The following is a 60948-nucleotide window of genomic DNA, read 5'->3' as shown; positions in this document are numbered from 1 at the left end:
AAGTTACTTAGTGTGTGGGCACCCTGGCACTAGCCAAGGTGTCCCCACATTGTTCAGGGCAAATTCCCCAGACTCTGTGAGTGTGGTGACACCATTACACGCGTGCACTACATATAGGTCAATACCTATAAGTAGCGTCACCGTGGTAACTCCGAACATGGCCATGTAACATGTCTAGGATCATGGAATTGTCACCCCAATACCATTCTGGTGTTGGGGGGGACAATTCCATGCATCCCTGGGTCTCTAGCACAGAACACGGGTACTGCAAACTTGCTTTCCGGGGTCTCCACTGCATCAACTGCTGGTGCCAACCCCTCAGACAGGTTTCTGCCCCCCTGGGGCCTGGGCAGCCTGGTCCCAGGAAGGCAGAACAAAGGATTTCCTCTGAGAGAGGGTGTTACACGCTCTCCCTTTGGAAATAGGTGTAATTGCTTTCATATAATGTACCTGTGTTCTATGTAAATTTGGATATCAGTTGAAGAAAGTGTAATAAGTCAGAACATCCCACTTCACTCATTGGAGGTATGTGCAGCTGGCTTCACTTGTTGTGAAGCCCTGACACCCTTTGCTCAGGGTTTTCAAGGAACTGTATTAAGAATCAAGTAGGTAATCAAGCCTCTGAGAGCCCAGTTTGCATCATGTTCCTGCTAATGCCTGCATTACCTTGAGACTAAAATGAGCAAAGGTGTTAGTAGGTGTACTAAATTGCTAGCCAGGGCTACAAGCTGCCACACTACATTGACATATTTGCAGCATTTGCAGAGAGAGACACAAACTCACGTTCCTAGACACTGTTGACTGTATGGTGAGTAACCTGCTCCACCTCTTCTAACCACAGCATGGTAAATGAATGCATTTACAGTCAAGGACACAGGTCTTTCTTCCCTTTAAGGCAGGAACCTGACCAAACCGCAGCCCGATGCGTGAGAGTGACCTTGTTTGTTTCACGTTATGTCACGTGTCTCCTCCTCTTCTTGTGTGGTGAGTCTCTGCTGCGAAGCCTGGAGCATCATTTTGTTCAATACAAAATCCATTACAGGTAGACAGATGGAAGACTCTGACTCTTACACAGCCCTGCAGTTCAAAGGAAGCATGAAACGTGATGAGAAAGGTGAGAATTTATTTGTTCTAGTATTTGATGTCATCTGTGAAGATAGGCAAGTGAGAAACCCAACCAGTCAGTCACAGTTAGCTGTGCAAAATTAGAGATTGTTTACTCTTGATTTTATTGGTTGCTGAACAGGTGGTTGTGTGTGTTACCAGTGCTTGTTGTCCACATATGTTGTCCTTATACGTGAAGGGGATGTGCTACGTTGGCACTTACATTGACCTTATATGTAAATGGGATGTGTACTCCATGCCATGTGTCACATCTCAGCCTCCCTAGGTGAGCGTTAGTAGAATTTTGTGATGCGTGAGTGGAACGTTGTGATTGGTCAGCATGGAATGCTTGTTCTGAGAGATATTTGGGCAAAGCAGACAAGTACTTGCTACTTGTGGGATGTCCTACTGACCTAACTACATTATACTTCTTCCTTGTGACATGGAAGCAACATAATAAAGAAGCACTGTATAGCAAGCCCTGCCTTCTCACTACAAAAGGAATATATACCAAGGGCTGAATTTAAGAAAAGTGGTGCTGCATCCAATGCAGCGCCATTTTTCTTGTGCACCCATGTATCCCCCTAACACCACCATGCATGCACCATATTTAAGATACGGCCCACCATGGTGGTATTAGGAACAAAGGAGTTAAATATTTTTCCACTAGCATCAACAATTCTGACGCTAGGAGAAAAGTGCAAGGAGGTCCATTGATTTCAATGGGTGCATCCTTTTAACCTCTGCTTTCAGCAGGGGTTAAAAATAACACAAAAAATGGCACAATGAAATCTTGTAAATTTTATTGTGCCATTTTTGCAGGCCTCCTTACTTTATGCATGGCGCATGCATAACGTGGTGCAAAAGGACGCAAAGTGGCACAATGCATGCATTGCACCACTTTGTAGATATGGCGTTGCACGCTTGGCAATCTAACCCCACATTAGCGTCAGAAAAATGACACTAAGGTGGCATTAGATGGCGCATGGCCATCCTTAAATTTGGACCCAAATGTGGTCTCTTGGTGCTACATAACATGTTTCTGCACAGAGAATACTTTAAATTGAGAGGTACTGTGCGGTACTAAATGCCCAAACTCCTTAAATTTGAAAGGGTGAGTAGAAGCACTTCTCCATAGCAAAACGTTACTCTGATATAGGGAGGACCTGCTGGTCTGCATTTCCATTTCAAGCCCTGACAGAGGGAAGGACTGAGAGAAACACCTTTGCTCTACATTTTACCTGGATGAAAGGTGGCTCTCTAAGGATCACGGATGAAAGAGACAGTTCCACAGATTATGAACAAGGACCAAAAAGGATTGTCCTATTCAAGCTCTGGAAAAATGAGAGACTAAAGGGAAGTTATTTGGTTGGAAATATTACCTTTTGCAGAAGTCCTAGGGAAACTGCTGCAGAAAAGTGAATTCTAGTTTGACTCAGGCATTGTGTGTCAGTTAAAAGATCTAAACTAAACTTTCTAGGGACCAGAGAAGAAAGCAGAAACAGGACATTTGTCCACCTCAGTTTTCAACATTTAAAGGCCAAGATTCTGCATTCTGAAAAAGACCTTGATGGAGACCGGGATGAAGGGAATTCTCACAATGCAGGGTGACTGAACTGACTGTAGCAATGATCATTGGAAGAAAAGAAAAGAGGAAAAAAGCAGAATTTGTTGTGAGATAAAAAAAACCCTCAGAAACATGAAACTCTGTTACATTATTTAAGGGAGCAAGCCAAGCACTAGGAGAGGACAGTTAATAGCAAGCGGCCTGATTTAGATCTCATCGGATGAGCTACCTGGTCACAACAGTGATGGATATCCCGTCGGTCAAAATCTAAATCTCATAGGATCTAATAGGATTTATATTTTGGTGAATGGGATATCCGTCACCATTGTGATGGAGTAACTTGTGCCCCAAGATCTAAATCAGGCCAAAAGTTAGGCAAATTGGCACTGACCGTGCCATTACTCTTGCTAAAATTAGGTTTGTATTTCAAACATTTGAGGGTCATTCTTTCTCCAGGCACCACCATGAATGTCAGTCTTTACCCAATCACAGATCGACCTCTCGGTTGCTCACATATGGGGTGAACTGAATCTAAGTAGGTCAGTGGTGAACACCATGAAAGACCTTGGACGAAAGGAGGCAAGGCATGCGGATCACAGGCTAACCCGATGAGACGGAAGGGAGGAAATCCATTTGAGAGTACTGCTCTGCTGATCAACCACAGGAATTAACGATGGTGTTAAGGCAGCTCGCATTTGAAAGGTCTGATTTTATGAATATTGTGACACTTCTACTGACATCATCTATGGCCAAGGATAGCACTGACTCTGTTCCTCTAAACAGGCTTATTGTCCGCTTAAACTGAGCCAGGGAAAACTGAAATATGAAAAAAAGTACTCCCTGCTATATTTTACAAGGATATTGCAGTCACCATGGAATTCCATCACCATATAAAGCCTTTAGAAGAATATGGAAATCCGAGGTGACTTCCAATATCCTTATGTATGGCAGGTGGTATTTTATTCCTTTTAATAAGTGGTCACACCATCATCTTTCCCAGAAACCACTTCAATACTTGGTGCACTGCTCTTTAATATGAAGGAGAGAGCAAGTTTGCAAACATGAAGAATAAAATTGAATCTGTATTGCAAATTTAAACATATCAAAAAAGTTGTTAGATGTTTGTTGTCAAAATATATTAGATGCAGTTTAACACCGGTTAGTTTAAAAAGAAAAGGCACAGTAGAAACATGCAGAAAGATTCTAACTTCAGCCCAATATTAAATGAAGCTTGATTCTACCTTCACCCCAATATTACCTTAAGCTTTGAGATTGTGCATGAAACCATTCTGAATTTACCTATGGGGATTTTGCAGTCCTTTGAGCTCCCTGCTTACTATCACCTGCCTCTGTGTCTAACAAACTCTGGTGGTTGGGTATAATGGGCCTATCATCCTACCAAAAACATGTGATAGGCTAGTTTAAATTGTTCTGTACACGATCAGGCATGCATATCTTTCAGTTTTATGAGGCTGGAGGAGGGTTTTGAGGAATTAGGACAGATGGTCAATTTTGTCTTCAATTTAGAGGAGATATTCATCTTTTTGCAGTGGCCTTGAATAATTGGAGTGATAGATGGGCAGTAGTAGCGTTATTAATATTATTCAGAGGACTGGCCTTGAGCTCAGAAACACACTAAGCAGCATTATGTTTAAAGTATTTTAGTTGGGATCGATGGAAAGTTTTACTAAGTACTCTGTGTTGGCCACAAAGCACAAATTGCAACATAGTCAATTTGCAAGAGCCTAGTGGTGAAGAAATAGATGATCATCCAGCAGGAATGGACAATGCATGGAGGTAACTCTCAGTCGAATATGCCCCAACATAATGTCAAAGCTTGGAAGAAGACTAAGAAATCTCAAGACCTTCTGTGTGAAAACACTGGTGATATGAAAGATAATATACCTAGAATGCTGTCCATGACCTGTCCCTCCATAAAAATGTATTCTAAAATTCCATTCAGGTGCTTTCGGGCTGCTTTATAGCAAATTATTTTCTTCTCGTCATTTGCACTCCTAGTAGCTTTTGTGTAGGAGTGGACAGAACTTGTGGAGTTTTAACTCCCTGGAATTCTACACAGCTACATCAAAACTCTGCAAGATTCTGTGGAGTTCATTGAATCGGCAGATAGCAGCACATCATACCACAGTTTTTAGCACCAGGAGCTAGTTCCATGCTGAAAAATCAGCTCAAATGGCACCACGGGGCATGCCAGAGGACGCGGCTGCTTTAGTGTACTTTCTCACTTCAAAGAGTTGCAACCACCCTCAACCACTCATGGTGAGAAAATATCGCTGGGTGCCCTCCTACCACCTGAAAATCATGCTAGGGACCTCAATTTTTGCTCATGCTCGCCAACTTACCATTGGCGAGGTGTGCATGAGAGAAAACTCTGGCACATGGCAGTTGGAAGAATTTGTCTGGAAGTCTGCATTACAAACGCAATGTGGAGTGGACAAAATTCCACCAACTCTGCTGTGGAGCAGACTTTATTGGCCACTCCTACTTTTGTGTGAAAAATCTTTGAGACTGTGAATCTCCTGTAAATTTGTTGAGGGGTTATCAATCCAGATATGGCTCATGGTAGGGATGCAAATACATGGGCAGATTGTGAAGAGCGTGTGTGTCGGTATGCTGCACTTTTAAAGAGTATACCGAACAGAAATGCACCAAATGGTACACAGAGTCAATGGCAAAAATGCAGTCAGTGAGTGATTTGAATCGAAAGTGTGTTCTGAGTGAAAATAGACTGTTGCTTCTTTGTGATGTAGTCTTCATAAACTAGAGCAGAGTTGGGCAGTACTGATGGATGCAAAAATGCAAATGTCCTGTTGCCTTGCCTTTTTTACACTTCGTCATCTCCAGTGTGTTGATATCAGTCATTGTGTGGGGGTTGAGAGCCAGTGAGTGGAGGTGGTGAGGTTGTCAATCAGATGGATAGAGATATCTAACGTTAAAGCTTTGTAGATGCTGCCATTGGTTTTAAAGATGATGCAGGCTGGCAAGAGGTGTTACTGGGGTTCCACCAGTGTTGGTGTAATGTCATCATATTTTGTTGGTTCCTTCATCAGCCAGGGTGCTCTGAAAGGCTTAAACTGGGGGAGGGCGATGACTCTTGGAGCCTGCGGAGGAAAGTGTTGCCATTACTTATGGACGTGAGTGCATGGTTTTGAACGTGAGTTCTGAAGTTGTTTTCTAGGAGGATTGATCTCACTTTCTGTACTAGAAAGGGCTGCTATCAGGATATCTTGGCCTTCATGCTGATTTGTTCCTTGAAGGTAAGGTCAGTGTCCAGGGTGAATCTGAGTAAGTTTTCATTGGTTGAAAGTAGATTTTTTGTGGTAAAGTAAGGTCTAGGTAGTGAAATTTGTTCTTGCACTATTGCTATTTAATATCTACATTACAGTTCTTTTGGGACATTGAACCATGTCAATAGATTTCCACCAAAAGGTGGTGAACAACGCTTACTGGCCCACTTACAGTAGTTCTGCGTGGCTAAGGGCTCATCTTTCAAATGCTCTAAGTCTAGTTGAAGTACAGTAAGCACTGTAAATGGTGGGGAAGCTGGAAACAGAGAGTAAATACTGTTTGTTTGAACTAAATTTTGATAATCATTTGGAATGGTCCTTCTCAATGGCAGCATAAAAGCAGATGATATTTTCCATCATGATGAGTCCTATCAGGTTCAATAATAAATGTGGAGGGCAACCTGTGGCTCATTTATAGACAACAATACACATGTTTGGTATATGTGGGGGCTGCCACTTGGAGACTGGAATCCATGTGGGATCAGGTTGAAGGTCAGTTAAGGAAAAGACGGATTGTACTTCTCAAGTCAACTCCAATCCAGCTAATTCTCTTAGTGGTGCAACTGCATTCTGCAACACCACCTGTCTCGGGTTAATGGAAGTATCTATTTTTAGATCTGCTCTGCTAAATGGGAAAGCCATACCGGGAAGTTGAAGGCTGTAGGAAATAACATCAAATGAATGAAACCAGCAAAGGAATGTGCCACGGTCTTTCATTTATCTTGGCCAGTAAGTAAAACAAAAAGTCCTAAGGTTGCTTCTGGGTGCTCTTTAGCAGTGGGGGCAAGAGTAGTCTTGGGAAAAGGACTTCTATTCTGTAGCTAATAAGTACTTATGTAAGATTCACTTAGAAAATTTAGTTCCTGGGGAAACTTAGCTTCATCCGATCACTAATGGATTTGTTACATTCTGAGGACTATTCTAAAAGGACTACATGGTTGATCAATTAGGATACACTTCTAACGACTGTCAATGTGATGCAATAATAGTTAATGTTTACAACATTTGTAACTTTTGCCTCTAGGATTGTCAATATCATGTATGTATTTTCCTGAGCCAGAAGAGCATTACATATTATTACATTTATAGCACAAATGAATTGTGATCCTTGTTTATTGTCCAGGTGATGTCAGTTGCTTCCTTATTTTCAGAATTCATCAATACTTTAACTTGCCATAAAGTGACTGTGGCCCTGGGGACAACAGTGGCCCTGCTGCTTTTGGCTGTGATAGCACTAACTGTTCTGCGTAAGTATCTTTACTACCAAAGTTTCATCACTCGTCCATTTCTGTTTGCCCTGAAAAACATCCCTCAGACATTGACTAGTGGCCAGATCATATGGAGTGAGTGTGGGAGAGTCAGTTTAAGTCTTGGTCTACAGTACAGTTTTGGACTAGTTGGTGTCCTTTGAAGTTGGAGATCTCCTTGGCTGTTGTATGTTACTACCTGTGGAGTTGATAAATGGTTCTTTTTCAGTGCATCTCTAATGGAATGGGTTGCTTTTGGCCAGAAACGTAACATCGCTTGTGTGAGTTGGTTACAGGTGCTAAGTAACACAGCAATAAAAGAATATAACAATGTAACTCATAAACACAATAACAAGTCTTAAGGGTTATAACAGTTTTGCATCGCTGTTCTTTATATATAATAAATTTAAGCAAGCAACAAAACTGCTGAACATCAATACAATAAAATAATGCAAAATCCCCACCTAACAACAAAAAGACAATAAGACACAATAAAGAAGACCACAAGAAAACACAAGATAACAACCATTACAGAACACCATATACAATTCAACAGAAGCAGAATTCCTTAGTCACACAAATGACAACATGACACACAACATTAACATAACACGATAACTCCACGCTAAAAGAACACAACAAAAATGCAACACAATAGTAGCAAGAAACAACAACATTTAACAACACAACATATCATGAAAAGAAACCACCACACTGGCACAAAACACAGCAACAGAACACAGGTGCACTTCTGTCTTTTTTTCTTTTTTTGCAGCAACAGTCAATTTGTCACAACCATTATATCATAACAATATTATTTATTTCTGTTTTATCTGACAACAATTACACTCTACTGCCCTTATATGACTGCACTGTTCTGGATTTCTGCTTTGAATTATTGGAGTTACAACATGGCTGTCCCTTGTTAGATGTCCTCCAGCCACCTTCTGTTCCTGCCATGACTCTGATGTACAAACACTTAATTGACCAAAGGCCACAATGGGTGTTAGTGATAACTGATCACTGTTATTCACTTTCTATTGCCCTGATTGACTTAACCTTGACAACATAGTACTTTCTAGATACAAAAGGATGAGTAAATGAGAAATTCAGATTTTAGGACTAGTTGAAAGGTGGAACACTCAGTCATATGTTTTTGGTAAAGTTTGTGAACATAGTGCTGGGAAGATTTACTATCTACAAGTAGGCTGTTTATTCTAACTGCTCTTAAAAACCTTCAAAGTCAAGTGCTGTCACAATGTGTGTGGCACTGTGCTGTTGAGAATGTCACACCCACCAGTGAAGGCAGTGCTGGCTTTAGGGGAGGTGTGACCGGTGCCATTTTACCGGGCACCCAGGTCTACGGGCCTCCTTTGGCATGAGATGCTGAACCAAGGTAAGAGCAGTTTGGAGAGATCACTGTGTGTGCAGCATTTTTCAGAGTATAATTACAAGGGCACAATAACTCTGGTGGTTAATGCAGGGGGGAATCTGTGAGTTGTATAGTCACAGTTTTGATACATGAAAGACTAGCATACAGGAATGATGTTCTGACTGCAAAGAGCAACCTGTGACATACAGATCAAAGATTAGTACTTTATGTACATAGCTCAGTGCCTAGTGGAGCATTGCCTTTGCCTTTGTCACAGAGATACCTTTATTACTTGGAGTTCATAAGTTACAAATCTTCTAATATAGCACATTGAGGTATGAAACCGCATCAGAGTGTTGCATCCAAATAGAGGGGCATAGGTTTACAACCTTATTGTCTTTTTCCCTCGATCCTTCATTGCCCTATGGCTGCTATAAATGGGTCCTTCAGGTAGCAATACAATATTATCAGTATGACACCCCAATCATTCTGTTTTGTTTCAAATCTTGAATTTAGGGGGCGGATTTACTAAGGTTTTGCACCTTCTTTGCATCACAAAAGTGATACAAAGGTGGTGCAAGGTGTTGCTTTTGGTGCTTACTCTCTAGTGTGAATCCTGGGCTACTTTGTGTCAAGGAAGCTTTCCGTGAGTCATACATGGATGTTCTCCTGCACTCTCCCATGGATTCTGACTCTAATTCGTGTATACTAACTTTGATAGAAAGGGACTTGTATAAAAAGATATATTACACCTCCTTGAGGTGTAGAGTTGGAGAAAAGATGTATTTTCTCAAAACCTTTCCAACTTTGCATGAGTGCTGTACTGTACAGCACACATACAGAGTAGTAAAGTATTACCTTAGTCAAAGCAAAGAATTTGTGCTGTAAAATTAACTTTCCGGTATAGAACCTATGCCTTACATCAAGCACACACCTTTGCACTGTGTATGGTATGTGCATTGGTAAAAGGCACCCGAACGTACACCAGCACCAGAGGAGAGAGCAAGATCACACATCTTTATTGATATAGTGCTGCTCTGCTCTCTCCTTTTCATGCAATACAGTGGTTACTGCTTACAGCAAAAACTCAGTTAATCTGCCTCTTCGTTTCTCCAGACCAAGCACTCCTAACATATCATGTCTACCAGTGTGGGTGATTTGTTACTCCTAAACCTACACCTTGTAGTCCTCACTGGCTTATGAAACATTTAATATACATTGATTTACACACTTGTATGACTCATTGTCTCTATATAATGTACTTGTGATGCAAAGCACTCTGACAGTCCACATTGTGATGAGCAGCACTATAAAGATAAATCCAGATGAGTAAGGGGCTACAGAGAGATTAGGGGTACCATTGGTGGTCAGGTGATCCATGAAGAAGGCGGTCATGGGGGATGGAGCAACAAAGATTATTGCCGGGTTGCCACCAGCACTGCACCAGCCCGATGTACAGGACATTCAAAGTGAAAGAGGACGTGGCTTCTATAGTTTTTCGTTCTCAGGCTTGGGTGGTAAAGAATACAAGTTTCCATTTGATGAGCAGCTACCAGACCCTCCTTTCAAATCCTCTCAGTTAAACAAACTGGAGAAAAAGTAAATAAAAATAGAATTTGTATGCCCAGTTGTTTCTCACCTGGGGGTGTCCATTGAAAGCCGCACCTGGATGAGGTGTCAAGAGTTGAGGTAAGAGGCAGGTACTTTTCATTGATAGCAATGAATTTCATTTTGTATCACTGTAGTAGCCTTCAAAATAACACAAGATAACACATAATCATATTGTTTAATAATGTATTAAATATTAGGAGTGTTTTGTGTATTCTCTACTTAAACTACAGAGGCCCATTCCTCCTGATAATATTCTGATGTATACTCCATTAGGTACCTTATGATTTCCATTAAATGTATATATACACTTTTCTAGATTCTCCCTGCCTTTCTCCTCTTTAAAAATAACTATCCATAGTGGGTCAATAAGGAGCCATAGATTTAGATTGATCAATCATCATATTTTTATTTATTGCACCTCGTGTGGTTGCGGTTGGGTATGAAGGTGCTATATAAAAATAAACATATTGTCTTTGTTAAAGTTATCAATATTATTACTAAGGCTATTACTTCTACCACCAATAAAAAGCATTAACGCTACAATAATAATCACCAAGTTGTAACTTGTCACAAAATGATTATTTACGTTGCTTGTAACACCAGAAGTATGGCATAAAGCACTATATAAAATATTACCACTATTATTATTACTAGTACTAATAGTCTTAATACTATTACTGCTACTCCTACTACTGCTAATGCTGCTGCTACTACTAATAATACTAGCACTAATGACAATAATCATCACCATAATCATAACACCAATTTGTAACTTCTCACTCAAATTTTTATTTACAGCGCTTTCAATAGCACAAGTGTGGTATAAAGCACTATACACAATTACATTGAAAAAACACTAGCATTATCAATACTAGTATGACTATTATTACTTGTAAAAAGAACAGATGATGGACGGAATTTTGAACAATGTCAAACATTCAACCCCAGTCACAGACCTGGGCCCACATTAATAGTTTTTTTTGGCTCGCCGTGGCATTTCAGTTTGGACCCAGCCACATACAAACCAGTGTTGACCCTGCTCCCCGTTGGAAGCGGTCCAGCCTGAACTCCCATCATCTTTTGTTGTTGATATTATTAATAGTAGTAACAATAGAATGGTATTGTACTCTGTAACACTCCTATTTACCTTTGCAGTTTTCAGAGATGTTTGGGGAACCAAATGCACGAGTCCCAGGACAATAATGACACACAGTATGCATTATCAAATCCCACAGGAGGACAGCATTGAAACAGAGTCTTGCAGGCTGATGAGATTAAGGAACCATCTCTGCATTGAGACTGCAAAAGAGAATGCAGGTAATGCCTACTCACACGATGGCCAATGGAACAGAGTGAGGGTTGCAACATAACGTGCCACAAGGGAGGGTGGTGTTACCAAAATGATGGGGCTTGAGCAGAAATTATAAGGAGCACCTAAGACTCCCATGTCTCACACATATTAATAGACTTTAGGTGGAACTCCTACGTGTGCTCCCCATACCGCATTAGACCCATAAGAAGGCTTGTTATTACATTATTTTGCATATAAATGGTGTTTGTAACAATCAATCAGTTGATTTGTAGAGCGCAGCTTGTCACCTGTGAGGGTATCCAGGTACTACTATGGTCCAGGTGATCAGTGGAAGAGCCAGGTCGTCAATGCCTTATGGAACTTCGGAAGAGATGGGGAGGTCCGAAGATATAGGATTAGTTCATTCCATGTATTTGCTGCCAGGTGCAGTGCCCTCCACTCCAGCTTTGTTGAATGAGGGGGGTATGGTTTAGTTGGAGTTAGACAGGACGGAGGTGTCTGGTGGGCTGGTAAAAGTTCAGGTGGTGGTTGCTGTAGGCAGGTCCGCAGTTGTGTATGGCCTTGAATGCATGGGTCAGGAGCTTGAAATGACATCTCTTCTGAACAGGGAGCCAGTGGAGTTCCCTGAGGTAGGGAGTGATATGTGTTCGCTTTGCGTGGTCAAGGACAAGTCTGACTGCGGTATTCTGTATAGTATGTATTGTTCGGGGGAGGTTGGCTGCGAACCCTGCATAGAGGGCACCTGTAGTCCAAACAACTGGAGATGAAGGCCTGGGTGATGGTGCGTGTTGAGCTCTGGGGTAGCTATTTGACGATCTTATGTAGCATACATGGGATAAAGAAGCAGGAGGAGGAGGCAGAGTTGATCTGGGCATCATGGTTAACTTGTTGTCCAGGATGATGCTTGGGTTTCTAACGTGGTCAGTTAGGTTGGACTAGGTCCGAATTCCATGGGCGACCAGGAGGCATCCCACAGGGAGATTTTGTTGATGAAGATAAGAACCTCTGTCTTGCCTGTGTTGAACGTCAGACATTTGTCCTTCATCCAGTTGGTAATGTTTTTCATGCAGTTGTGAAAGTTGGTCTTGGTGTTGGTGGTGTTTTTGGAGAGGGAGAGGATGAGCTGTGTGACATCGGCAGAGAATATGTTGTTGAGTCCGTGAGTTTTGACGATGCTAGCCAGTGGTGACATTTACGTGTTGAAGAGATGAGGCTGAGCGAAGTTCCTTGTGGTAATCCACAGATGATTTCTTTCTGTTCAGAGGTGAATGTTGGTAGGTGGGCTTAAGAGTCACTCTTTGGATGCTGATGTTGTGCAGCCTAGCGATAAGAATGTGGTGGTAGACCAAGTTGAATGCTGCTGAGAGGTCTAGAAGGATCAGTTCCACAGTCTCTCCTTGGTCGTGTAGGGCTCAGATGTTGTGGATGACCATGAAGATGGCCGTCTTGGTGCTGTTGTTGCTGTGGATTCCAGTTTAGGAGGTATCAAGTAGGTGGTTTTGGTCTAGATGTGAGGAGAGTTGCTGGTTGATAGCTTTTTCCAATACTTTGGCCGGGAACAGGAGCAGAGAGATTGGTCAGTTGTTGAGTTTGGGAAGGTGCCCATGGCTATCAACGTATTGAACAGGGAAGTGAGTTCATGGCTGATCCTGGCTCTGCCTAGGTTGAAGATATGATGTGACATGGGTCAGTGGGGGCCCCTGAGTTGACCGAGATCATGATGGAGGTGGTTCCTGGGGGCTAGCTGATTCCATTAGTTCAGTTGGTTGTCTGTGGTGGTAGCAGGGCCGTTGTATTGGTTGAAGAGCCGTGGCCTTGTGCTGGGGTCTGAGATTCCTGTAGATTTTGGCCATCTTGTTTTGGAAGAAGTTTGTGATGTTGTCGCAGAGTTCATGTGAGTGTGTAATTTTGTTTGTTGCAGCTGAGGGGGTGGAGAATTCCTTGATGATCTTGAAAAGTTCTTTGCTATTGTTGGAGATTGATTTGATATGTAAAGGTAGGCCTTTTTTCTTCGATTCTCTCAATTGTTGAAGGTAGAGATTGAGGGCTAGACTTGAAGGAGATCTTGTCAGTGGTGTCCTTGCTCGTGTGCCATCTTCTTTACAGTTTTTTACAGTTGCATTTAGTGGTTGTGAGGTTTTTGGTGTACCAGCCTGCCTGCTTGGTGGACCTTCTGTGTGTATTGTTGCTCCTGATAGGAGCGACACTTTAGATGCAGGTAATGATCCACGTGTTGAAGTTTATGACGGTCTTTTCCAGGTTGTTGGAGGAGATTGGGAGGGTGGTGATAAGGTCATTAATGGGTCGTAATGGACAGACTAAGGAACCTGGTCCTGTGGTCCGTTGACGTTGAGTGGTCAGTCCAAGTGAGTTCAAAGGCATGGTTATACTTAATGCCAAAAATGGAGGTGAAGATGGGGTCTAGCGCGTGGCCTGCGGTGTGTGTGGGGTCATGGACAAGTTGGGTGAGGACGATGTTGTTCATGCTGTTGAGGAGGTTGGTGGTGTTGCTGTGATCATCAAGATGTAAGTTGTGTTTGCTGAGAAATATGCAGTTATTGGAGTCTATGGTGAGTGGGTTGATGAAGTCGGCAATGAATTAGCAGAAGCATGGTCATGGCCATGTGGGCCAGTAGGTGAGGGTGCCCCTGATTGTGGTTTTGCCGTCTGTTTGGAGTCGGAAATTGAGGTGGTCTATGGCTGGGGCAATGTCTTCCGCTGTGGTGGTGCATTGTCTGGATTCCTTTTGTATGATGGCAATCCCCCCGCCTGGCTTGCTGATGCGGCAGGTGATCTTGCATCCTTCGGGTACCCCAGTAGCGATATTGGGCAAGGAAGAGAAAGAGGACTTTGATTGTGAGGGTGGTGATGATGTCGCAAATCTCAGTGGCCTGTTTGCCTAGTAAGCATGTGTTGAGAAGTGCAAATGCAAGCTGTTTTTCCTATACTGGTGTGATCAGCGGTATGGTCTGGGAGGGGCTGGGCGGTATTCCGGGTTTGTGTGTGCTGCAGCAAGTGAAATGGCAGTGGGTGCAGGTAAATGGTACTACCGTGGAGTGTGGCTGCCGTGTTTATAGTGGTGTCTGGTGTTAAAGGTGCAGAGATTGGTGACAGTGTAGCAGTGGTGGGTGGAAGGATTAGGGTTCACGGTGCTGGGAGTAGTCCAGTGTGGCGGGTATAGACGGACTTGCCTTTGGCGCACCTTCTGCATGGCAACCATTAAGTAGTTCCTGGGAGTTGGGAGGGGTGTAGGTGACAGTGGGTGTGGCTACAGAAGGCGGGAAAAAGAGGAGGTAAGACACACAGGAGAGGAGTTAAGTAGAGGGTGGAGGCACTAGGAGGCAAGTGGGTAAACGACAGTGGGTGTGGCAAATGGGAATGAAGGGAGGGGCAGAAGAAGCGGTGAGAGTGTTGAGAAGAAGATGCGAGTGAGAAAAGAACACTGGAGGCAATGGAGAAATGCAAAAAAGGGTACAAGAGAGAAAAGAGCAAAAAACACACTGCAGAAGGACAAAAAGGGTACGAATGAGAAAAGAACAAGGAAGGCAACTCAAAAAGGCAAAATGCGATGAAAACCAGGATGGGAAAAAGAGGAGGAGCTGACGTGGAGAGGAGGAGGGGAGAGAGGTGCATGGTGAGGGACAGCGCTTGCTGGCACAGCTGAGAGCTGGGTCCGAAAGGGCCTCGACTGGTTGGAGGACCAGTCTGGGGGGGGGGGGGGGGGGGGGGGGGGAGCCTGGGCACCTGCACATTGTCCAAAAGAGCGCAAACGTCTTTATGTCAGCCATTGTCACAAATGCAGGAGAGACCACCCTGGCCGGGGATATGCCTCTACGCTGCGGTGTGCTTGCTGGGCTTGAATGTAGTCTGCACTGGGGGGTGGTTTGTGCCGTCATGAAAACAATCAGCTTGTTTTGTGTGTGGATTTACTGCAGAACAGAAATGTTAGTTCTCATTTTAAAAGGTTTCACTGTAAAAAAATGACACATTGTTCAATGTGCCTTATTTGGTATTTGGAAAAGTGACACCAGTCTTTCACTGGCAGCGGGAGCTGCCCACCCGATGTGCCAGCGTGCCTGCCTCACATCCAGCCTGAGCCTAGCTATTGTCAGCGCGCATCACAACATTGCAGCCTCCAGCAGTTCCTCTGCCTCAGCCGCTGAGGCTGAGCATTAGTTTAGCTCATGTTTGATCAAACATGGCTCACAGTACTGTGAGCTGCTGTTGCAAACCTGTCCAGCTGTTCAGAGCGCCTGGATGAAAACTTACTGAAGAATGTAGTTTGTCTTTTGTGTCCTGATGTTTCCGCCGCTCCCATGTATCGAGATGTGTGCTCACACTGGCATCTAGTGGGTAATATAAGAACTGCAGTTTGTTGAAACCATCTGCTAATCTTCACTGCTGAAATATAAGGTGTTCAGCATTGATAGTGCTGTAGTGACCGCAGGGTCCCTGGCTGGTTTAGGTGAGGCACAGTTTGGAAACTACTGTCCTCCACCAAATCCGTTTCTGAAGGATACACGTTTTCCCCAAATATATAAAAGTATCATGGTTCCACTGTGAATCCATATGTGACAAAGATCCACACCAATCATCCGTCAGCCCAGAGAAAGGACTAAACAGGATGGCCCGTATTTATACTTTTTTAGCGCCGCTTTTTGATGCAAAAATGGCACAAACATAAAAAATAAAATTGTGGCCCATATTTATACTTTTTTTAGCGCTGCATTTGTGTAATTTTTTGACGCAAAAGCGGCACAAACTTACAAAATACAACTGATGCTGGTTCGGAGCTTTGCAAGATTAAGGTAAAAAATGTTGACGCTAATCCTGCAAATCCCATTGGTAAACAATGGTGTGCCACTTTTTAACGCCTCCTATAAGCAGGTGTTTAAAGTGCTTGAAAAAATGACGCAAAGAAATCTTTTAGATTCCTTTGCGCCATTTTTTCACCATCCGTAATAGGCGAACCCCCCTTTGCATACATTACATGGCGCAGGCATAATGTAGCACAAAGGGTTACAAAGTGGCGCCATGCATGGATTTTTACACTTTGTAAATTTGGTGCAGCGATTTTGGTCTTGTTGGGCCACATTAGCGTAAACAAAAATGACACTAATATTGGACAAGGATACGTCAGGGACTCTTACATCTGCCCCATTGTTTTATTCCTAAATGATTTCCATAGGGATACAATGGATTCAGTACGCTATTCTAAAGACCAGAAGTGTAACCATTATTTTTATATCAAGAGAGGGGTGTGTCAGGGCTGTATTTGTATGTGTGGATGCTACCAGTGTTTTGATATGCAGATGACGCAGTACTCCTGGCTAAGACCGTCAGAGGCCTGCAGTCTCTGTTGAACTCTTTTTCTCCTTTTATGGAGGCACTGGATCTGTCCATAAATGATAAGAAATCATTTGTGATGATAATTGGACCGGGCGTCACTAAAACAGCGTGATTTTACATTAGGGGCATGTACTGCATCTAAGACTAGGGAATTTTCTTATCTGGACCTTCTTTTTTGATTCAGCATTGAGTTGGTGCCCCCTTTTGTCTAATAAGTATGAGAACCTTGTGTGAGCCAATGCGGTTATCTTTAGCTTTTCTACAAGGCTGAGAAATAGGCCAATGAGGGCCCTGTTGCAGATTTATTGGGCTAAATGTGTATCACAGGCCACGTATGGTAGTGAGGTCTGGAGATACATCAACTAAACTACAAGCAGGGGAAAACAGACTCCTGCGCAGACTCCTCTGTCTTCCTCAATGTATTCTGGCTATGTCGGTCCATGAGGGATTAGGTGTGGAATTGTTGTTTGATCTGGTCGCTTTTTGCCCCCTTGCTTTTTGGCTGAAAGTTTGGCTCAGGCAGGACCTTAAATTAACCAAGGCCATCCTCATGGACGGTCTGTCCTTGGATCATGTCCTTTGTATTATCTGGTTTAAAGTTTTTAAAGATGCTTTACATCACCTGGAGAGAAGTCATCTTTTTAGGTACCCTGAGGGAATCAGTAAACCTGATTTAATATGAGGTAAGGAATGTTTTTTAGGAATAGGTATGTGGCAAGAGAAGATTTGGCACTTACGAAAGAGTATGCAACGCATCTTGCTTAAGACCACCCCTTACTTGCAGTGGTTAAAGAGTAGACAGGACTGTTTCCTTCTTTCTAGATTCTGGATGGATATAGTTAATCTGTTGCTGGCATTCCCTCGGAGTTCCAATAGAGGGCAGAAACTAGCACCCTGTGGATGTGACCATATTTCCCCACAGGACACTTTGCACTTTGTGATGTGTTGTCCAATTTATAAGTTGCCCCATAAAGTTTAACTTGTGCCTATTTTGAAAAGGCTTATTTTGCACAATTTAGACCAGCTCTTATGTTTCTACAGATGTTGAAGGGGATGTGGTCCTGTATGTTCTTAGTATTTTAAAGGGGGTGGTGAGGTTAAGAAACAGCATGGAGTGTGAATGTGACTCACCATAGGCGATGGGAGATGTACTCTATTGCTGTGTTGGTTTAAGTGTTTTAAATGTGGATGGGGTTGTTTTATGTTGTTCAATTGTAACGTTTTATAGATTATTTATATTTATGTATGTTTTTATGGTTAATCTAATAAACCAAATAAAGCTGATCAATAAATGAATGAGTGAATCAATTTTAATGACATTTCATTTGAATATTGATTATGGTGTGTAGATTATCCTTTTTAGCAGTACAGGTAAGCAAGATAAGTATTTTTAAAGGTAGAAGGAGTTTTAAGTTAGTGATATTTGTGGCTATGGTAATTTCACAGTATTTTGTGATATACCTCAGTACATAGCAATGGTAAGGGATTATTTGATTGGCTAATAACTGCCTTTACAAAAGTTAAAGGCACCCTGTTGGTATAAGTACTCTTTGGCTGTGTTTTAGGTAACAGGCTTAGATTTAGGTAAGTATTATGTTTTATATTTTCCCATAGGTTAGGAAATTATTATAAAGTTCTATATATTTTTTTACAAAAATGTACAGAGTACCGCAATACCACCCAGGAGGAACCACAGTACTTTGCAAAATGTGTTCTTTCTTGCACACTGGCTGACATTTCGAGGTCAAAAATGGAGAAAAATATAAATTGCTAATAACTAATGTTCTACTGTTCTGTAATCCCACACTTTGCCCCAATAAAAGCAGTACCCCACATGAGTGGCTGGGCTTAGTGCCGGCAAAACAATGGGCAAATCTACTTAATGTATTAAAACTAGACACCCAGGGGAGTCCAGTGTGGTGTCACTTGTGTGGAGCCCATTACCGTTTTGTACCAGATTTCCCAGCAAACAGGGGCGGCTCCTCCATTAGGGCGGAGGAGCGTGAGCTGCAAAACATTTAAAAGAAAACAATAATAAACGTTATTATTGTTATCTTTTAAAGGGGTGGGGCCACTGGGGTGATGAGCAGTGAGGCGGAGTGTATAGCACTCTCCTCACTGCACATGTATGTTTGGTTTGCCGTCTAGAGCCGGCCAAACACACAGGCGCAGAAGGCTCTCTTCAGCCTACGCAGGCTCCCAGTCTGCCTGGGAGCACCCTGGCGGGGCACTCCCAGCCAATCCTGATGTTGCTTTGAGCTGGGAGCCTGTGCCTGCAGCCAGCAGAGAAGAAGTAGATGGAGTGGTGCAGTGCGGTGATGGAGGTAAGTGTATTTTTTTTACAACATTTATCATTTACTCCCTGCCTTCCAACTGCCCCTTCTGCGCCCCGAATGCCGGTCCTGCCAGCAAACCTCAAACTTTGGCTAAAATCACACATTTTACTAACATTTTTGTTAGTGAAAGTTCAGTTCCTTCCACCAGCATTCCCACATCTCTCCTGATAATCATTGAAAAGTAAGAAAAGTATTGCCTTAATGGTGATATAAGTAGATCTGTTATATTTTTAAGTTACTAATTGGATGTGTAGGTGTATATGTGAAATGTTGTGTTAATAATGACTCTGGCTATATAGTGAATGAATGCATCCTCTTCACCCTCCCACTTCCAACTCCTCTTCCCCTTAGATTCTGGATGTACACTATGCCCCAATGGATGGCTGCTCCTCAGAGGGAGGTGTCTCTACTTTTCAGAAGAGCAGAGGTCATGGAACTCCAGCCAACAGTTCTGCGTCAGAGAAAAATCTAACCTCCATCTCATCCAAGATGAGGCTGACATGGTGAGCTATGTGGGGACTGGGAGGGATGGGAGCAGGATAAGGACATGCCCCTGCCCTCATGCTTATATAATGTGTTTGTAAAATATACATTGTACCACTTTGTATGTTGAGTTGATCTTGAATTGCACTCTCAGCAGGAATAGTTGTGTTTATTTTTCCAACTGTATGTTGTGAATTTCCAGTAGGTACTTAGAAAACAAGTATTTCATTTTAGGATTTTAATTTGGGTAAAATGTGCATGATGTTTCTGTGCAGCATTCCCTTGGCTGATTCCGTAATCTTGTGGTGCACCAAAAATAAGCGGTACATGGGAACATTCCTTTAAATGTGTATTAGACATGCCTTATCTAGAAAAATGTATGTAAAATGGGTGCTCTGTGGTAAAAAACACTTTTTGAACTTGTGGGTACTGAAAAAATCTTAAAACATATACTTTGGTATGAGGAGGGAGAATAGGAAAGATAACCAAGATATTCTCTCTCTCTCTCACACACACACACACACACACACACACACACACACACACACAAACAAACATACACACACTCTCTGTTTCTCTCTGCCCTTGTTTCTCTGTCTTCTCCACCTTCTTCTCTGTATCTTTGTCTCTGCCTCTCTTTCTCACTTTCCCTCTTTTTGTCTACCTGTCTGTCTATTCCTCTCTGTCATTATCTTCCATCATATATTTTTTTCATTCTTTTACAGGCTGTCCGCTGGGTGTGACACCCATGTGTGTCTGCACAGTGTATTGGATCATCATACAAAAGAATGTATTCTGGGATGTTTGGGAGAAATTAGGTTGTTGGTTTAGAGGGCTCTTGGCCCTTCTCTAGCAACAGCCACAATCCTCATCAGAGCGCACCACAAAAGTCACTAAATTAACTAATGCTTAATCCTATAGTAGCCAGGAATAAAAACATTGTGGTTTAAATTATAGCCAATGTGTAAAGTATTTATGCAGCACACAATTAATAATAAAGTGAAAACACAAAAGAAGAAAAATCCCGCACCAATTTAGAAAAATAGAGTCAAATTTAATAAATGATTTGACACCAAAACAACAAAAATCCAATCACTAGAAATGGAGGTATGAAATTTCAGTCTTAGGTCAAAGTAGCAACCAGAAATGAACAGCTCCTACTGTGGTTGTCTGGTTGCACAGGACCGGGACAAAGTAACAAGTTCGGCTGGCCGCGGTGTAGTGCGGGCCACATACATGGACCAGGTGAGGAGCTTCAAAGGTTGCAATGCAAGGATCTGCGTCGAGTTGTGTCATGCTGTGTCGGTTTTGATGAGGAGCTGCAAGGGCTGCGATGCGAGGTCCTGCATCACACTGCATTGTGCTGTGTCAGTTGTAATGAGGAGCTGTGAGGGCTGTGGTGTGAGGTCGAGCGCTGAGTTGCATCACATGCATCGGTTCCAGTGAGGAGCTGCATGAGCTGCACTGTGAGGTCCTGCATCATGCTGCATTGTTTTGCATCAGTTCTTTGGAAACCCACAGTTAGGCCTGGAGGAGTCCTCTCTAATGCTTTCAAGGAGTGACTCATATGTATCAAAAAGGGAGGCTTAGGCCTGGGAAAAGGTTTATTTAGCCAGGTTAAAATGGCAGCTTAAAACTGCCGACAGCCTGCAATGGCAGACATGAGGCATTTTTTAAAAGGTTGCTTAAGTGGTTGGCACAATCCGTGCTACAGTCCCACTAGTAGCATTTAATATACAGGCCCTAGGCACATGTAATGCACATTACTAGAGACTTAATTGTAAATTGTAGATAAGCAGATAGGCACATGCACTTTAGCACTGGTTAGCAGTGGTAAAGTGCCTGGAGTCGTAGATCCAACAAAAATGAATTCAGCATAACAGGAGGGGTGAAGGCAAAATGCTTGGGGTGATTTTGCAGAGAGGGTCTGGTCCAACAGTTGTTGTGCATGCTATGCGGCATACGTGGATTTCCCCATTGTGGAGCCATAGCAATTAGATCCTAAATTATCCTATATATCGTGCTAGAAAAAAAAGTGCTTCTTCTGAGAAGCATCCAGAATTCTGCCATCGACTCTAGATGTGGTGGTTGGAGTAAAGGCAGGGTGGTGGAGAAACGTCTCCACAAGCCTGATTGCTTTTACTACTTTAGACAAATGGCTGGTGGAAATGCTGCTGTGCATCAGGTGCACCTGCACCCATCACGCAAATCAATGCCTGCAAAGCAGACAGTGATTTGCACGACAGGGTTGGCTAGGAGTAACCCCCATAGTGTCCATGCAAAGTGCATGGGCAGTGCAGGGGCACCCTGGGGCCCGGCATCTCGTCTCCACCAGCATTTCTTTGGCAGAAAGAGGGGTCATAATCCCCAGGACAGTGCTGCTTGCAGTGCTGTCCTGGCGGATTGGGACCACTGGCTCCGCCAGGCCATCTGGCAGCCAAAACGTGGTGTGCCGGCGTTCCGACTATGGCACTTTCGCCGTGGTCATAATATTGCAGTCAGACTGCCGCTTTGGGGGCGTTCAATAAATTACCGGCAACTGAAGGTTACTGCTGTTCCATTGTATCTTCTCTGTATTATACACACCTGTTATTTTGTTTCTGTATTTGTTTCACCGTGGAGTCACTTGAGCACCGATGACTGGAAATATGTGTACAGCAAAAATATAGTGGAATATTCTGGATATGAATATTTAAAAACAGTGATGGCTTCTGTCAGTGTTTAGCTGTGCTTAATTCCATGATAATAATATGTTATCTTTCATTGTTGTAATGTATTGCTTCTCTCTCTATGAACCATTGTTTCTTGCTGTGATTACTGCTGACTGTTGACATTTTTACAGCTCCTTCCAGTGGACAAATGATTCCATAGTTCACAACAGCTTCGTGCCCATCACAGTTTTTGCTTGTCACTCCTTTGAACTCCTGTCGTGTTCCTGATTTTTCAAGGGATCTCCGAGAATGAACTCAAGTGGCAGCACTTTGTATCACACTGAAGACATGTGGCATCCCTGCTTTTTATTTCTGCCACCCAATTATACATCTGTCACCACAACTGGCACACATACACAGTCCAAAGTTGGGACCCATATATAGCTTTCCCAGTAATATGCAATATGGACACAGTTTTTTAAAATTAAAATATATCAAAATCCTGGAATCAAGGCATTAGTTTACATTTTGAATTAATAAAATGGACTTTGTTGTAGTCCTTCCCTTATCTATGAGCCTGCCACTTTTTACTTATTTTGCACTCACTCTGGGGTCCACTGGATAAAAAAATGGTACTCTTGCCCACCGCTGCCTCAAGCGCATGTGCATCCATGTCAGAGGATGAGAGGAGAAAGTTGGCAGTTATGATGTAATAATATACAACAGAAAGGCTATCAAGCTGACCCAGAAGTGCTTTCAACCGGACCTGGAAGAACTCTCACACTGACCTGAATGGACTTAAAACCTGACCTGAAATGGCTCCCAGCCTGACCTGGAAGGGCTCTCAACCATACTTGGAAAGGCTCTCAACCTGACTTGGAAGGGCTAGCAACCTGACCTGGAATGGCTCTGAGCTTGACCCGGAAGGGTTCTCAACCATACTTGGAAGGGCTCTCAACCTGACCTGGAAGGGCTGCCAGCCTGACCAAGAAGGACTCTCAACCATACTTGGAAACGGCTAGCAACCTAGAAGGACTCAAAACCTGACCTGGAACGGCTGTCTGCCTGACCAAGAAGGACTCTCAACCATACTTGGAAGGGCTAGCAACCTAGAAGGACTCAAAACCTGACCTGGAAGAGCTCTCAGCCTGACTTGTCTGGAACTAGTCAAATACATTTCCTCCTCCTAACCAATTTCCAGATAAAACTCAAAAAAGATGTCAGGCCATCTTGTCATCTTCTCTTTTTCACTTTAACTTCAACTTTTTTTGTTGCTGAACTGTTGTTTGCTGCAAGGCGGGGCCCTGCACTTAGTGAGGCCGGGCACATTCCTCCTGCTGTTCCTCCCTTCTCATGTCCTGGAGGTTCTGGGAAGTGGCTCTCTGTACTTCATAGCCATCCCACATGTCCGATGCATCCTTATTACCTTTGTGAACAATAGTTGTTGGATAGGCTACATAGGGCCCAATTTAGAGTTCGATGGACAGGTTACTCTGTCACAACAGTGATGGATAGCCAGTCCGCCAAAATATAAATGTAATTATATCCTATGAAATTTATATTCCAGCAGACCCGCTATCCATCTGTTGTCACAACTGGTACACATTCACAGTTGTGACGGAGTAACACCTCTGCTAAAATGTAAATCAGGCCCCCTGTCTCGCTTGAATGTCAAGGCAAACTCAACACATAACTACAGTTGTGAAAGAATATGATTGTAGTGAGTAAGTTGTGCAGAATAATACAGTGTGCATATGCATTTGAAGGATCTAAACTGGAGACACTGAAGTTTAGGGGTAATTCAGTGTGACGTCTAAACAGTCACAACTAAAGGACTGATTAAAGGTCAAATACATCAGGATGAGGTGACGTTTTTTAGGATAACTTTAAAGGACCTATTAGCAGAAGCAGTTATGAGTAATGCTACAGAAGTACTGTTCTAGGTACTCTTGCATGCCTTAGTGAAGCCTTGCAGATAAGTCCTACTCTCTAGTACAAGTAGTATAAGAAAGTTCCACTTTTTATAATGATTTTGAATGTTTAGGGGCTAATTCACAAATACACGTAAGAATATGTAAAAAAGGACTACATGAGTATCATTTAATTTTTTCCTTGATACCCCTGCATGCCCAGGTGGCAGAGGTTGGTGATATCCTGTCTCTTAAAACCAGCAATAATTGTATTACAGTTATGTGTTACAGAACTGACAGCACAAATATTATTCTACAAAAAATGCCAGGTACAGAATATTGACTGCCACAGTATTGTGAACGTATACATTTATAGGTAAAATAGATTAACTTAAAAATATATATGTGTGTATGATACATATAGAATAAAGTATTCAACTTTTTTTACAGGATCTAATTGACAGCCAGAGAGACAACTCTGCCTACCTGTGGACCGGTATGAGCTATAAACAGAAACATAGGGCTTGGATTCATCTAAATGGCACCATTATACATGGGTACAGGTATGTTCGAAAGGCACAGTACTCATACATGGGTCATAGGAAACACGTAAGTGGAACATTTTGTAAGCTTAGAGAACCCAGGATTTGAGTAGTGTGTTCTTGGTTAGGAAATTGGTGATATGTAACCCGTGAGAGGCACAATCAGTGGGGGGATTGCATCTAATTAATTATGTTTTTGGATAGCACATGCTGATACTGATTTGCCTCCAGTTCACAAGTTTTATCTGATATGAAAATTGAAAGTCAGAGAGATAAAATGATTATGGGGCATTGCCAATTTTGATCAAACAATGAAGCTGGAATTCAAGCACCTCTTCTGATTTGAAAGGTGTTAGAAAATATTTGTTCCTGCTGACATTGATTGGAGAGTGATTCAAGTTGCTAGTGTAAAACCGTATACTGCTGTACTTGGCTCCCTCAACCAATTAATTTCTTGTCATTCTGATTACTTCATACACCTGGAAATGTTATTTAGTGCTACCAATATGCACGTTACTAGTGCAATGTATAATCAAATCCAAACAAGCATATCAACAACTTAGAATTAAGTGAACTCTTCTCTCAAGGAGCCTCGTAAAGTCCATCATTCCAAGCCTATGGGCGCAAACCAGGGCAAACCATGATATGGCTCTTAAACTCTAGGCCTAGATTCTCAAAGCTGTCGGACAATGCAGTGACAGGGAGAGAGCAGGAGAGCACCATATTCACAGACATGTGTCTGTCTCCTCCCCCCTCCCTAGTGCTGGTGTTGATGTTAGCTGCTGAGCACCATGCACACACCATTTGTGCAAAGTCGGACAAGCACAGAGAAATGAAAAAATTTCTCTCTTGAACACCTGTTTTCAAAAGGTTAATTTGTTATGCTAAACCCTGTCTACTTATGTTAGTAAATAGGTTTTAGTGTCAAAAAGCATGGGTAGTAGCACGGGAACACCCATGTACCACCCATGTAACAAACCCTTGACACAAAGTAAATCAAAGCAGCGTTTCGCGCTGCTTGGCTTTACTTTTCCATACAAACCATGCAAATACCAATTCGTATTGGTTTATTAATCCCCAAAAAGGTTAAGCATTAATAAAGTATCACTAACCCGATGGTATATCCTTGTGAAACTGGCCCTAAATACTTTTGTCAATTCACTGGATATGTTGTAAATGTATTGTATGATGAACAGGTTGGATAGTTGCAGACTAGAAGTGACATGGACTGCGCCAATACCAAGACTATGTGACGATCCATGTCTTCAGTTTCTTGCAAACTGAAGAAAGTGGCTCTGATGTGGACACGTAGGCCCTTCCAGGCTTTGGGAGTGATGTAGGGGTAGGCCGTCCGGCAGATCTGGTTCTGGATACACGGGGATGTGTGCAAGTGGGAGTCGGGCTGAGTGGACTTGTTGGGTAGATATATGGAAGATAATGAGATTGTTGAGGTAGGTGGGAACAAGGCTTTGTATGTGTGAATGAGGAGATTAAAGAGAACACATTTGTGGATGGGAAGCCAGTGGACGTCTGTGAGATGTGGAGTGATGTCTGGGTTATTCTTATGTAGAGCGTGTTGCCATAGCTCATCTTGCTGATGTTGAGTGCCTGGGTGACACTTTTGCAGATGTTCACTTGAAGCCACTTCTTCTTGAGTGTGTGGAAACAGGAGGCAGAGACTGTGTTCATGATGACTTTCATAGAGATGTTTGTCAACTACTATTCTGTGGTTCTTTGTGTGTGTCTAAGAATATTTTTCTTCAGTGCCAAATATCTCTCATTTAGCCTAGGGGTGCCCTACAGTTAGTTAACAAGATATTCCTTCGGGTTCTCGTAATTTGTATTCCATCGTTTAGAATTAAATGTGGTCCTGTGGTATCAAGCAAGTGAAGTTGTGAAACGATCCTGTACTTCATGAACCTCAATTAACAAGTGATGCCTGCACAATAGAAGGAGATGCTGGGCCGGAGAATCCCTGGGAAAAGCCACAAAAAAAGCCATGGGTCTGTATGCTCACTGCACATTTTGCTGGACTATCGGCTTCTTGTGCATCTTATTTCTAACAATAGTGAGGAAAGTGGTGGTTACTGATCAGGTAGATCAATCACTTTTGCTCAAAGAGAAGAGAGATTCTGAAAGAAAGGAACAATATTTCCCTTTAGGAGTCGGGGTTAACTACTGGACTACTGGGGTGATGTTGAGACCTGATAAGTCCCTGGACAGTCCCACTAAATAAATCCATATGTGAAAGGGGGTGTTTGGAACTCACCATGAAGGAATCAATGAAAAAGAAGCTTTATAAAGATGCCTCTAGATACTTTTCCAATATTTGTCAACAGGCTGCAATTATTGTGTGAAAACCCTCCTGTTGCTGAAAAGAAGTCTGCTCATAAATTTAAAAACCTCAAGGTACTTTTAGCATCTACCCAGGAAATCTGCAATCTCTTTGAATAAGCAAATTGTCTGATGGGGATTGAAAATGTGCTTTCAAAGTCTTTTCTTGAGCCATGAAAACATGGGTATCTATTTTGGTTTAGCATCACCAGAAACATAATTCTAATGTAACCCTAATTTGGCAGGTTGGAATCAAAAATGTTCTAAGCAGGAAGATAAAATACTTGATCTGAAAAGGACCCACATATATCGCACGGACTATTGAGGGTTTGCCCCTTCTTAACTAGAGCTCTATAAGTCTTGTACATCAGGACTTTGTCTACTTCTCACTGTCATACAGTAAGCTCTTCATGTGTAGCTTTTCTTTTGGACAGTTATTCAGTATTTAACTTTTCCTGAACTCTTGAGTCAATGTTGTTTATTTTTCTGTATTTTCATCATTAAATTAGTATATGTTGCATTGCTTTTGACATTTATGTTATTTCTTTCTTTGACTCCGTTGAATTATGTTTTTTGTTTCATGTTACACCTCATGCATATTTCTGAGAATGCTGGTGTGTTCCTCATGCTAAAGTACCAATGGTGACTCAAGGATTTTTATCCTTCATGGAATTGCTGGAGGTCAGTCACTTCTTGCATCAAGATTGTGCTCACTGCCGTCTGTTGAAGGTAGGTTAAAGGGGCATATTTAAGAGAGCTTTGTGTCATGCTTGCAACATGCAACGTGGTACATGTGTGACGCAGACCTCTAAGTCAGATTTTTGAAGCCATGCAAAGGAACTTTGGCTTAAAAAACTTGAATAATGCAACACAGCTCAAACAGCTGTCTTGCATTACTCTGTGCAAGGGATGCATTTCCATTGGTGCTTTATGGGAGTTCCCAAACTACCCCCATGGATTTTGACATATTCCCAGATTTACCAAACCTGGTAAACTTGGGAATGCATCAAAAAGATGCTCTTCCCTAGGAGAGAAGTAAGTAATAGTCAGACCTAATTTGATTTAGTCCTTACCGCTGCTCCTTTGTCCCAAGATGACATTGAATGCTGTGCCTCTGGAAGACTAGGTAGCATTGAGAACAATCCTAAAAGAAATGAAGTATTGTTATATTTTCTTGTGTTACTGAATCATCTACTGTTTGCTTTTGGCTCAGTCTTATCATATTGTTCTTTTCAGAGTTCCAGTGAGCAACCGGTCTACTGTTGATGCCTGTGGTGCCTACAGGAATCGTGAAATATTCCAGGAGGTGTGTGGCTCCTCAAAGAAGTTTATTTGCGAGAAGCCAGCAATCTTGTTTGACCCATGATGGCAGACCAAACCCAGCTGTTCATGATCCTGAGGCCCTGTGAGCTTATGAGCATTTGTCCACCTTCCCCCAACTCATGGTCCTACTGTTTCTTATGAACATGTATCTTCACATCTCTCTCCTTTAGGGAGAATGGCACACTTCAAACCAATACTATGCACAATATCAAAAACATTATCCTTTAATTGTGACAAGTGCAAATATACCAAATGATAAGGCATGTAGTACAACAAGGCCAACTAGGCAGCTCTAGTCTATCCCAGTCAACTGAGATGTCGGACGGGGCAGATCATGTTCAAGCCTTGCGAGCAGATTGGGCGTGTGCATAAAATGTAACACACGGTAGTGGACTGGCTTCCAACATTGTCTGAGCACGCTACATACCTAACATGGAACTGCTGAGAACTAAGGTGCCATGATGGAATATCTGCATCCATAAATATACTCTTGGTCATCACTCATCTACCGTAACTGACCCAACTCGCATCAGGAATGTCAAAACCTACACTGTAGCCTCAGATAAGGGGACAATGTACCTTTCATTTAAACCAAAGCTCATCAACATGGAGGTTCTTCTTCTCATTCATCTTCAGGCCTGTTTAGAGAATCCCTCTCCTCTGTGAAACTGATATGCTTTCGTAGCTCTAGTCAAATCCCTTGGCTTACTTCTAGACTTTTATCTGCCAACGCAGACTCATATCTCCCAGGTCAATGATGCATCATTCTTAGAGTTCCTTCAGGAAGGTTTTAGATACTTGGAGCTAACACTGGAGCTATCACACAACAACAGAGGCAGCAGCCATTAAACGAGAACCATTGCAATTGCTGCTTATCATCACTAAAGCAGGCCTTCATCCAATGCATGCTTACTGACTGGATGCTATATCCTGACTCTCTTAGCCAGGGGTCTCCAACCTTTCCTGTAGTAAAAGTTACTTATGTTCAATGAAAATCATACAGCGCTACGAATACTTTTAGAATTTTAATACTGACAACATCATACAAGTTTACATGTTATTTTAAATATACAATTTTCAGTTTTTGTTAGCTGGGCTGCACACCCGAGAGCTACTTATAGGTAGAGCTCAAGGTAGAGGATATAGCTTGAGAGCTACTATTAGCTCACGAGCTACTCGATGAAGACACAGGCTATTACCAATGCTAATTATTCTCCTCTGACTCTCACTAAGAGAATGACTAGGTTGCAAATAGTGCTACATTCCACTAATGCACTCCCAATGGACAGCCTGCTTACCTCAAACGCAAACTCTTTATACTCGTGGACGAGGACCCCAGATGTAAATGTTGGCTTAATCTGCAAGGCCCAACACATCTGTACTCCTGATACATTGCTAAAAATACCAAAAGAGATCCTTGTGGTGTTTAAACTGCGGTCATCCACCAGGTCATAAATATCTGCCTATTCACAACACAACACTTTATGGAGAGATAACACCACTGTGTACAGGCCCCATTATTCTGCCGTCTTCATTCTATTGTTGATATGAACTACATCCTTCCTACGTCTTGTCAAGTCTTACCTAGTTCACAGTGATGTACCCCACTGTTTACGTGAGGAGGTCTATGCTACACAAATACCTTATTGTGTAAAGAAATCTGTACCATAATATGACACATAATTTGAAAGAATGCTGACGATGTAAAAACAAGCATAGGTAATGGCAATCGTTTTGGCGTTTCTATTTTGAAAATATATTGGGAAGCTTGATTGATACACATTAGAAGTAGCACGTGGGTAGCGAATGCAGATACTTATTTTTTACAGATTGGAAATCTGGCACTTATACAGCACATCTTTTACCTGTCCTGTACGTGTGTGTGTGTGTGTGTGTGTGCATGCTTGCGCTCACATGTGTATGTGTATGCATGTGTATGTGTAAGCGTACACTGCTGCCACCTGTTCCCTCTACCAATACAGCAGGGCTTGCGAGCTCCTTCCCTTGCTATCTCTGTGTATGTAAGTGAAGCTTGTAGAACTTTTCAGTATACAAAATGCCAAATTAGTGACACTACAAGGCTGTACAGCAGCCACAAATGCTGTGCTGTGTTGTGTGAGAAGGAGAGAACCGGAAAGCATCATATCTACAGGGATATGGCTCTCTCCTCTCCCTAATGCTGGTGTAGATTTCAGCTGCCATGCGTCACGCACACCCATTTGTGCCACAGAGCTAGGGTGTGTGTGTGAGTCTAGCATAGGTTTTGTACTGGAAGGGTAACCCTTCCAGTACAAAATACTATGTGTAGACACACTTTAAGGGGCATATTTAAGAAAAGTGGCACTGCACCCAGTGCAGAGCCACTTTCCTTACCCCCCTTAGTGCCCCCCTACCACCACCATGTGTGCACCATATTTAAAATACAGCACACCGTGGCACAGGGTAGATGGCAATAGCATCAGAATTTTGACGCTATTAATGTACTGTTCAGGGGTAGCACCGAAATGTTGACGCTAACCCTGAACCGTACACAGGGGCCCATTATAAGTAATGGTGTGCCCCCTTTTAATCTCTTAGATTTCTTTGCATTATTTTTTTCGTTACCCCTAACAGGGGAACACCCGCTTGCATACATTATGACTGGCACAGGCATAATGTGGCACAAGGTATTACATAGTGGTGCAATGCATGCATTGCGCAGATTTGTAAACATGGCGTGGCATTTTTGGGGCTGTAACACCACATTAACGCCCCAAAAAATAACCTTAATGTGTCGCTAGATGGCAATAGGCCCTCTTAAAACTAGGGCTACTTTGCATGCATGCTGCACAATACAGCACATAAGCAAAGTCAGAAAAGAAAGGAGGAATAAAAAAGATTCTCCTTTTAACATCTGCTTTTAAATTGTGTTAACTTTAGGCATAAAACCCGTCTACTATTGTTTGTAGAAAGGGATTTGGGTCAAAAGGCATGGGTGGTTGCATGGGAACGCCCATGTACTACTTATGTAACGCCCCCTAGGTCCTAATAATGCAAAGCAGTACTTTGCACTGCTTTGTGTTACTTTTAGGGTACTTTCAAACGCAAAACAATTTTTGCACTGGAAAGTAAATTAGGAAAAAAACATTGTGTGCTGGTTAGCGTCACTTTTGTGATGCTGACCCAGCACAAAATGTTTGTATACCTCACACTAAATGTATGCACCCTGATGCCACATTCTGGCCCTACACCCTTTAATTATGGGGCAAAAATATTGATTTAAGGTGTTAACACTATCTCAATGAGTGACACATCATCCTTCATCAACTGCAGTTTTGTTATTCATCAATGTCAAGTTCTTTAAGAAAATGTTTAATAAATACAGCCTCATTTAGACTTCAGTAAGCTGAACATAGTAAGTTGCTGGCAGTTTGGGCTGGTTTGTGCCTATTGAAGTAGGACCAAGGCACATTTGCATATGGCATTTGCATATGGCAGGTCTCTGGAGTTGCTTTTTGGATGAGTTGCAGGTCACAGTTTTGACAGAGGCGGAGATCAATTCAATCATTCTTCTCACCACTACCTTGTTGTTTTTGCAGTATACGCACTAACGGGTATGCCCAGACATGGGTCCTGTGCTCACTGTGCTGCAGGATTACATCTATATCTCACTCACAAAACGTAACTACGTCAAAACTAGCCTAGGGTTGTGTGTGTTCACTTCTAGAAGTGACCTTGCCCAGCAGTTCAAGCTGGACTGTTCCTATTAGAGCAGGGCAAAGACTGATTTGCACATGGTAGGTCTCTTTCTCGAGTGGTGGTGTGTGAAAAAGTGATCTCGAATGCAGTCCTAGGTAATCACTAGTGGCTGAAATTGATTCAAACATTCCTCCATCACTTTGTTGTTTTTGCACTCTCAGATAAATAAATATTGTTTCCTCCTGCACACAGGTGGTGTTAGGAAAACAACAAGCACCGTGAGTACCTGGGGGCGGCTGTACGCATCCGATGAGGCAAGGCTGTTCAATGCAGCCTGACTTAGGCGGGCTCCCACCTAATCCATGCTGCATCGAGCAGCCTTGCCGTATTAAATAGGCAACCGTCCCCCAGGTTATTAAGGGCCTGATTCAGACCCTGGCGGCCGGTGACAGCCACTGTCACCGGCCGCCAGGCATGGGCATTGGCATGGGCATTGGCATGGGCACTGCAGGGGCCCCCAGGGGCCCCACGACACCCGTTCTCGCCAGCCAGGTTCTGGCGGTCAAAACCGCCAGAACCAGGCTGGCGGGATGGGGGTCGGAATCCCCATGGCGGCGCTGCCTGCAGCGCCGCCATGGAGGATTCTTCAGGCCAGGGGAAAACCGGCGGGAAACCGCTGGTTTCCCTTTTCTGACCGCGGCTTTACCGCCGCAGTCAGAATTGGCCTGGATGCACCGCCAGCCTGTTGGCGGTGCATCCGCGGTCCCCGGCCCTGGCGGTCCATGACCGCCAGGGTCGGAATGACCCCCATAATGTTTCAATACATTATATGACAAGCAGGGTGCATAAGAGGGGACTAGGGGACAGTGGAAAGGGAGAGGAATGTGGATTGGTCGGACTACGCAGAGAGAAAACACACCAGGGCATATTTACAAGCTCCTTGCACTACCTTAGCCCCACCATAGAATCATTTTTTGACACTAAGGCGGCGCTAACGTGGCCTTCCTGCTGCACCATATTTACAAAGTGGTGCAATGCTTGCATTGCGGCATTTTGTAAACCCTTGCACCACATTATGCCCACATCAGGCAAAATGTATGCAAGGGGAGGTGTTCCAGCACATGGAGTTCCGAAAAAATGGTGCAGTGAAATTTACAAGATTTCACTGCACCATTTGTTCTGTCATTTTTAACGCCTAATCAGAGCAGGTGTTAAAATGATGCACCCATTACATTCGAAGGGCCTCCCTGTACTTTGCTGCACTAGTGTCAAAATGTTTGCTAGTTTGCTAACGAATCCCATGGTGCACCGTATTGTAAATGCAGCACAACCATGGTGTCGTTAGGTGCCTGTAGGTGGGGTGCAAGAATAATGGTGCATCACCTATCATGCACCACTTTCTTGTAAATATCCCCCAATATTTTGTACAAATACAAATATATTTTAGGACTCAGAAAATATTAATTTTGTTCTGAAGAGTACCATGCAACAGGGCTGAGAAAGTCATATAATTTGACAGAGAAGAAATCTCCCTAAACGCAGGTCAGTGCCTCCTCTATAGCTATCATGTTCTGAAAAATATTTTATAACTCACTGAAACCATACTAGTAAGTAATGCTACTTGCAATTGTTCGATAATCATATTTCAATAAGACAGATCAAGTCAGTCAATAGATTTTTCCATTTTGCAGACCAAATATAGCTCCCAGAGGTCCCTTGCCTGTATCCTAATAGGACTGATGTACCTCCAGCAGATGGCATACGCCCAAATAATTAAAAACCTAAGAAAATATAGATCCCGAGGTACTAATAAAGGCACAATACATTCATGAAGACATCCAAGAAGAAAACATACAAATTGACTGTAAACCACCCTCAAATCAAAGAGAAGACGTAGCAAGTGCTGTCCAGGTGATCAGGTTTTAGTCCATCACAGAGTCAAACATATCAGTGCGTTGTAGACTGCTGGTACTAAAGGGAGTGTTGAGGTAGCAGCCAGAATAAAATGTAGATTTTTTTATGTATCTCAAACAACATAAATTTAAACAACTACGCCTGATCACTTACACAGTTAATACTTTGATGTGTTTGAAACACACTGAGCTACAATCCTGTTTTACACTCACAATTTTGGATTGCAAATGTTATGTTAGTGAACTGCTCATTAGGCAATGTTTTATAAATTGAGGTAAAGTATCAATTTATTTTTGTATAAATGGTGTACTCATTGTCCCTACAAGCAGGAATATTGAACTATCTAAATACTGATTGAATATGGATCACAGGAGTAACATCATCAGAGGGATCCTTACCATATATGAAACACAGGGGGTTATTACAACTTTAGAGGAGGTGTTAATCCGTCCCAAAAGTGACGGTAAAGTGACGGATATACCACCAGCCGTATTACGAGTCCATTATATCCTATGGAACTCGTAATACGGCTGGTGGTATATCCGTCACTTTTGGGACGGATTAACACCTCCTCCAAAGTTGTAATAACCCCCACAGTCACTGATAGGTGTTTGAAAGGCACGTGTGACATAACCAGGAGGACATCTCACTATTTATAGAATTATTAACCAACAAACAAATTCATTTCCAAATAAACCTCATGTGGTCAAGATATAGGGGGTCATTCTGACCCTGGCGGTAGACTACCGCCAGGCCAACGACCGCGGATGCACCGCCAACAGGCTGGCGGTGCATCCATGGGCATTCTGACCGCGGCGGTACCGCCGCGGTCCGAAACGGAAAACCGGCGGTGTCCCGCTGGTTTCCCGCTGCCCTGGGGAATCCTCCATGGCGGCGCTGTAGGCAGCGCCGCCATGGGGATTCCGACCCCCGTACCGCCAGCCTGGCTCTGGCGGTTCTGACCGCCAGAACCTGGATGGCGGTAACGGGTGTCGTGGGGCCCCTGCAGTGCCCATGTCACTGGCATGGGCACTGCAGGGGCCCCCTAACAGGGCCCCACCAAGATTTTCAGTGTCTGCCAAGCAGACACTGAAAATAGCGACGGGTGCAACTGCACCCGTCGCACCCCTTCCACTCCGCCGCCTCCATTCAGAGCCGGCATCCTCATGGAAGGAGGTTTCCCGCTGGGCTGGCGGGTGGCCTTCTGGCGGTCGCCCGCCAGCCCAGCGGGAAAATCAGAATGACCGCCGCAGTCTTTTGACCGCGGTACGGTCTTCTGGCGGTTCCCGCTTGGCGGGCGGCTCCCGCCGCCCGCCAAGATTAGAATGACCCCCTATATGCCAGCCTAATTGTCAGAAAATCTGAAGCTCACAACCACCCAGTCTTACTGACCAAGCTATGCTCTTGCCAATTAATGACATTTGTCAATCAATTCCATAAAACAAGAATGTAGTTACAAATAAAATGAAAAATAAATTAACCTAGCACAGAATTGTGTTGCCAGCTGTTACGTGTATAAACCAAGAAAATTATGGCCCTAAGTAGACAGGTATTTTATTTTACTGTCACAATGCCAATGCTTTGCAAAAACACATTGTTTGTGAATACAAAATGCAATTGGAGTAAGTGTAAAAGCCACTTGGTGAGACAGAGAAAAGCATTTTTGATTTGCAAAATGGCATTCGTGACCCATCACGATTCACAGATCGGAGGGGCCATGAGAGAGCAGTCTCTCACCTTTTTGCAAGCCGTAATGGTGTGCCCTGGTGTTCTGTGATCAGTTATTTCAGCAAACCATTGATGAATTGGAGTGGAAATTGATTTTAAAAGGGAAAGAGGTCCCTGTAATTTCAGAATAATGGGCCTGATTTATATCTTGGCAGATGGAATACTCTGTCTCAAACATGACGGATATCCTGTCTGCAGTATTACCATCACCATAGGATATAATGGGTTTGTGATATGGTGGATGGGATATGCATTGTGACTGTGATGGAGTATTCCTCTCCGCCAAGCTCTAAATAAGGCCCCTAGTTGGTTGGCCTTGGGCACAGCAGCCAGTGATGCAGGAGACCACTATGTTCTGCCCTCAATATCTTTCCTTCAATATGAATAATTTTTAGAGCATTGGTGAGCTTTTAAAGGGCATGGAGGATTTAAACAAATTTCTCAATGAACAAGTGCAAAGACAGCAATGGGGATTCTGCTGTTTCTTGCACGTCTCAATCCTTGCATTTACAATCATATGGCATGCAAAATAACTCCTGCCTCAGTAATGTGGATTAGGCAGGATTTATTTTCACCTCTTGCAAATATCTATGCTGGGATGCAAACGGTTAGTATAATTCATTCATGTGCGAGCTGTGAAGTATAGTTAGCTGGTCTCTCTACTTTGGACACTCAATGAGGAAATTATGCAATATCTTGTGGAAGGGCTGTATGAAGAAAAAAATAGCTCATGCTCCTCAGGAAGCAGATAAACAAGTAGCAGGATTCATTGTTCCACAACACCACTGCACCAAACTCCAGCAGTCCCATAGTCACCTCTCCATCTTGAGGATGGTTCTTCCCTCCTTTCTAGGAATGCCTGACTTCAATCTGCGTAAATCCAAACCCAACCACCTAGGAACAATAGCAAAATTATTATGTTGTGGCAGTGCTTAATTTGTGCTTGTTGTTGCCGGTGCTGTGCACCGGCACTTATTTTTGAGGGCCGGCGCTTATTCTTCTCCCTCAAGCTTTTGCTGCGAGCAAAAGACACACTTGGGAAAGACGGAAGAAGAGAAAAAGGAAAACGCGTCACTTGGGTACAAAGCAGAAAGCTGCCAGAGTGAGCTGAAGGGGCAGGGAGTGGCTTTAATGGATTGAAGAAGCCCGAGGTAGCTTCCGGATTACGCTGCCTCAGTATTCCGTGCTGCACATTTAAAAGCAGCAGCAGGAGTAGGGCTTTGGTCACCGGCACGTTTTTATTTACAAATTAAGCACTGTGCTGTGGTCATCACTACCTTTCAGTGCAAAGGATTCTCAAGAAACACAATGAACATCCCCCCACCAGGGGTCTTAATTTCATGGACCTTTATTGGATATAGAAATATTACGTAATGATTAAAACACATTGGTGTTGCCTCCTAGGTCATAATCTCTTTGAAAATGCAGCAACAAGGGCCTGCACAAAGGAACCATTTTCTGTCGATGAGGAAGCGGAAGAAGATCACATACTGACAAATTCACCAGGGAACTACAATTCACTAGGGAACTACAATTCCCACGTTGGCAAGTTATGGCGAGGGTTGGAACTGACCATTGTCTACTGAAGACTGCTAAACATTCTCAGAGCATGCAGTGTGCTTCACAACGGGCACCCAGACCAGGAACAGGCTAAAAATTATCCAGTTGTTCCGGAAACTGGAAGAAAGACATTAATTGAAGAAGATGCCAAAGTGCTCCTTGTTTTTGTTACGGTTTGACATAATGAATGCTCATTGACGATCACTTCATGAGATAAAGGAAATCCTAGCAGGGAACCCAAGTACTGTTAAATCTTTTGGAATATTATGATGAATTGAATTAGACACCACTCCTTCTCATGCCTTCCGATGGATTGATTGCTGCCCAGCACCTCGTTAGAGTTCCATGAAGTGGAGGGCTTGAATTTATTTTAGAGGGTTTTGATTCAAATGCAGGTGTCTGCAATAGTGTGGAGGGTGTAAGTGAGTCAAAAGAGCACAAATAGATATAATCAGCTCAGTCTATGATGGTGCAAGGTCACATATCCTCATGGACAATGTCAATAAAGATGTTCTTCAATGTTAATTAAAAAAGTATTTCAGTGAGCAAAACTTTATATTGTTTGTGTTCAGCTGTCCTTGTTTGGTTGCATGGGAGTACCTTTAAATTGCTGTACAGTTGATCCTGTCCATAGGTGGTGGCGCTGGAACTTTTACTCCGACAATGATCTGAGAATGAACACTGTGCATCACACTGTTTTGTTGGATTGCTAGATACTCTGAATGCTGTCATGAGAGGGTGGACCCATATATGTTAGGAAGAGGTAATTACTGTCAAGTGAGGTGATGTTGTGTGTAAAGTCTGCAGTACAATGAATACAGAGTGCCTTTTCATGAGCTAAGTGTGTTTGATGTGGGCCATAGTTAGTGTCATGCTGATGAGGTTTCATGGGTTGATTGTGTTTGTATGTAATGTTGGGGATGGTGCATGGAGTTTCTGTTGGGTACATAGGTTCCTTCGTGTGCAGGTGCTTGCTATTGTTGTGAACTGTTAGGTGTGGACATTAAGAATTTGGTTCATGTCCTAATTGACCTTAACAAAGTAAGTAGGAGACACACTTGTCTTCATATGTGGTTGTTGATGACCTCTGGAGAAGATGTCCATGCAGGCTGCAGGGACAGAGAGCATTTGGAGACATTTCTGGCTTCTGATTAACAGGTTGGGACTACTTGGATTGGGCACTTGTGACACCACACCATATTTGTGATTCTGTGATTTGAGGTTGTTCAGGTGACCATGCATCTCTTGAACATTCACCACCATCTCACACGATAGATGAAAAGTGAACCTGTTGAGAAGATGCAGCCGTCATCCAGGTTTAGTCAGTGCAGTGGTTATGTAAATAATGAGGTTGGGTGTTAAATGATGAATGTTTACGGTCTATGGATCCTTGTAGATATAAGGCAATGCCTGTTCATGAAGATGTAAAGTTAGATTTCTGATGTGATACTCTGGGGGAGTTTTATGAAACCTGCAGGGAATGCAAAACAGCAAGCCACCTCACTGCACTGTGAAAAAGGGAGAGGGCAGCAATGTGCCTGCTGGCCTCAAAACAGGTACCCTTGCACTGTGGTGCAAGCGTGCCTGTGTTATAGACAGGATTGTTTTTGTGCAGAAAGGGACACCTTCCTGCACAAAAACAAGCCTGAGAGGCATTTTTATTTTTCTATGTGTGCTGCAGAATGCAGAAAACCTTTGCATCTTTCTATGTAGCCAATTATTCCTTAGTAATTTCTGTATTTTCCATGAATTTGGTGACCTCACTCGGGATATCTGGTCCTGGAAAAAAAATAGGTTATATTTTGTAAACATTTTATATTTTTTGCGTTGTGGGGTTTCCCCTTCTCCATGTTTGACCAAGTATACGTTTGAATTGTATGCTTTACGGGGTGATTCTCGTACTTTCTGGCAGTTTTTGTAACTTTTAGCTGGTGCACTGTTGGCGTCAGCAGCCCTTTGGTGCCCTAGTGTGTGCATGGGGGTGTCATCAGCGCAAGCTGTGTTTCTGGCCTACACATGTAAGGGGAATGTAAAAGAGGAGGTGTGTTGCATTGAACGTTGGTCGGCGATCACAATGTGTCCTGAGTTCAACTGTGTATTCCTCTGGTACCAGCACGTGGAGCGCAATGTGAACCTCCCCAAGTGGTGCCAGGTGTCCTAACTACACCCTTTTTTTGAGGCTTCCTTTGGACTAGCGATGGGCTTCTTTGTTTGGTTTTTGGGTGTTTCACTAGACCTCTGATCTTTACCGTTGTAACCCATAGGGTATTGGAGAGTTGTTCCGTGGCCCCCGTGTGCCACTGACTTTTGCAGTTCAAAAATCGTATTGTTGCTCAATTCAAATGGTATGAGGCCTTGCATGTTGCCCCATTGCTAGACCTGCTGCGCATGTGAGCATACTCCTGCATTCTACCCTGCTCGGAGCTGCGATGGGTGTTTTGGACTCCCTTACTTGGCACCCACCCTCCCCTTCAGACAGTATCCTTTTGGGCCTATGGTTCCCGGTTACAGTTAGGAAGTTCTGAGAGAAAGGAGGAGGCAAAAGACATTGCAGTATGGAGAGTCTGGGGCAAAGCCGGGAACTCATTGGAGTTTGCCTGGATTTTGGGAATGGATCGGGGCAGCTGGATGTCCCGGTGAACCCCTTCTTTACTGACTCGAAGCTGTGCAGTGCTCTGTTGGAGCTCATGGTGCGCTGTGAGGGTTATGTGGTCTTTGCTAACCCAAGTGCATGGGAAGCCTGTCTCCTGACACTGGAGGACAGCTTTGTTTTGGAACCAAAATGGGGGGCCCCATTTGCCTGGGGGGCAACTAGAGGCACTATTGCTGTTGGGACTAAAAGACTCTTTGGTCCCTGGTGGGGGCCAGAGAATGCAGACCTTTTGACCTGGTAATATGAACCTGTCCCATTTGCTTGTGGGTTTAAGGACCTGCTGTGTGTTCCTTTTAAGCTGAGCCTGCCCTCTTTGTCAGACTGCCTTCCTCCTGGGGTGTGGCTGCCTAGCCCCACCCTGGGGGAACAGCAGCAGAGTGAGGCCTAGGCTGTGGCAGGCACCTTGAATGGCAAACTCTAGTGAGGATACCCGATTGACAGCCACAACTACCCTGGATGGTAGACTCTAGCATGGGCACCCGGTGGACAGTCACTCAACAACCCTGAGTTCCTCAAGTGCAAGTAAAGGTTTTGAATCTCTGATATTCCCTCATTTTTCTTTGAATTTTACTGTAGTAAATTTTAAGGTGTGTGTGAAGGTTATGTTTTTTATTGGGGATACTAAGGGTCACTGTGCATTTGGATTCTGCATCTGTGTGAATGCATTGCTTCCCCAAATAGCTACCCATCCCGCTGTGGCCCTGGTGCTTGTTGGGATGGATCCCCTGTTTGTGGCTGCTGATACAATGCGTTGGTCCAGCTACCTAACCCCTGTTGCAGTGGTGCAGTAAAGAAATGGCTTTCTGTGGATGAATATAAGGCCCCTTCAGGTTTCCCTGGGCTTGATTTTGCAGATGGAAATTTTACGGGCCTGGTCTGGGCTTATTGACTTCTGCTCATGGTGTGCCTTCAGTCGGCATCTGTCGGCCATGTGGCCCATTCTATGGAAATAGTAGCATTGCATGGGGCTTGGCTGCTATCAACCACCCTGTAGCCATTTTGGAACCCTCAGGGATCCTGTGGTGGAGTTCACCGCATAACTGGTGCAATTTGCACACTTGCGGCCAACGTGGCCCCCTCGAGGGCAGCCTTCCTCAGCTTATGTTTGGTCAATTCAGCATTGTCCCTCTGGGCTTGCTTCTGTTTCTCTTTATCCTTTTCCTGTTTCCGTTTGTGGAAATGCAGTATCTGTGCTTGTATCTCTCACCAGGGTTTAGTGTCTAGCCCTATTATGCTGTCTAACCTGCTTTGTATTTCGGTGGGCAGCCCTTTCTTGAGGATGTTGTGAAAGAAGACAATTTGAGGGCCTGTATCTATCCATGGCTGTCTTGTCAAATGTCCCCACAGTTCTCTCATCTTATCTAGGAAGTGTGTTATGGTCTTCCTGGGCTTCATGGTTTCTGCCATCAACCCACCTACATCTGGGCAGTCAGGGAACATTTCGCTCAGGGCTATCCAAATCTGGAGCCTCTATGAATTAAATGTGGCCCAGTTAAGTAGCGTGACCACTGGGCTGTGAGCGCGGACGAACACCGTTGGTCTGCTGTTCGATAATGATGCTTGGCAGACTCTTAACATCACCTATCACTAGGGTGAATCCCGCTGTGCTCTTCTCAAAGCGTGAGATCTATTTCCTAGCCCCATCCAACAATGGTTGCTGTAACCCCTCCTTGTTCATTGTCATTTCTGGCAGCTCCACTGGCCTTCCCATCTCCTCAGACACTCCAGCATGTAAGGGAAGTTCAACTTGGGATCTCCCCCTCCATGCCAGATGCAGTCTTCTGCAATTGCTATGTACTCCTGTTTGAAGAATCCCTCCTGGGCCTATTGTATTGATCACTTTTCTTAGTTCATTGGGCTAGCAGGTGACAAAAAGGTTGGGTGAAGATTTCACCTTCCTCCTGAGCTACTATGACCCGTTGGGGTTGGCTTACCCATCCTGCGCATTCGGGGGGAGTAGCGAACGTCTATGTCACTGCTCTCCTCAGGCATGTGGAGAGGTGCCATCTTGGTCCTCCTAGGTCTAAGCTGGGTTCTCCCCAGGCAGCCTTGCTCCCTAACTTACTGGTGAGCCCCTCTCCTTCACTGACACTCTGATAAAGCACGGACCCCAGTCAAAATCTTACCTTCTGACTGTATCTCTGATTCTTCTGTAACCTGTGGCCCTCTACCTACCCCTGCTCTCCTGAGGTGGAGGGCACACTACTCTACTCTGTTGTTGGGCTTCCAGGGCGCAAGCTCTTTCTCTCTCCCTCCTTAATGGCTGCCTTTCCTCTGACTCCCATATCTATTGCCTCCTTTGCTGTGATCTATGTGCTGTCCTTCTGAGTCAGGGCCTGCTCTCATGCTCGCTCTCATGGTTTCCTCGGCTAACTGAGCATACCCTGTGGCTCTTTCCTTACCGCTAGATCTCTAAGGACTGGGACCTCTTCCTTTACTCTCATTAGTGATATCACTGTCTAAGACTGCTATGAACCTAACTTTCCCTAAAGTTTGCTTCCAGGAACAAGCAGGGGTGTATGCTGTACATGCCGCTAAGACTCGGTCCACCGATCACGACAGACTGGTGGTTGAGCTTTGGGGGTGCTCTAGTGCCAGACTGGGGTCGTGCAGGGAGTGTCGGGGCCTCTTTGCCTGTTGGTGCTCCATGCCTAGACCTAATACCCTGCTGTTCAGTGGGGGCACCTTGGGCTCGCTTGACTGGCGGGTTAGTATATCCTAGCACATGGATAGCAGGGATGTGGAAGAGCACCTGAATACCTATATTTGTCAGGGGAGGTGCGGACGCCTTGCTTGATGATGGAAGGTCAATGTTATCGGCCTGGACTTTCTCAAAGATGGCCCATGGTTCTAATAACACTTCCCTTTTGTCCTTGTTTTGCCCTGTGTATTTTTTTTGTATGCATGTTCTTGTGTGTTCTATGATATTAGTGTTGAACATTCCCTCTTTTGGCCAGGGAAATGTGTGTGCCCTGGTGTGTGTGGAACTCATGGCGGAGCTTGCTAAGATAGTTAGGCCCATTTTTAAGAAAAGTGTCACTTCACATTGTGAAGTGACACTTTTATTGCACCCCCCGTACCCCCTAATGCCAAAATGTGTGAGATACAATTCACCATGATGGTATTAGGAACTTTCTGACACTATTGTAGCGCTTTGCTCCTCTAACGTCAGAAAGGTTCCTTCGTGTGCAGGTGCTTGCTATTGTTGTGAACTGTTAGGTGTGGACATTAAGAATTTGGTTCATGACCTAATTGACCTTAACAAAGTAAGTAGGAGACACACTTATCTTCATATGTGGTTGTTGATGACCCCTGGAGAAGATGTCCATGCAGGCTGCAGGGACAGAGAGCATTTGGAGACATTTCTGGCTTCTGATTAACAGGTTGGGACTACTTGGATTGGGCACTTGTGACACCACACCATATTTGTGATTCTGTGATTTGAGGTTGTTCAGGTGACCATGCATCTCTTGAACATTCACCACCATCTCACACGATGGATGAAAAGTGAACCTGTTGAGAAGATGCAGCCGTCATCCAGGTTTAGTCAGTGCAGTGGTTATGTAAATAATGAGGTTGGGTGTTAAATGATGAATGTTTACGGTCTATGGATCCTTGTAGATATAAGGCAATGCCTGTTCATGAAGATGTAAAGTTAGATTTCTGATGTGATACTCTGGGGGAGTTTTATGAAACCTGCAGGGAATGCAAAACAGCAAGCCACCTCACTGCACTGTGCAAAAGGGAGAGGGCAGCAATGTGCCTTATTTAATATTATATGGTACATTCCTGTCCTCTCCTTGTGCTGGCACTCATTGTGCTTGCTGGCCTCAAAGCAGGTACCCTTGCACTGTGGTGCAAGCGTGACTGTGTTATAGACAGGATTGTTTTTGTGCAGAAAGGGACACCTTCCTGCACAAAAACAAGCCTGAGAGGCATTTTTCTTTTTCTATGTGTGCTGCAGAATGCAGAAAACCTTTCCATCTTTCTATGTAGCCAATTATTCCTTAGTAATTTCTGTATTTTCCATGAATTTGGTGACCTCACTCGGGATATCTGGTCCTGGAAAAAAAATAGGTTATATTTTATGAACATTTTATGTTTTTTGCGTTGTGGGGTTTCCCCTTCTCCATGTTTGACCAAGTATACGTTTGAATTGTATGCTTTATGGGGTGATTCTCGTACTTTCTGGCAGTTTTTTTAACTTTTAACTGGTGCACTGTTGGCGTCAGCAGCCCTTTGGTGCCCTAGTGTGTGCATGGGGGTGTCATCAGCGCAAGCTGTGTTTCTGACCTACACATGTAAGGGGAATGTAAAAGAGGAGGTGTGTTGCATTGAACGTTGGTCGGCGATCACAATGTGTCCTGAGTTCAACTGTGTATTCCTCTGGTACCAGCACGTGGAGCGCAATGTGAACCTCCCCAAGTGGTGCCAGGTGTCCTAACTACACCCTTTTTTTGAGGCTTCCTTTGGACTAGCAATGGGCTTCTTTGTTTGGTTTTTGGGTGTTTCACTAGACCTCTGATCTTTACCGTTGTAACCCATAGGGTATTGGAGAGTTGTTCCGTGGCCCCCATGTGCCACTGACGTTTGCAGTTCAAAAATCGTATTGTTGCTCAATTTAAATGGTATGAGGCCTTGAATGTTGCCCCATTGCTAGACCTGCTGCGCATGTGAGCACACTCCTGCATTCTACTCTGCTCGGAGCTGCGATGGGTGTTTTGGACTCCCTTACTTGGCACCCACCCTCCCCTTCGGACATTATCCTTTTGGGCCTATGGTTCCCGGTTACAGTTAGGAAGTTCTGAGAGAAAGGAGGAGGCAAAAGACATTGCGGTATGGAGAGTCTGGGGCAAAGCCGGGAACTCATTGGAGTTTGCCTGGATTTTGAGAATGGATCGGGGCAGCTGGATGTCCCGGTGAACCCCTTCTTTACTGACTCGAAGCTGTGCAGTGCTCTGTTGGAACTCATGGTGCGCTGTGAGGGTTATGTGGTCTTTGCTAACCCAAGTGCATGGGAAGCCTGTCTCCTGACACTGGAGGACAGCTTTGTTTTGGAACCAAAATGGGGGGCCCCATTTGCCTGGGGGGCAACTAGAGGGACTATTGCTGTTGGGACTAAAAGACTCTTTGGTCCCTGGTGGGGGCCAGAGAATGCAGACCTTTTGACCTGGTAATATGAACCTGTCCCATTTGCTTGTGGGTTTAAGGACCTGCTGTGTGTGCCTTTTAAGCTGAGCCTGCCCTCTTTGTCAGACTGCCTTCCTCCTGGGGTGTGGCTGCCTAGCCCCACGCTGGGGGAACAGCAGCAGAGTGAGGCCTAGGCTGTGGCAGGCACCTTGAATGGCAAACTCTAGTGAGGATACCCGATTGACAGCCACAACTACCCTGGATGGTAGACTCTAGCAAGGGCACCCGGTGGACAGTCACTCAACAACCCTGAGTTCCTCAAGTGCAAGTAAAGGTTTTGAATCTCTGATATTCCCTCATTTTTCTTTGAATTTTACTGTAGTAAATTTTAAGGTGTGTGTGAAGGTTATGTTTTTTATTGGGGATACTAAGGGTCACTGTGCATTTGGATTCTGCATCTGTGTGAATGCATTGCTTCCCCAAATAGCTACCCATCCCGCTGTGGCCCTGGTGCTTGTTGGGATGGATCCCCTGTTTGTGGCTGCTGATACAATGCGTTGGTCCAGCTACCTAACCCCTGTTGCAGTGGTGCAGTAAAGAAATGGCTTTCTGTGGATGAATATAAGGCCCCTTCAGGTTTCCCTGGGCTTGATTTTGCAGATGGAAATTTTACGGGCCTGGTCTGGGCTTATTGACTTCTGCTCATGGTGTGCCTTCAGTCGGCATCTGTCGGCCATGTGGCCCATTCTATGGAAATAGTAGCATTGCATGGGGCTTGGCTGCTATCAACCACCCTGTAGCCATTTTGGAACCCTCAGGGATCCTGTGGTGGAGTTCACCGCATAACTGGTGCAATTTGCACACTTGCGGCCAACGTGGCCCCCTCGAGGGCAGCCTTCCTCAGCTTATGTTTGGTCAATTCAGCATTGTCCCTCTGGGCTTGCTTCTGTTTCTCTTTATCCTTTTCCTGTTTCCGTTTGTGGAAATGCAGTATCTGTGCTTGTATCTCTCACCAGGGTTTAGTGTCTAGCCCTATTATGCTGTCTAACCTGCTTTGTATTTCGGTGGGCAGCCCTTTCTTGAGGATGTTGTGAAAGAAGACAATTTGAGGGCCTGTATCTATCCATGGCTGTCTTGTCAAATGTCCCCACAGTTCTCTCATCTTATCTAGGAAGTGTGTTATGGTCTTCCTGGGCTTCATGGTTTCTGCCATCAACCCACCTACATCTGGGCAGTCAGGGAACATTTCGCTCAGGGCTATCCAAATCTGGAGCCTCTATGAATTAAATGTGGCCCAGTTAAGTAGCGTGACCACTGGGCTGTGAGCGCGGACGAACACCGTTGGTCTGCTGTTCGATAATGATGCTTGGCAGACTCTTAACATCACCTATCACTAGGGTGAATCCCGCTGTGCTCTTCTCAAAGCGTGAGATCTATTTCCTAGCCCCATCCAACAATGGTTGCTGTAACCCCTCCTTGTTCATTGTCATTTCTGGCAGCTCCACTGGCCTTCCCATCTCCTCAGACACTCCAGCATGTAAGGGAAGTTCAACTTGGGATCTCCCCCTCCATGCCAGATGCAGTCTTCTGCAATTGCTATGTACTCCTGTTTGAAGAATCCCTCCTGGGCCTATTGTATTGATCACTTTTCTTAGTTCATTGGGCTAGCAGGTGACAAAAAGGTTGGGTGAAGATTTCACCTTCCTCCTGAGCTACTATGACCTGTTGGGGTTGGCTTACCCATCCTGCGCATTCGGGGGGAGTAGCGAACGTCTATGTCACTGCTCTCCTCAGGCATGTGGAGAGGTGCCATCTTGGTCCTCCTAGGTCTAAGCTGGGTTCTCCCCAGGCAGCCTTGCTCCCTAACTTACTGGTGAGCCCCTCTCCTTCACTGACACTCTGATAAAGCACGGACCCCAGTCAAAATCTTACCTTCTGACTGTATCTCTGATTCTTCTGTAACCTGTGGCCCTCTACCTACCCCTGCTCTCCTGAGGTGGAGGGCACACTACTCTACTCTGTTGTTGGGCTTCCAGGGCGCAAGCTCTTTCTCTCTCCCTCCTTAATGGCTGCCTTTCCTCTGACTCCCATATCTATTGCCTCCTTTGCTGTGATCTATGTGCTGTCCTTCTGAGTCAGGGCCTGCTCTCATGCTCGCTCTCATGGTTTCCTCGGCTAACTGAGCATACCCTGTGGCTCTTTCCTTACCGCTAGATCTCTAAGGACTGGGACCTCTTCCTTTACTCTCATTAGTGATATCACTGTCTAAGACTGCTATGAACCTAACTTTCCCTAAAGTTTGCTTCCAGGAACAAGCAGGGGTGTATGCTGTACATGCCGCTAAGACTCGGTCCACCGATCACGACAGACTGGTGGTTGAGCTTTGGGGGTGCTCTAGTGCCAGACTGGGGTCGTGCAGGGAGTGTCGGGGCCTCTTTGCCTGTTGGTGCTCCATGCCTAGACCTAATACCCTGCTGTTCAGTGGGGGCACCTTGGGCTCGCTTGACTGGCGGGTTAGTATATCCTAGCACATGGATAGCAGGGATGTGGAAGAGCACCTGAATACCTATATTTGTCAGGGGAGGTGCGGACGCCTTGCTTGATGATGGAAGGTCAATGTTATCGGCCTGGACTTTCTCAAAGATGGCCCATGGTTCTAATAACACTTCCCTTTTGTCCTTGTTTTGCCCTGTGTATTTTTTTTGTATGCATGTTCTTGTGTGTTCTATGATATTAGTGTTGAACATTCCCTCTTTTGGCCAGGGAAATGTGTGTGCCCTGGTGTGTGTGGAACTCATGGCGGAGCTTGCTAAGATAGTTAGGCCCATTTTTAAGAAAAGTGTCACTTCACATTGTGAAGTGACACTTTTATTGCACCCCCCGTACCCCCTAATGCCAAAATGTGTGAGATACAATTCACCATGATGGTATTAGGAACTTTCTGACACTATTGTAGCGCTTTGCTCCTCTAACGTCAGAAAGGTTCCTTCGTGTGCAGGTGCTTGCTATTGTTGTGAACTGTTAGGTGTGGACATTAAGAATTTGGTTCATGACCTAATTGACCTTAACAAAGTAAGTAGGAGACACACTTATCTTCATATGTGGTTGTTGATGACCCCTGGAGAAGATGTCCATGCAGGCTGCAGGGACAGAGAGCATTTGGAGACATTTCTGGCTTCTGATTAACAGGTTGGGACTACTTGGATTGGGCACTTGTGACACCACACCATATTTGTGATTCTGTGATTTGAGGTTGTTCAGGTGACCATGCATCTCTTGAACATTCACCACCATCTCACACGATGGATGAAAAGTGAACCTGTTGAGAAGATGCAGCCGTCATCCAGGTTTAGTCAGTGCAGTGGTTATGTAAATAATGAGGTTGGGTGTTAAATGATGAATGTTTACGGTCTATGGATCCTTGTAGATATAAGGCAATGCCTGTTCATGAAGATGTAAAGTTAGATTTCTGATGTGATACTCTGGGGGAGTTTTATGAAACCTGCAGGGAATGCAAAACAGCAAGCCACCTCACTGCACTGTGCAAAAGGGAGAGGGCAGCAATGTGCCTTATTTAATATTATATGGTACATTCCTGTCCTCTCCTTGTGCTGGCACTCATTGTGCTTGCTGGCCTCAAAGCAGGTACCCTTGCACTGTGGTGCAAGCGTGACTGTGTTATAGACAGGATTGTTTTTGTGCAGAAAGGGACACCTTCCTGCACAAAAACAAGCCTGAGAGGCATTTTTCTTTTTCTATGTGTGCTGCAGAATGCAGAAAACCTTTCCATCTTTCTATGTAGCCAATTATTCCTTAGTAATTTCTGTATTTTCCATGAATTTGGTGACCTCACTCGGGATATCTGGTCCTGGAAAAAAAATAGGTTATATTTTATGAACATTTTATGTTTTTTGCGTTGTGGGGTTTCCCCTTCTCCATGTTTGACCAAGTATACGTTTGAATTGTATGCTTTATGGGGTGATTCTCGTACTTTCTGGCAGTTTTTTTAACTTTTAACTGGTGCACTGTTGGCGTCAGCAGCCCTTTGGTGCCCTAGTGTGTGCATGGGGGTGTCATCAGCGCAAGCTGTGTTTCTGACCTACACATGTAAGGGGAATGTAAAAGAGGAGGTGTGTTGCATTGAACGTTGGTCGGCGATCACAATGTGTCCTGAGTTCAACTGTGTATTCCTCTGGTACCAGCACGTGGAGCGCAATGTGAACCTCCCCAAGTGGTGCCAGGTGTCCTAACTACACCCTTTTTTTGAGGCTTCCTTTGGACTAGCAATGGGCTTCTTTGTTTGGTTTTTGGGTGTTTCACTAGACCTCTGATCTTTACCGTTGTAACCCATAGGGTATTGGAGAGTTGTTCCGTGGCCCCCATGTGCCACTGACGTTTGCAGTTCAAAAATCGTATTGTTGCTCAATTTAAATGGTATGAGGCCTTGAATGTTGCCCCATTGCTAGACCTGCTGCGCATGTGAGCACACTCCTGCATTCTACTCTGCTCGGAGCTGCGATGGGTGTTTTGGACTCCCTTACTTGGCACCCACCCTCCCCTTCGGACATTATCCTTTTGGGCCTATGGTTCCCGGTTACAGTTAGGAAGTTCTGAGAGAAAGGAGGAGGCAAAAGACATTGCGGTATGGAGAGTCTGGGGCAAAGCCGGGAACTCATTGGAGTTTGCCTGGATTTTGAGAATGGATCGGGGCAGCTGGATGTCCCGGTGAACCCCTTCTTTACTGACTCGAAGCTGTGCAGTGCTCTGTTGGAACTCATGGTGCGCTGTGAGGGTTATGTGGTCTTTGCTAACCCAAGTGCATGGGAAGCCTGTCTCCTGACACTGGAGGACAGCTTTGTTTTGGAACCAAAATGGGGGGCCCCATTTGCCTGGGGGGCAACTAGAGGGACTATTGCTGTTGGGACTAAAAGACTCTTTGGTCCCTGGTGGGGGCCAGAGAATGCAGACCTTTTGACCTGGTAATATGAACCTGTCCCATTTGCTTGTGGGTTTAAGGACCTGCTGTGTGTGCCTTTTAAGCTGAGCCTGCCCTCTTTGTCAGACTGCCTTCCTCCTGGGGTGTGGCTGCCTAGCCCCACGCTGGGGGAACAGCAGCAGAGTGAGGCCTAGGCTGTGGCAGGCACCTTGAATGGCAAACTCTAGTGAGGATACCCGATTGACAGCCACAACTACCCTGGATGGTAGACTCTAGCAAGGGCACCCGGTGGACAGTCACTCAACAACCCTGAGTTCCTCAAGTGCAAGTAAAGGTTTTGAATCTCTGATATTCCCTCATTTTTCTTTGAATTTTACTGTAGTAAATTTTAAGGTGTTTGTGAAGGTTATGTTATTTATTGGGGATACTAATGGTCACTGTGCATTTGGATTCTGCATCTGTGTGAATGCATTGCTTCCCCAAATAGCTACCCATCCCGCTGTGGCCCTGGTGCTTGTTGGGATGGATCCCCTGTCTGTGGCAGCTGATACAATGCGTTGGTCCAGCTACCTAACCCCTGTTGCAGTGGTTCAGTAAAGAACTGGCTTTCCTGTGGATGAATATAAGGTCCATTCAGGTTTCCCTGGGCTTGACTTTGCAGATGGGAATTTTGCGGGCCTGGTCTGGGCTCATTGACTTCTGCTCATGGTGTGCCTTCAGTCGGCATCTGTCGGCCATGTGGCCCATTCTATGGAAGTAGTAGCATTGCATGGGGCTTGGCTGCTATCAACCACCCTGTAGCCATTTTGGAACCCTCAGGGATCCTGTGGTGGAGTTCACAGCATAATTGGTGCCATTTGCACACTTGCGGCCAACGTGGCCCCCTCGAGGGCAGCCTTCCTCAGCTTATGTTTGGTCAATTCAGCATTGTCCCTCTGGGCTTGCTTCTGTTTCTCTTTATCCTTTTCCTGTTTCCGTTTGTGGAAATGCAGTATGTGTTCTTGTATCTCTCACCAGGGTTTAGTGTCTAGCCCTATTATGCTGTCTAACCTGCTTTGTATTTCGGTGGGCAGCCCTTTCTTGAGGATGTTGTGAAAGAAGACAATTTGAGGGCCTGTATCTATCCATGGCTGTCATGTCAAATGTCCCCACAGTTCTCTCATCTTATCTAGGAAGTGTGTTATGGTCTTCCTGGGCTTCATGGTTTCTGCCATCAACCCACCTACATCTGGGCAGTCAGGGAACATTTCGCTCAGGGCTATCCAAATCTGGAGCCTCTATGAATTAAATGTGGCCCAGTTGAGTAGCGTGACCACTGGGCTGTGAGCGCGGAAGAACACCGTTGGTCTGCTGTTCGATAATGATGCTTGGCAGACTCTTAACATCACCTATCACTAGGGTGATCCCCACTGTGCTCTTCTCAAAGCGTGAGATCTATTTCCTGGCCCCATCCAAAAACGGTGGCTGTTAGCCCCTCCTTGTTCATTGTCATTTCTGGCAGCTCCACTGGCCTTCCCATCTCCTCAGACACTCCAGCATGTAAGGGAAGTTCAACTTGGGATCTCCCCCTCCATGCCAGATGCAGTCTTCTGCAATTGCTATGTACTCCTGTTTGAAGAATCCCTCCTGGGCCTATTGTATTGATCACTTTTCTTAGTTCATTGGACTAGCAGGTGACAAAAAGGTTGGGTGAAGATTTCACCTTCCTCCTGAGCTACTATGACCCGTTGGGGTTGGTTTACCCATCCTGCGCATTCGGGGGGAGTAGCGAACGTCTTTGTCACTGCTCTCCTCGGGCATATGGAGAGGTGCCATCTTGGTCCTCCTATGTCTAAGCTGGGTTCTCCCCAGGCTGCCTTGCTCCCTAACTTACTGGTGAGCCCCTCTCCTTCACTGACACTCTGATAAAGCACGGACCCTAGTCAAAATCTTACCTTCTGACTGTATCTCTGATTCTTCTGTAACCTGTGGCCCTCTACCTACCCCTGCTCTCCTGAGGTGGAGGGCACACTACTCTACTCTGTTGTTGGGCTTCCAGGGCGCAAGCTCTTTCTCTCTCCCTCCTTAATGGCTGCCTTTCCTCTGACTCCCATATCTATTGCCTCCTTTGCTGTGATTTATATGCTGTCCTTCTGAGTCAGGGCCTGCTCTCATGCTCGCTCTCATGGTTTCCTCGGCTAACTGAGCATACCCTGTGGCTCTGTCCCTACCGCTAGATCTCTAAGGACTGGGACCTCTTCCTTTACTCTCATTAGTGATATCACTGTCTAAGACTGCTATGAACCTAACTTTCCCTCGAGTTTGCTTCCAGGAACAAGCAGGGGTGTATGCTGTACATGCCGCTGAGACTCGGTCCACCGATCACGACAGACAGGTGGTTGAGCTTTGGGGGTGCTCTAGTGCCAGACTGGGGTCGTGCAGGGAGTGTCGGGGCCTCTTTGCCTGTTGGTGCTCCATGCCTAGACCTAATACCCTGCTGTTCAGTGGGGGCACCTTGGGCTCCCTTGACTGGCGGGTTAGTATATCCTAGCACAGGGAAAGCAGGGATGTGGAAGAGCACCTGAATACCTATATTTGTCAGGGGAGGTGCGGACCCCTTGCTTGATGATGGAGGGTCAATGTTATCGGCCTGGACTTTCTCAAAGATGGCCCATGGTTCTAATAACACTTCCCTTTTGTCCTTGTTTTGCCCTGTGTATTTTTTTTGTATGCATGTTCTTGTGTGTTCTATGATATTAGTGTTGAACGTTCCCTCTTTTGGCCAGGGAAATGTGTGTGCCTTGGTGTGTGTGGAACTCATGGCAGAGGTTGCTAAGATAGTTAGGCCCATTTTTAAGAAAAGTGTCACTTCACATTGTGAAGTGCCACTTTTCTTGCACCCCCCGGTGCTCCCTAATGCCAAAATGTGTGAGATACAATTCACCATGATGGTATTAGGAACTTTCTGACACTATTGTAGCGCTTTGCTCCTCTAACGTCAGAAATTTTGACTCTAGTGGAGCAAAGTGCAACGAGGCCTATTTATGAAAATGAGTGCATAATTTTAACGCTTGCTTTCAGCAGGCATTAAAAATGACACCAAAATGGTGCAATGAAATCTTGTACATTTCATTGCACCATTTTTGTGGGCCTCCTTGCGCCTTTGCATACATTATGCATGGCACATGCATAATGTGGCACAAAGGGTCGTAAAGTGGCGCAATGCATTTTTGGCAATCTAACACCACATTAGTGTCAGAAAAATTACATTAATGTGGCATTAGATGACCCAAGGCCATTCTTAAATTTGGGCCCTAGTCTCAGTGGGAAACTTACTCTGCCTGTGTTCTAATGGGGATTCCATAATGGAATTTGGGTAGTCTTTTAAGGGATAGTTACTCTTTTAGTTTTATGTTTTTTAGGGGATTTTAAAGTTATACACATTCTAACTTTTAATTTTTCATAGGATTTTCTCTTCTAAGTTGCTAACTTTTCTGTTTTTATAGATTTTTTAATTTTACTCTGGTGACAGGGAAATATGCACAAAGATATTATTGGATCAACTCCAGTAGTGGGACAAATATACACAAGGAGTTTATGTAATCTAATCTGGTGGGGGAGGGTATACACACAAGGATTCCTAGATCTAATGAGCTCAACGTAATTCACAGATGCATCATAATAAACATTTAACAAACAAATGCATGAATAATCACAATCCTAGGAAAAGGTGAAATTGTTAACTCATTGCAAGTTGAAATTTGGTGACAAAATAGCAAGCCCTATTTTAGCATCAAATGCCAATTTGTATGAATCAGCAATACCCTTATGATGCATTAAAACATTGACAAAACACAACATTCAACATTTAACACCAGCTCAATCACATAGATCTACCAGTATCATAATATCAAAACAATCCATTTCAACTGTCAGGGGAAAAGTTGACTAGGCCTCGAAGAATAAGGGGAATGGCCTGTAATACTTTAGGCTTGCCCACTGCTATCGCACATAATCCTATTACCAAGGGAAGCTCTGTGTTGCACAGGACTAGGAGAGCCTGACGATCCTGTTGATATCAGCTCAGGGGTAAATATTGCAACAATATATGTGGCGAAAGAAAGGACTTACTTCAATGACCATAGACCCTTCTTGGAAAAAACACAAGCTATGCCTAATGTCCTGGATCCCACTCGTTCTAGTACCATAACATCCAAATTCTCCCCATATCATACCCTGGGGTCCTGCGTACCATCTGTGTCACGCCCATTGCTCCAAGCGAAGGACACCTCTCACTTCTTTAAAATACCACCAGTGTTAAGAAACCGGTGGCATTGAGAAAACAAGGGTAGCCTAATAAGATCGAGTTGTGGGCCCTATATCACAGCCAGAGCCTATGCATACCATCTGCATCATGCCCAGTGGTCCAAGCAAAGGCACCTCTTAAAGCAGAAAGCTGGCCCTATGTCACACCCAGAGCTTTTTGCTTATCATCCCCTCAGTGGTTTAAGTGGTGAGCAGGCCAAAAACCCTGTATCATACCGAGGGGTCAATCATGTTGTCTGTGTTACGTCAAGCGGCCTAAGCAATCACCCTTCCCGACAATCAAGAAAGTGACCTACATGGATTATGCTTTTTCCTAGTTGACACACCAAATAGTAGAACCAAGGCTCTGCTGTAGTCTCTTACCCTGGCGACGGTGGCTTCAGGATAGCTCTTTGCTCGATGGATCCAGCAGAACTTGCAATCAATTGCAGTGTCTGCTCTCCTTTCTTGTTGTGCAAATGTGAATTCTTCGGGTAGGGTCCCCTTCCTTTGGTTGCAGTCGGGTCCGAAGAACCAATCAGTCCCTGGCTGGCTCACTAAAATGTTGCTTGAATGAGAATTTGTCTTAAAAATCAAAAGACAAGAGGCACCGGGCATAACAGGAAACGGTTCATTTGATTAAACATTATGGCTGGGAAAGCAGTTACAGAACCGGTGTCTGAGGACTGTCTCTCATTGTACATCAGATTGAAGTAAGGTTTATACATTTCTCTGGGTGCAATAAACCATAAAAATGCAAACAGCTGTCACTGAGTCTTAGACATACTTCCAGATAAGGAATGCAGGTGGCCCTCGATCTGGGGTGGACAAAATGGGGGGCAGCGTGTATGTGTCTAGATGTCCAGCCTGAGGTGTGCATAGTTCTATTTGTGCTGTTTCCTGTTTGACTAAGTGTACCTGACTACATGTGGCATCTAACTTTATGGTGTTTTTGGGAATGCACTCATCCCTCTGCCCATGTGTGTTTTATTGGTGCCAACCTCTGGGCACCATTGTTGTGTTGCTGCCTATTGGTTCTAGCTTTTCCTGTTTGTGCGTTTGGTTAATAGCTAAGTGTTACCCACTGGTGACTTGTCAGTCATTAACCTTCAGGCGGGTGTCAGAGCCTGCCTGACCACTTACCTACATGTGGGGTTGAAAGAGAGTTCACAAAGGGGGAATCTAACAGAGATGATGTGACTTTGTTCCTGTATGAAAATGTATCATTCTTGTATAAAAATGTCTTCTTGTTGTGTGCATTGTCACTGATCAATCCAATATCTTGAGCAGTGCAAACCGATCAACGACTATGTCATCCAAAGAGGAGAGGATGCTACTGGGAAAAACATGACCATGGAGTTTGACAAATGGGGACTATTCAAATGCCTTCCACAAATGCTAATTCCTTTTAAGGTTTTCACATGGGAAGTCCACAAGGAGGACAATACAATGAGCCAAGCTATCCTGTTGTTGCATGTGCTACAGGACTAATTAAAAAAAGGTGTTACAAAGTTTTGTTGATGTGAAAATACTTGATCAATGGTACAAAAAAATACTAGCCACTTGAATTCCTTTTTCATAAGGGCATGTTTCGCTGTACCAGACATGGATGAGACCCTCATGCAGTGCCTCGAGACCCTCATGGGTTAGTAGCCACACTTTACAAGTAGTGATTGATTGATTGATTGATAGTTGAGCATGTGAGAAACCTGGAAGAAGAACAGCAGAAAGTTAGAGTTCCAGGCAGAATTTCTGGCCTGCAGCCTTTAACCTCCAAAGAGGAAGAGGGCAGTGCTGTTATCTCGCAGCAGCCCACACCAGCAACAAGAACACCGGCAACAACAACAGCAACAATAGAAGAATCCGGCCCAATTTCTGCACTGGCTTGGTTTCAAGTGACAGGGCTTAAGTCGAGTGCAGAGGTGAAGGCAACAGAGGCGAAGCAAGTAGCAGCACGAATAACCATTCAGAGAATGGTCCAAGACTATCTGGATGACCCAAAAGAGATCTACATGAACCAAAACCCATTGGCTTATTGGTGTGGAAAGATGCACCAATGGTCGGAGCTCAGCAGCCTGGCAATAAAAGATCTGGCTTCATCTGTAGCCAGTGTGTCTGCTAAGCGTGTGTTCAGTGCAGCTGACACAGTTTTAATCACCCCACTGCTTTCAGGAGAAGGAAAAATAACATTATTATAACGGAATGTTATTATCATTTTATTTTTATCTGGAGCCAGGTTAGGGCGGGCTGGGCTGGAGGGGGCTGGGAGAGCCAGTTACATATGAGTTACATAAGGAAAGTGTTGTGCTGGTAAGAACTGGAACACAGATGGTGAGTAGTTGTAGATGTTTGTTTAGCACAAATGTAAAGGAGCCACCCCACAACATGTCCCGTATTCTCACCAACTGCGATCCACATCCTCGTTCACTCGAAACCCCAGTGCTCGAGAATCCAGTGTTCGACATTCCAATAGAACTTAGCTAAAACATATTGGGCCAGATTTATCAAGCTCCCGGTTTGCATTTCTTAAATAGCGAATTTTAAGAAATCGCTATTCAAGAAATGCAAAATGGGATGTATGAAATTTGCGATTCGGTAATAGCGATTTCTTAAAATTCACATCGCTATTACCGAATCGCAATTAGGGAATGGGGCACCATTCATCCCTATGGGCCTGTAGGCCCATTAGGTGCGAATGGTTTTGCATTTCCCAATTTGCGAATTCCAGTTAGGAATTTGCAAATTAGGTAATGCAAACCCCAGGGTGCTGGGGGCCTAAGGCCCACTCTGATGCACCCCAAAAAAATATTTGCGGACATGTGAAGCACACACATACATGATACATGATACATGTGCTTTGGAAATCGCAAATAGGAATTCCTTATTTGCGATTTCCTATTTAGAGAATCCCAATTTGTGATTCTCTAAATGGGCTCGCAATTTTAAGCAATCACTAGTTCTGTGATTCCTTAAAATTGCACAACGAATGCCTTTCATACATCTTGAAAGGCATTTTTGCATTCACAAATGGCCGAATTTTGCAATTCGCACCATTTGCGAATGCAAAATTGCTTGATACATCTGGCCCATTATCTCTTTCCTTTTTTTTTTACATAGCTAAAACAACATTCATAAAACTATTAAGAACATAGAAAAGTCTTAACATAGGAATAACCCATTCTTAAACCTATACAGACTATACAAGAAACTATAAAACACAAAGGGAGAGTGCTGGGAGTGTTACTATCCCACGCCACCTCCCGGGAAAAAGCTATATAACCACTAAAGGTGTGGAATAGTTGGGGTTGAGGGTGGAGTCGGATCTCTGTTCCCTCAATTGTCAGTACCGGTTAGGTCGCATTTCGTGAGAGAAAAGGGGGGGAGAAAAAAAGGAAGAGGAGCATATGTGCGGAGTGTCTCTGGAACGGATGACTGTGTTGAATAAGGGGGGAGTCCCCTTACGGACTAGGTGGTCTCACACACTTTATAGTGTCTTGCTTCATCATTTGACCACCTAGCCCCACCCAAGTAAGATGGTACTACTTGGGCGGACTCAACCTCTTAGTTAAAAGAACAAGAGGGAGTGCTGAAATTAAACTGGCTGGATAAATCAAAGGGATCCAGATAGGGTGGAAATAAAATTACCATACATGTCACCTATATCAGTTAATTAAGCTTTAATGGAGGTGCATGTTGGTAAGGTTAAGATCGGGGAGGGAGGCTCGCTAGAGAATAATGTCTCTCGGAGTCTTAAAAGGGTTTATGTATGACCAACATGTTTCTGCCCTCTCGAAGTGCTGGTAGGTCGGGGCATTCGTCAGGGTCTAGGATCCCGGAGCACTACTGCTAAGTGGATTGCTCAGAAGTGTTCATAAGGTGAATTCTAAAAGCCTACCTGCACAGGTGGTTCATGGTATGGTAGGTCTGTAATGTATAATAAATAAACAGCAGATTATAAAGGGTGAGGGGTGGCACACCACTCCACACAACACAGCAATATATAGTGGTAATATACGATAGAAAGTGCCAAAACACTCAAACACACATGCAGTGTTGACTTACCCCGGAAATAGGGGCGAATGGCCTCTGGTCTGGGTAATGCCGGGGGTGGGGTTTTCCCTTGTAGTCACACTCTTGGAAGTGGGGAAGAAAAGAAGATTAGAGGGGGGTGGTGGGGCAAGATGCCATGAAAGGAAGTGTCCAGGTAGGGGAAGGAATAAAAAGATAGAAAAATATAAATTAAGAAAAGGGATGGAAGAAAACGAATGAGGGAAAAGGCAGGGCAGAAGGGAAGTAGAGAGTAAAGCTGGTATCTAGTGGGGTTGCCGTGGGACCATGGTAAAAAAGTGACCCAAAATGCAGGAAAAACCAAGATCCAAACTTACCCCTCCAAAGAGAATACCCGGGGAGAGTACCTACATGCCAGTGCCAGACAGCTCTGATGTCGAGTGGATGGTGGGCCCGGTATTTAAGGTAGTATTGAAGAAGAATGGGCCAATGCCCGTTGAACCGGCAAGTTCCGGCGTTCATCATACGTTTGATCCCGGAAATGGGTGTGTGTACAAAGCGTCAAAGAGCTAGAGCACTGTGTCTGTTCAAGGCGCGGTAGAGAAGCCGGTAAAATCCAGGAGTGAGCGCTCCGATCGCATCCTGCCCCTGGGACGCGACCGGGCGCCTGTGGATGACACGCCGCGGGGTGCGTGGCGCGCATCCCTGGCTCCACGGGACTCTGGGAAATTGAGTCCCGTAGCACACATCCATCGCATCCTGTGGTGAGGACGAGGTGATGTGCTAAAGATGTAGCGCGCCGAGTGATGCGCGGCACGCACTAAGGTTCCCCGGGAGTGATGATCCCGTGGGAGCCAACACAGAAAGATAGAAAATAATAAAGGTTGGAAGGGAAGAGGGGTGGGTGGGGGGGGGAAGATGAAGGTAAAAGAGGAAAGCTGAAGGAAGGGGAGCACGGGAAATGGAAAAAAGAGAAAGAAAGGAAGGAAAAGATTGTGAAAAACGAAAAGATCAAGCCAAAGCTGGACAGAGGGAAGAACAGAGAGAAAAGAAAGAAAGAAGGAAAGAAGAAGAAGAACGGAACAGAGAACAAAAGGGGAGAAACGGCCAGAGTAGGTATAGAAGGAAAAAATATAAATAGAGAGAAAAGAAAAAGGCGAGAGGAAAGAGAAGAAAGAGAAAGACAGTGACAATAGATAGATGTATCAAAAGGTGGGTTTTATTAGAAACCCCCTGGGACAGTGGGGAGTTGCCTGCGTGGCAAATGGAGAAACACAGGGAGAAATGTCCCAGCAGAAAGGATGGTAATTATGCTGGACAAGGTATATATCTGTATGAATACATTTCTTTGTGGTATGGCCATTAGCCTAAGGCTGACCACTGGATATTGTCATTAAGTCCAATGGTATCGGTATGCAGTCTCCATACCCATCTCTGTTCGTATAATAAGAGCTTCTGTTTGACATTAGTCATTGTAGTCTTAAGTTGGTCTAGCACCACCCGTTGCATGTGGTCGGGATGATGATTGTTGGTGACGTAGTGCTCTGTTAGTCTTGTGGCGTCTCTTTTACAGCGAATGGTGCTTCTGTGTTCGCAGATGCGTGTGCCCACTCTTCTTGCTGTCATCCCAATATATTTTAAACCGCAGGGGCAGGTGATCATATAGACGACATTCTTGCTGTTGCAATTGGTCATCTGTCTTAATTCCCACGGTGTTTTTAGGCCCAACTCCAGCGTAAGGTTTTTTTTGGTAAATGCACACGCGCTACAGTTGCCGCATGGGAAGTGTCCTTTAGGGGGTGGTATATCCCACAGTGTTCCTTGTCTGTTCCCAGTGGGAACAACCCGAGGGCGGGTGTGTACGATCATGTCTCGGATGCTCTTGGCCTTTCTATAGGCATTCATAGGTAACTGAAAGGGAAGGCCTCCAAAAGTAAGAATCTTCCAGTCATCGTTTATTATCTTTTTGATAGTATTGGATGCTGGATTGAAAGTGGTCACACAGATTAGTGTGTCTCCCTTGTTGGTTCTGGTGGTGGGTTGAAGTAATGTTTCTCTAGGACTGAGGCAAGCACGTTTATCGGCTCTCCTCAAGAGGTAATCCGGGTACCCTCTTGCTCGGAGTTTGTTAGTGAGTTGCTGAGCATGTCTTTTGTAGTCTGTTAGTTCGGTGCAGTTCAGCCGAAGGCGGAGGAACTGACCCACTGGTAGGTTTTCGAAGTGGTTCACATATAAGCATGCCAAACTTGGTGAGAAAGTGCTCCCCATTGAGGTACCTTGGATCTGTAAGAAGAAGTTGGGCAGAGTGCTGTGATGGGACGAGAAGCCTCAACTTTTGAAAACAATGCGTGGGCTTCTCAGGTGGCTCCAACCGCTCGTCGCCAAATCTATGTTTTTCTGGCAAGGACTGGAACACAGATGGTGAGTAGTTATAGATGTTTATTTAGCACAAATGTAAAAGAGCCACCCCACGACACATCCCGTATTCTCACCTACCGCAGCTCCACATGCTCGTTCACTTGAAACCCCGGAGCTCGAGAATCCAGTGTTCAACATTCCAATAGAACATAGCTACAACAGAAAGGCAGAGAGAAAGCTCTCTTTCTAA

At 44.4% G+C, this 60948-nt stretch overlaps 1 protein-coding gene across 1 annotated transcript; it reads left to right on the top strand.

Moving 5' to 3' along the window:
- The first annotated feature begins 1046 nt into the window (after positions 1 to 1046).
- On the top strand, positions 1047 to 30164 carry LOC138303577 (natural killer cells antigen CD94-like). The gene is made up of 6 exons (XM_069242842.1): positions 1047 to 1114; positions 7131 to 7226; positions 11365 to 11526; positions 19558 to 19709; positions 24701 to 24813; positions 28363 to 30164. Exons 1-6 carry the CDS (start codon positions 1051 to 1053, stop codon positions 28490 to 28492), a joined length of 717 nt encoding a protein of 238 aa, XP_069098943.1. The 5' UTR covers positions 1047 to 1050; the 3' UTR covers positions 28493 to 30164.
- Positions 30165 to 60948: the final 30784 nt, after the last annotated feature.

The sequence above is a fragment of the Pleurodeles waltl genome, chromosome 7, assembly GCF_031143425.1.
Source record: "Pleurodeles waltl isolate 20211129_DDA chromosome 7, aPleWal1.hap1.20221129, whole genome shotgun sequence".
In the NCBI taxonomy this organism is placed as follows: Eukaryota; Metazoa; Chordata; class Amphibia; order Caudata; family Salamandridae; genus Pleurodeles; species Pleurodeles waltl.
This window is presented reverse-complemented; position numbering and strand designations above follow the sequence as displayed.

Bases quoted from the DNA above. Each gene is read 5' to 3' on its own strand.
- LOC138303577 (XM_069242842.1), top strand. From the start codon at position 1,051: ATGGAAGACTCTGACTCTTACACAGCCCTGCAGTTCAAAGGAAGCATG. The intron at 19,710-24,700 runs GTGAGCTATGTG...CTTTTTTTACAG, and splicing joins TCCAAGATGAGGCTGACATG to GATCTAATTGACAGCCAGAG. The intron at 24,814-28,362 runs GTATGTTCGAAA...TGTTCTTTTCAG, and splicing joins ACCATTATACATGGGTACAG to AGTTCCAGTGAGCAACCGGT.